We start from the raw sequence: 72089 nt of genomic DNA, 5'->3' as shown, positions 1-72089 counted from the left end.
GGGAAAGTGTAAAAATTTAATTTTTCATTGTTTGGTTTTACATGGGAAAATAGTAGGCGATTCCCAGCATATGCATGAGGGAGGATGAAGATGAAACCATGCATATGCTTTACCAGCAGCGGCAGATTTGGGTTCCTAAAACCATCTGTTGCCGATTTCCTTATGCAGAAGGTAGAAGGGCAGCGACAGATCTGGTTCCTGAAATCATCAAGTTCAAACCATCTTCATCCTCATGCATATGCTTTACCAGCAGTGGTAGATCTGGGTTCCTGAAACCATCTATTGCCGGTTTCCTTATAACGAAGGTAGAAGGGCAGCGGCGATTACCAGCAGCGGTGGTGGCGATTACCAACAGCGATGAGGATGAAGACGAAACTCGAGTTTTCTCAAATTTTTCCACCGGGGTTGCACGGTTTTGGTGTGACCCCGATTACACAATTTTGGGATTTCACATCCCACTTTTTTCTCATTCTATCCCTCATTTTTCCTTGAAACAAATGAGAAAAGAAGGAATATTTTTGAAATATTCCCTTTTTCTTATCTCCATTCCACAAACCAAACGGAACCTAAATGGCAAGAGTGAGAAGTAAATGATTCAAATAAGCTCTATTTGGTTTGAAAGAAAAGGTAGGAAAAGATAGGCTTTAATGTGCTTTTACCACCACCACGACCAAGAATTAGAAAACCAGTCCTAATTTCCGATGCATGATTTATCTGTTAAACCGCCCAACCTATAGGCAATTAAAGAAGAGACGAGACGTAAAGAGAAAGGCACATACCAAAAGAAAAACGCATTTAATTAAACGAGATATTTTTTAATTATTCATTAATTAAACAAGATACATCTTACCCAAATAAATAAATAAATAAATAAATAAACAAATTATACATGAAGAAGAGCTGATTGACTGACTGAATTCGTGTGGATTCTCTACCCTCAATCAACCCTACCGGCCATAAGTTAAACAATCAAGCCTACCGGCTCAACCCTCAATTAAAAGAATAGATGGAAGGAAAAGTCACATTCGTAAGAAACCAATATATCAAGATGGGTGTGGATTCTCTAATTCCATGCAATAATGAGTGAAGTTTGGCTACCGAAATATAGCTAATTCTAATACAAACAAGGAATTAATAAATGTCCTATAGGTTGTATTTGTTTGCTGCAGTGCAAATCTGATTTGATTAATTCATCCTGACTCCATTTTTTTTTTCATATAAAGAGGGTATTTATTTCCTATTTTATGCAATTCCATGCATTTATGCAACTGCAAATGAAATTTGCACGGCAAATAAACTGAGCCATTTGTATAGTTTTTCTTCTTATATATTTTATTTGTTAAAAACTAGGGGGTCCAACTAAAACCCTATGAATAAACTGCCAGCGCAAATAGTTTATGCTAAGTTTGGTTTGAGGGAAAATAAGAAAGAAATAAAAAAAAAAATTGAGGGAAAGTTATCGAGGAATGTGGAAGAAATCAAAGACAACCTAAATGTTTCTTCTGCAATATTGAACCAGTGTTATGGAGACGATCTTATCTCCCTCTATCTCGTTGTAAATCTTCCAAATTTCCTTTTTAAATCTTTTGTTCGTTCCAATAATATATTTGATGTTTGCAACCACCAGGCAGGGTTAAAATCTCTTCAGATGAGTTGTCTCCTTGTTTGACACAATGTTGAGTTTTTAGATCCCACCTTTACTTATGAGTTGGTGCAAAACCAAAATATTACTGCGTTTGATCTAAGTATAAACAATTGTGGTCATAAAAAAAGGGAAAATTCTACTTTATATCCTGAATTTTGGGGGTAGTGTCAAGTTAATATCCAAACTTACCTAAACTTTTAAAAAGTGTCAAGTTAGTCCCTGCCATGAACCGGTTAAAAACGTCAAAACTATTCTTCAAAAGAAGACACGGTTCATTGTCTTCTACCTTGAGACTAAATCGGTTATTTTCAAAGAAAAAGAGAGAAAAAACATGAAATATGATAGAAGAAAATAATAAATGAAAGCAAAGAAGTAACTAGACAAGAATGCTTTTCAGATCTAAAGGTAGAAGACAATGACTTCAATAGTCTACAATCTTAAACACCTCAATCGGTCAGTCTCAAGATAGAAGACAATGAACAGTGTCTTCTTTCGAATGGTAGTTTTGAGATAACTGATGGTCGGTTAACGGGAGGGACCAATTTGACACTTTTTGAAAGTTTAGGTACTGCAGTGACACATTTGAAAATTTGGGTACTAACTTGACACTACCCCCAAAGCTTAGCTTAGGTACTAAAGTGGAATTTTCCCTAAAAAAAAATTAAATAATTAAGTCAAGGTATCAAAGTTCACCAAAAATAGATTTCAATAATAACTATATTTATTTTTGTTACAATTTCTTTGATTTAGTAAATGAATTCCCACTGCCAACATGGAGAACACTGTAAACGAAATTGTTAGGGGACTTTGTAAAATCAACCTTAATTTGCTTTCACAGAAACATGTAGGTGTAAATACAAATACTGATGGGAACATGTAAATCTGGACATATGCAATATAGGATAGAGCAAAAGTCCACCATTAAAGATAGGCAAAATAAAAACCTACACTAAACAAATCTATAGATTATCAAAATTAGAAGTTAGAAAAGTGAATTACACTATTTGTATAAATGGTGATATTACCCTAGTCCCTATATGGTTCCTAGTAAGGCCCCATTTGCTTTTTGGTAAGTTAGTTACCCGGGTAAATTTACCTGGGTAAGTTTTTTTTGAGAAACACTTATCTGGGTAGGTGCATTTACCCATGTTCTTTTATTTCCCATGTAAATAAAGTAATGACAATTTTAATCATAAAAATTCATTATTAAAAGGGTATTTTTGTTCCATTTAAGTGTTATAAACTTTCCCCCAGGTGGGAAAGTTATTTACCCACCTAGGAGATGGGTATCACTTACCCGGATAAATGATACCTTGAAAAATAAACTATCCCTAATCCCCACATAAAACTGAAAATGAACATGGAATCCTGGTCAATGGGAACAAAAATCCCATTGACCAACTTTCCCCCCTCTCAAAATCCAAAAAAAGAACGCCCCCTAAGTGTTAGTGAATTTCCATTTAGTACCAAAAAAGATATTACCCTGTATGGTTTTATTTGTCTAAAAACTAGTTTAATGGTATATTCAAAATGCACCAACAAGAAGGTAGGAGAGAGAGAGAGGAAAATAAGTGGATTAAAATTTTCATATGGTGGTTTGGACAGGAAACCAGGGCAAATGCATGTCCATATTATGTAATAAAGATGTGATATGTCGTTTTCAGTTTTCAAAGATGTGTTATCGGCTATGATATAGAAAATATATGATATTTGAAAAACTTCTAACCAGTCAACTGGAATCATAAATGTGACTGCCAATCTAGTGTTATTTATCAAAATTCATGGGTGGGTTTTGATTGGTCAAAACTCTTCCCATGCATACCATATCTTTTCCGCATCATAGATTTTCCCTTTGTTTATATGCAAATTCCAATCGGATCTTATCCATTGGATTTATATAGGATTTAAATGAATTTGAATTAAAAACAAATACGGAATAATATAAATAAATTAAATAAAAACTACTCAAAAATATTATATTTATATATTATTAATTAATAAAATTAACTACAATTCTACAAAAGTATCTGATATTGTATTTAATGAACAAAATGAAATGGAAATTACTTTTATGGCATGGCAATGTAGTAAAATGCAACTTTCAAAATGCAACTATCAAATTGGATTGGATAGGGGTGGATTGATTCATTGATATTTATCATATCACCTTTAATGGGATTAAATTCAATTTCAAATTTAAATTCGGACAATCAAGATACCGGCGTTTGCAGGCCTAATAAATCAAACATTTTTTTTAGATATTATATATTTTTTAAAACCCCTCATTTTTTTATATTATCATATTCTGTTGTAAGGTTTTTCTTCCTCTTTCTTTATACTGATTGATTACATTGTAATATTTCATAAAAAATGTTAAAATTCTTGAAGGAGTTAATATTTTTTCTTGGGTGGTAGGGCTGTTCACGGGTCGGGTTGGGTCGGTTTATTACAGTTTTTCCAACCGACCCGACCTGGTCAGGTTACCTGACACAAAAACTGAAACCGACCCAGTGTTAAGCAAAACCGACTTGGTCAGTTTGAGTCGGGTTGGGTCGGTTTCGGTTCTAAATTCATCCTTGTGATAAAATCTTGCTAATTTAAAAATCAGTCATAAATTGAACATCATTTCAGCCATCTCCTATGATAAAATTTAAATGAAAAGTTAATCACAAAAGTTATTCATTAATCACTATTCACTAATCCAAAGTTTTTGCAACCATTCAAAAACTAGGTGGCCTAATGGGCTTTGGAACTTCATGTTTGAACTAGGAACTAAGTCGGTTTGGTTTGGATCGGTTTTGGTTTTCTTGTGTGAAAACCGAAACCAACCCGAATAATCAGTTTAGGAATTTGCACAACCCGAAACCGACCTATGCTGATAAAAACCCGGCCGACTCGGGTTGGGTCGGTTTGGGCCTTCTTATGAACAGCCCTATTGGGTGGTGGGAATTGGAAGGAAGGAGCATTAATTGTCAAAACGTTTCCACATTCATTTAATAAAAGATGGCTACAAGCAGTGAAGAAGATAAACAACACGCATGCACCAAACATGCAGCATATCCAAAAGTGCAGTGGCCAGGAAAGTTTTGCCAATCCCAGTCAATTGGATCGGGGACAAAACTATAATAAAAAATGGCCCAGAACTGGAATCATTCTGTTCACTGGTTTTCGATCGAAGGTTCAATCATCTGATCCAAATGGAAGGTCCATTCTAACAAAATAAATTAAAAAAAATAAAAAATAATTAAAATTTAAAAATGATAAAAAACTGTTGAATAGAACGAATGAATCGATAATCGTTTGAATCAATGAATTATTAACTAATTCAATAGTTTTTGACCAAGAACTAGATTTGGAGTAAAATGGTACTAATTGTCTAAATTGTTCCTAGGCCGAATGGTCCAAGCGTCTGAATCAACGCGGTTCAAAAACCATAATTTTGCCTTTCCTTCTCTTCTTAGTTCTGATCGACAGATAGACAACTGAATTTATAATAATAACGAAACCAAGTTCAATATTTGGCTATGAAGTCAGAAGTAGATATACCCGACAGATGAAATGAATATACTTTCAAATCATCAAATCGTATCTACAACTACAACCATCTACTACTCCAAGAGTAGATACATCTGCCTTTACCAATCGAACATCTGATCTGGACCACTCGGTGATATCTCTTTCGGATGAATGACTACTGCCGTCCTCAACACTCATCTTATCCACTAAAAAGTCATCAAATTTAATTGTTCTTCAAGTGTTTGTGTAATAGTTGCATTAACTGTTTTGCGTGCCTAATTAATGAAGATGGTTGGAAAATTGAGTATGAATTTTTGATATCTATAAACTGTATCGGGAGATGTTTTTAATACACGGCGGAGATGTGCTGTGTGGAACGTTGTGGGAGCAATCTTATTGGGGCAATATCTATAAACTGTATAACTTTTTGACCACCCAAAAACACACCCTAGCGTTTTCCTATTTCTTTTTCAGTTTTTTGAATGCCATTTTAAAGCTTGGAAGGCTCTTGACCTTTTGTACTCTCTCGAGTCTCGAACACTTGGGAATGTGCATAGAGGCTCGAGCCAACGTCTCTTATGGATTGCTTGGTCTTGCCATAAAATTTTATTCTTCCAAGTTTGTCTAGTCATCGTCGTTGTATCAACCCCTCCAAACCTCTCTCTCTCTCTCATTATATTATTGTTATATTATATTTCTTTCTTTCTTTCATTAGTTTAATCAACTGAACATCCTATTTAATCCCATGCACCGTATCCCGTCTCCGCAGTTCAAGCATTAGAATTTGGTGTGTTAGAGCCTAAGACAATTAGGCTCATCGATCACCATTTCATCATGGAAGGAGGAGGAGCACAAGTCCAGAATGGTGGCGCCGGTGAAGGAACAGGCGGCGTTCACGTCCGGCAAAACGTAAGACGCAAATATGTGAAGTTGGGCTACCATTACCTGATGAAACATCTAATGACCTTGTGTCTTGTTCCTATCGTGGCTATGACCGTGGACAAGGCCGGGCAGATGAGCTCGGATGATGTCCTTCATCTGTGGCTCCACCTTCAGCATAATTTGGTGACCGTGGCAGTCTGTTCAGCTTTGCTGGTATTCGGTGCCACAGTCTACGTCATGACCCGTCCGCGTTCTGTCTATCTCGTCGACTTTTCCTGCTACCTTCCTCCATCTGATCTCAGAGTTAACTACAAGGATTTCATGGAGCACTCCAAGGCCACCGGGGACTTCGACGATTCCTCCCTCGAATTCCAACGCAGGATCCTAGAGCGCTCCGGGCTCGGCGAGGAGACTTACGTCCCTGACGCGATGCGCTACATTCCCCCACGCCCCACCATGGCCAAGGCTCGGGAAGAGGCGGAGCAGGTTATGTTTGGTGCTCTAGACAATCTCTTCACCAATACATCCCTCAATCCCAAGGACATAGGGATACTTGTCGTCAACTGTAGCTTGTTTAATCCGACTCCCTCGCTCTCGGCCATGATCATCAACAGGTACAAGCTGAGAGGTAATATTAGGAGCTTTAACTTGGGTGGAATGGGATGCAGTGCTGGAGTGATTGCCATCGATTTGGCCAAGGACATGCTCCAGGTTCATCGCAACACTTACGCGGTTGTTGTGAGCACGGAAAACATCACCCAAAACTGGTACTTCGGGAACAAGAAATCCATGTTGATACCGAACTGCCTATTTCGCGTTGGTGGCGCAGCGATTCTTCTGTCCAACAAGTCCTCCGACAGACGCCGGGCCAAGTACAAGCTTGTCCATGTCGTGAGGACCCACTGCGGAGCGGACGACAGGGCGTTCCACTGTGTGTACCAGGAGCAGGACGACCGTGGTAAGACAGGCGTCTCGCTGTCTAAGGATCTCATGGCGATTGCAGGAATGGCACTCAAGACCAACATCACCACACTAGGTCCACTGGTTCTCCCCATCAGCGAACAGGTTCTTTTCGTCCTCACCCTGGCGGCCAAGAAGCTGTTCAATGCCAACATCAGACCTTACATCCCGGACTTTAAGATGGCATTCGACCACTTCTGCATCCACGCCGGAGGAAGAGCCGTGATCGATGAGCTGGAGAAGAACCTGCAGCTGCAACCGAAACATGTAGAGGCTTCAAGGATGACATTACATAGATTCGGCAACACGTCCTCGAGCTCTATCTGGTACGAGCTGGCCTACACGGAGGCGAAAGGGAGGATGCGCAAAGGCCACCGTCTCTGGCAGATTGCGTTCGGAAGTGGCTTCAAGTGCAACAGTGCCGTGTGGGAAGCACTCAGGAACGTGAAAGCATCTCCCAACAGTCCCTGGATGCAGTGCATCGACAGGTATCCGGTGGAAATAAAAGGCTAATTAATTCTTCATTGATGGTATATATAATTAGTGCTGAGAAAATATCAACCTGTGCTGCGTTTGATTTGTGCTTTCATCAGGTCGTTGTTAATTTCGGGGTTTTAATGGAGGTCAAACTATTGTTTTATTACCTTGTGAAGAATTTCTGTATATGTTGGTAATATGGTACGAAGAAAGTGTGCATTATTTCTTAGTTTTCAGTTGTTTCTGGGAAACCCTTATGTTTAATCCCATTAATTTGAACAATAATTCCATGTTAAATACTACTCAGATATATATGGAGATTGAGATTGAACGTCTCTCTCTCTCTCTAGTCCAGAGGCTGTCCACGTGAAACGTAAGTCCGTAATTAAGCCATGCCTTCAGCACTTTTACTGTTGCATGGAGTTTGATCATGTTAATTAAGCGAAAGAAATTAAAACAACAGAGTTCCAACTGCTGTCTGCTGTGCCTGTGCAGACCCAAATCCAGACCTTGTTCGATGGACTAATAATTCTCTGGAGTCTGGATAGCAGGCTTCTTCAATCACTGATTTGAACTCCATTTATTGCCAGGGCACATAATCCCTGTCCAATTTCAAGCGTCGGATATAACTGCCAACAGAAATCGCCTCTTTTTCAAACTTTTGATTACGACAAGTTATTTGTTGTAATAAATGAGATGACTGAGCACTAAATCGGCGAATTTTAGACCCATTAGACCTGGAAAGAATAAAACAAAGAAGATGGTGTGGTTGGCAGAATAAACAAAGGCCTTGTTACGTCTGCATCTCTCTGAACCAGTTCCGCCCTTGCTTTCCAATCTTTCGGGATATTTTTATTATAAAAATAAAAAACTGAAAAACCGATCAACTGATTAACCACCAATCGACTTTGATTCGATTTCAATTACCGATTTTCCAAAAACTAATACTATCGGTTAATGGGCACTTACCCTCGTAACTTCAGCTCGTTTTCGTTTTGTTCAATGATATTATTGCACCCGAAAAAAAAATACAGAGTTTAATGGCGACTAACTCCGTCAGGTAAGTGGAAACATCTTTCAGATTGGATTCCTTTGAAAAACAAACGCCAACTTACTTTAACTCATACCGTCATACATAACAAACCGTAGTCCAAGTTATTTGTATTTATGGGTCAGTTAATATGTAGAGTGCAAAACCTTAAATTTTATATTATTTATTTGTATTCTTACTCTTTTGCCTATATTGCCAATGATTTGGGTGCTAATTCTGATTTATTTTCATTTTAAGATTTACTTTATATTGCCTAATTACAATACAAATAAAATAAAATAAAACCTGAAACATAATAAAATAAAACTCAAAATAAAATTAAAGTTTACATTTTTCATTCTCATTTAACCTTTTCTTAAAGAAACAAGATTTAAAAGGGCAATTTCGATATGTCCAAAACTTAAAATATCACATGATGCACATGACTATTGTCTATCCATTTTCTTGACAGAATGCTAATTAACAAATGTGGTTATTTAATACTCATGCGAAAATCTGAGGGGAGGTATTTAAAATTTTTCATAGTTGAGGGACGTGGTCCTATGAACTTTTAAGGTTATGTTGGTTCTGCAGGTAAAGAAAAGTTGAGCAAAGAAACCCCAATTATGAAAAAATTTCTTAAAATGTTTTGCTACAACTACCGACTCGGAAAAAAAAAAACATATTTTGTTTCTCTACATTGCAATGTGCCACATGAGATGCCGTATTATCCCAAAACTCATATACGGCTATGCTATCACAATTGTGTAAATATGGTGTTTTCACTCTAGGCCAACGTTTTAAAAAATATTCGGAAATTGGATCGTTCTGGCCACTGGTTTTTGGGTTGACGGTCTAATCATCTGGTTCGAACGAATGGTCCATTCTGATAAATAAATTAAAAATAAAAATAATAAAAAATCATTAAATGGGTCGATAGTTTGATAATTCAAATCAATGTATTGTTGACTTTTTCAACAGTTTTGACCAAAAATCGAGTTTTGAATAAAATAAAAATGATTGCTTAGACGGCTCCCGAGCCGAACGGTCTGACCGTCTGGATCAATAGCGGTTCGGAAACCTTGCTCTAGGCAATACTTTGTTTTACTGTATCAACAAACAAGATTCTTGATACTGATGACTGATGAGACACATTATAATTATTTAAACACAATGACCAAGAAATGCACATGGATATGCCAAACACCCTCTAATAGCATTAAAAAAATACAGCAATACTAATGCCTCTTTATAGCTTGCTTAGTTTCTACGTTTTGCCTTGTGGAAAAAAATGCATGATATGAAACTGGAAGAGCATAGAACAATCAAATCTTATAGTGAATTTTGGTTAATACCATCTTATTGGTTATCATTTCTATGATACCGGTTGATATAGGTCGATACATCAGTTAGGCTTATTTTTGTTTTTCTAGTTTTTTTAGGCTTATTTTTGTTTTTTTAGTTTTTTTTTTCAAGTTGGTTCGAGGGATCGATCAATACAGCCTGATACATATCGAAAATTTGAACCTTGGTTACAAATTTTTTTTTTTCAGTATCACAGTCGAATTAAAATTTATTATTGACAACTTGCTGATCTCTACAACTATAAGACTTCCATGGCTCATCTTTTCACTAATATTGTGTTTGGTTTGAAGCAAAAGGTAAGGAAATGAAGGAAAACCTATACAAATCTAATATAAGTTTCATTACCTTTCCCTTCCCCTACCTTTTTCAAATCGAACACTGCCTAAGAGTGCTGCAACCATGCAAACTAGTAAAAGTTATACTTGCCATTTGCACAGAAATGTGTTATTCTTCTTCATTAGGGTTATAGATGTACTCGTTTGAACCTGGCCGAGGCCAGGTAAAGGTGGCAATTGCTCGCCCAATCTGCCCATTTATTTGGTGGGTTGGAAATGGGTTGATCACCCATTGGGTCAATTTAAATGGGTTGGGTTGTGGATAACCATTGGGTTAACCACTAACAATACAAGTATTAATTCTTTAGCCTTTTTTTATTTTTCTTCATTTGAGTGAAATAATTTATAATTAATGTATTAATTTTTTATTAATTGTTGACTAAAATTAGTTTTGCCTCGAATCAACACATTTCACCCAAATCGGCAAAAATCCAAATTAATCTGACCCAAGTCCGGACTAGTTCAACTCAGTCTAAATATGATAAGACCCAATCACCTTGGTTCGCTTCGTTTAGGTCAGCCAGCCCAGACCCAAACCCGATCGAGATCAAGCTATTTTGGGCTGACTTGAAGTCGAAGCGGAACCGAATGGGATGGTTCGGTCTAGACCTGACGCAATTGACCCAAAATCTGGACCAGATCATCCGAGACGACCCGTATTTGTACAAATAGACCCAATTCACTTCCATTGACCCGCTTCGGACCAGCCGGTTCGATCCCAAACCTATGCACAACCCGATACGACCTGATCCAAGTCAATCCGCCATTGATTGAACCGATCCAATCTGGTCCGACTAGACTAATCCGAATCCAAACGATTCAACCACTCTTGATGTGATTAGCTCAAAGACAATCCAATTAGATAATTCAAGTTGGTCTGACCGGTTTGAAGCTACGTGGTTCAATCAAACCCAAAACCCGTACATAGTTAAATGGCTTCGCCACTTGTGTAAAAATAACATGCATATAATGTGATTTGAACCTTCACCACTTGTGTAAATAACAACTACTATTACCACCAAGCTATGACTAACTTATTTGTGAAATGGAAGTTAGTTGTTTTGTTTTAATTACATAAATATAAGATTAATGGGTTTGGGTATGTTGGATTAGGTCAAGACGGGTTTGGGTTGAACCAAATCCAATTAATTTTATATAACTGGGTCATTAATGGGTTGACGGGTTAGATGAATTGGGTTGAAGTTCAACACAAACCAAACCCAACCCAACCCGCCCAATTGCCACTGCTAAGGCCAAGTGTGGTTGAACATTTTTTTCTTTTATTTTTTTTAGAATCTGACAATCCTATGTTTACAAAACAGGGTTTTGAATTGAATGTGACGTTGTTGATGGTGGGTTGGGGTTAAATGTATACCCATTGTTTTTTCAGAGAAGTACGGATAGGCTCATTGCAGAATTCTGATTTCCACTGCAGATCTACAACACTTTGAAATGTCAATTACCCCCATCCTATGCACCAATGCCTGTCCGTGAATTGGCATCGATTCCGAGCTGACACCTACCCCAACTGTACTTTAAGCTTATGAATTCTAACCCTGGGCTGAACCGTCATTCTCCCTTATTTTTTTAATGGTGTCATTCACCTGTCTGCGATAGGGGTGAAAGTGTATGATGACGAGCATGGTTTTCAAAATCAGACCGAAAAGAAAATCATTTTGACCATTGGTTTTTGGGTCAAATGGTCCCACCGGGCACTGTCTGATCCAAAACCTGGGTTAGAAGGTTTTGGGGTCCAAAAAAACCAGACCCCGACCCATGAACAGTTCTTGGGTCAACCTGTCCAACCGTCCGGTCTGGTCGAATTTTGAAAACCATGATGACGAGTCATCAAGAGATGTAGTCATCACCTTCTTTTAGCTAAAAATAAGGTTCTCTTACAACTAGCCACATGTTACATATTTCCAAATTCCTAGTTAACTTTGGCGTATCTATGAAGACTCAAGATTAATTATGTGAGTCTTACGTTGAAAAATGTTGTTGTAACTTGGAACTATTGGCACTGTGAAATGTTATTGAAGGTAGTCAAAGACAGTTAAGCCTAGGGGTGTTCACGGGTCGGATTGGGTTGATTTATTGGGGTTTTCCCAACCGACCCGACCTGGTCGGGTTACCTGAGGTGGAAATTGAAACGACCCATTGATAGGCCAAACCGACCTGGTCGGTTTGAGTCGGGTTGGGTCGATTTGGGTCAGTTTCGTTTTTGCTCTGTACAAAAGGACACCTAATTGAATTCTAATTGTAATTGCTTGATGGATTGCCTATTTGGTGTAAAAGACTATAGAAAGTTAGAAATTAGGATAGATTGCCTATTCTAATTGTAATTGCCTAATGGGCCTTCTAGTTCTAGTAGAAGACTAGTTATAGTTAAATAGGAAACTACTCAAACTAGGAACTACCGAACTAGTAGAAGACTAGTTCGGTTCGGGTCAGGTTGACTGACCGGTACTAATGAAAACCCGGCCGACTCGGGTTGGGTCGGTTCGGGTTGGTCGGTTTGGTCGGGTTGGGCATTCTTATGAACAACCCTAGTTAAGCCCAATTAATCTCTTTCATGTATTTAGTCCATGTCTAAAATTTCTTCATTTTTATAAACATGATTGATGTTAATTAATGATGAGATGGTATACGAGTATCTATGAATACTGTTATTCCAATGTAACGAGTAATAACCCATGGTTACAACCGGTCCAAGCCTGATCTAAAAATTGGAGCTGTTTTTTAGAGGTGTAAATCGGGTCGTGCCACTCGCGATTGTGCCAGGGCCAGTCATGTGGGCCGTGTTGGACCTGGGGTTTTAGATCCACCGGTTGGTATGATCTAGCACGACGAAGCGGGCTGTGCCACCCATAGGCCAGCATGACCCAACCTGCAGCCCGGCCCAGCACGGCCCGATACGATCCACTTTACACCTTATTCTCAATTCAAATTGGATTAGTTAGGGCCTATAAATTGGGTTTGAGATTGTTGCAATTGATTCACTTAGGTTGTGTTTGGCTTGAAAGAAAAGTTAGAGAAAGGAAAGTAAAGGCAAGGAAATTTATACATATGGGTTCTCCTACCTTTTCCATCAAACCAAACACAGCCTTGAGGTTCATTGAGAGATCACTTTCTTAGTTATATATTTTCCATTCTTAGGTTACCTATCTGCTGAAAAAGCAAACATAGGTGATGGTTGGTACAATTGTCGATTATTTCTCTAATGAAATTTCTCATAAATTACCGATTTATGAGATCACTGATTTCTAAAGAAATTATTTATTTGGTAACTTTGATGCCATATCATCCGATTTCTGAAAAATAACAATGAATTTATTTGGTAGTAATTATTAACAATGATTTTTATTCTATAGACATTATTTCCTTTATTCACATCAGATGTCACATTATTCAAAGTAAAATCAGAATTGGGTTGAAAAGAGGAATCATAAAAAATAGTTATTCCTCTTTTAGACCCAATTTAATAATCGTTTTTTGAGTGGTTTGCCAATTTCTCAAAAATTGGTCAACCAAATAGCAAATTCATCAGCGATTTTTGAATCAGCGATGTAGCTTTGACGTGGTACCGATTTCTGATATATCAGCAATGGTACCATACATCACTATAAAACCTGTTAATTTAGAACAGAAAAATGAAATATAGATCCTCCCCCTAAATATCCCATACGTAATCCAAATGTTATTATCAGGCGTAATGACTCCGGATCTTCTGCCTACGATAATTTTGTCGACGTCTACCCACAATACACTATTCTTATAAATTGGGAACATCTCCCCCTGCATAATATATTAATACTATATATAGGAGAATGAGATATTCTCCATATGTGGCTGCAATGTTATATAAATAGATGTGGACAAATTTTGTGTGGGCAGGAGATCTGGACTCGTTTCGGTGAAACCAAGAGACAATACGATGGAGATGTGTTTCATGAACGATTTGAATATTCTGATTAATTTTTATTGCAATTCATTTTAATTTGGTTTAAATTATAAACAAAAAACATTTACCAGCATTAAGATGGGGATAATACACAAGAAGGAACGAGAACATTTAACTCAGACTGGAACCACAGATAACTGAACTAACAGAGTTGAAAATTTCTCTTAGGTAAATAACAATAATAGGCTAAATTATTACATCTGTCTCATTAGTTAGCTTGTTTAATCAGTATTAAAAGTCATCTGACTATACCTATTTTGTTTTAGGGTATAATACAAAAACCTCCCCTAAGTTTTATGACAATCTTATAAATCTCCTCTATGTTTTCATATGAACAGAATCCTCCCTTATAGTTTTGAAAAATGGAGCATATACCTCCCTCCTATTAGTTTTTTTGGTCGAAAACCCTAATGTAATATATTAATTTTCTTAAAATACCAAATTTACCCTTGAAGTGATAACCAAAGCAAACCACTCTCCTATCCTTGTTTTTTCCACTTCTCTATGTCAATTGAGCTAACCAATCGTCACTCATTTTTTTCTCCTTTTGCTCTGTTTTATTTATTTTTCACATTTTCTTAATTTCTTGTCTCTTTTATTCTTCTTATATCTCTTTCTTCTTTATTCTCTTTTTTCTTATTTTTTTTTCATTTTCTTATTTTTTTTTCAGGTGATAGGAAAATAGGAACCACAGTCTAGAGATTTCGTGGAAATGCCTGTTAAATGGTTCTAAGCGATTCCTTTTACTATTTAAGTAATTTAACAACCATTTCTCAGAACTATTTAATCTACCCAAAAGGCTTCAACCGTACTGAACTCATCTTTATAATGCATTCATATGATGTGCGTGACAGTACTCCAAGTGTTCAAAGAAATTTGAACCATTTCAAAGTTCTATTAAGTATTAAGCGCCAACCTATTTCTCTCAATCTTACCTGGATTGTTTTATTAAATTTAACATGAACAAAGTCAAAGGCATTGCCTTCCACATGGATTGATCCCCAAGAGCAAAAATCTTGACAAACCAGAGAAACCAAATAGGGAATCTAAATTAAGATTATCAACTGCTTGTTAAAATCTTGCTGAAACCTACGGGAATGTTGCCATATTTTAGTAAATTTCTCTTTTAGGTTAGCGGAACTTTAATGGAAGGGAGGTATTTATAGCTTTTTTCAAAACTACAGGAGAGGATTCAGTCAAAATCAAAACATAGAGGAAGTTTATAAGATTGTCAGAAAACTTAGGGGAAGTTTTTATATTTCACCTTTCTTTTAATATGCCAAATGTTTTAAATTTGTGTTGCATCTAATGCGGCGTTACTGGTAGAGGTGTAAATCGGGTTGTGTCGCCCGTGGCCCCGACACGATAGCCCGTTGGCCGTGCCAAGCCCAACATGATGGTTTGTGCCGTGCTGGGTTGGGGGTTTGTAGTCCACAGACTGGCATGACACGACACGACTGTGTGTGTCGTGCTGCCCGCGGCCCACGTGCTGGCATGACCCAGCCTCCGGAATAGCTCGCAAGGCCCATAGCGGGCCGTGCTAGGCCCATCCGAAAACTAGCAGTCTATCTCAGTGGCCCCCTCCCCCAACGACTAGTTTCAGCTTTTTTGGGGGTTTTTTACATAAATACTCCCCTAATAGCTATAAAAACTATATAGTGGGGGTATTAATATATTTTGCTTATGGAGGGGAGAAAATGACACAAATGCCCCCCAACAACTATATAATAATATAACAACTAGTTTAGGGGGCTTTTTGGGTAAAGTTATAATAATATAATAAATAACCTTACAATGACCAAAATACCCCTCCCAACAACTAAAAATAGTTAGTTTTAGGGTATTTTGGGTAATTGAATTATTTTCAATTCCTATAAATAACCCTATCCTCCACCAATCTTCTCATCACACCAATTCAACATTCAACAATTCCCTTAATCTCTTCCCTCTCTCTCATACATTCTCTGCAATCCGAATGAACTCTAATAGTCTGATTGGTTGATTATCTAATTCTACAAGTTAGCAATTTGGGAGGCTTGGACGTTGAAAGGCTTCAACCATTGAAATCAAGTTGGAATTCTGAACCAGCAATTCGGGTAAGTCCAATTAAATTAATTTTATTTTTTAGAATTAAAAAAAAATGGTCAGGTTTCCCAAAACCCCAAGTTTAGTAGACCGATTTGGAAAATATTTAAAATAGAGGATGTTGAGGGGAAGGTGAAAAGAGCAGTTTGCCGAAAATGTAGAAAAAGACTTTAGCTATTGTAGCAAGGGAGGTACTGGCCATTTGAGCAGACATTTTCTCACACATGAGAAGGAAGAAGAAATAACCCACAATTTAAATAAATTGTTGAAATAATGGAAAATAAAAGGGAGAACATTTCTCCCCTTTATTGCTTAGCTACAATATTAGATCCTAAAATTAGGAAATATGGTTTTGATATTTCACTTGAAACATCTTGTGAAAATATGAATTTTGAAATTGGAAATAATAAGAAATAAATTAATAATTTATTATTTAAAATGTACAATTTATATGAATCTGATTATGTGAAGCAATAGGAAATAATAAGTAGAAGGCAAAAATCTGCTACTTCTACAACAAGTTAATTTCCATAACTTAATTTATTTACAAGCAAATTTTTCCAGTTTAGGTGAGAGAACAAATAATTTGATATTTTAGCCTGGTGGAGTGAACATTCAAAAAATTATCCGGTTCTTGCCGCCATTACACATGATCCATTAACCCCTCCATTGTCTACAGGCTTACAGTTCCATCAAAGTCTTGTTTTAGTGCAGGTACTACTGTACCAGGGTTGGTTAGATGCAGTCATGCAGAAGATAGATTACAACTTTACAAGACAAAGGAGGACATGATACTACTATATACACCTGATATTTCACATGAAACAGATGATGAAAGTCATGATTCATGAACAATAGCTGACTAGTTGTATAGAATTTTTTTTCAAATTATTGTAAATTTTGTTTTAATTTTATTTAATTTATTTGCTATTAATGTAATTTTGTATTTTCAATTTGTAACTATATTGTATTTTTTTATATTTTATTAATTTATTCCATTTTCATATTTCATTCATCCCAGTATAAAGTATCCAACCATTATATATTTGTATGCTTTGTAATTTGTATCATTTAAATTTAAATGAAATAAAATTCCTATTTGAATTGTTTTATTTATTTATTTTTTGGGTAATCCATTCAGTCTAGCCCGATTCTGCCCAGGCCTAAGGCCCGCCCTGTGACCCAACCCGGCACGACCCAAGACCATAGCACGACACAACACGGCATGAGCCCGCACGAGCATGGGCCATGGGCCGTGCCGGGCCGACCCCCAAAATTTTTACTGGGGAGGGCTGCATGGCCCGCACTTTGCACAGGCCGCCCGCGAGCCGTGCCATGCCGGCCTGGCACGGCCCACATTACACCTCTTGCTACTGGTACTTAAATTGGAATATGGGACAAGTAGCAAGTTGTGGGAGCATAGACCCAATTGCATGTTCTGTGCTTTGCCCCCATACCAATTACCAAAAGTATTAATGGTTAATCTTTGTGCATTGTTGTTAGAAATTAGGGGGTCCGTTAATTAATGGGAATAAGGTTTGGAATTGAAATCGGAAGGGTCTATATTGATTTTAATCATTTGGTCGAGTGGAATTGAAATTTCATTCTCATTTTTGCTAGAATAGCATTCTCCCATTTGAGAGAATGGTTATCCTTTTTCCCCTTGTCCATTACAACTTATTTCGATTCTGATTCTAATTATCACCTGCATCAAATGAGAAGGTGGAATAGATCATTTCAAGTTCAAATTCTGACAGATTTGGATTCTGATTGCAATTCGAATTCAATTGCGAATCAAATGGACCCTGAATCAGGCCCAACCACTGTATTCAAGCATTTGCCTAAGTTGGCGTTAGAACAAGCAAGGGCTTAAAGCTAGCTGGTTCAATCCACTTATTGCCTGGCTCTCAGTTAACTTTACTTTAGCCCCAGAAAAGTGATGGATAATCAGGTTACCAAACATATGCTGCAACGACAGCATGTCAACTTAAATTCCAAAAAAAAAAAAAAAAGATGAGAAGATGCCAGATGGCTTAGATGGAAACATCAGTGGCTCAAAAAGATGCCAGATGGGATTGAATTTGCCTCCACCATCCCCGTCCCATCTACAATTTGACTAGAAAAAAAATGAAAAAAAAAACCTTATACCAACTACATGTGTCAAGGGGTTGCAATAGTCCAAATTAAATTGGTCACGTGTCAATTAAGGAATTTTAGGCCATGTTTGGGAGTACTTAAGTTAAAAATAAGTGTTTAAAAACAAGTGCTTATTCTAATAAACATTTATTTGAATTTGACACCCAACTTTTTCAAGTAATCATTTATTTTATATTGGGTGTTTGTTAGTCTTTTTCTCTAATAAGCACTTAAATAAGCATTTGCGACTATTTTATTTTTCATTTTCTTTCAAAATTTCAAAATATACCCTTTGAAAGTACTTTTATTAAGTTACTTTTATAAAAACACTTTTATGAAAGTGCTTTTGTAAAAGTATTTTCATAAAAGTGCTTTCGTAAAAGTACTTTCATAAAAGTACTTTCGCAAAAGTGTTTTCATAAAAGTGCTTCTATAAAAATACTTTCTTAAAAGTGATTTTATAGTAGTACTTTCTTAAAAGTGCTTCCACAAAGTTACTTTTTATAAAATTTAACTAGGGATAATTTTATAAGTGGTACTTTAAAATTCAAATAGGGATAATTTTGAAAGAAAAAATTGAATAAGTGCTTATTGTATAAGCACTTAAAAAAAGCTGGAAATTTAGGCTTAAAATATAAGCCCTTATTTTTGAAATAAGCACTTATTTCGGGCCTATTCCCCAAATACCAATAAGTGCTTAATGGCCAAAATAAGCATTTATTTTGAATAAGCACTTATTCTTAAGTACTCCTAAACATGGCCTTAATAGTCCAAGGTGGCCCCATGAAAGGTGTTTCTTTTTTTCTAAGGATTAATTAATAATGTCGAAAAAACATGACACTGGAATAACTTTGACTAACCAAAACCCCTTATTTGCATGGAATTCGACTTAGGTCAGTGCAAAGCCTGTTCGAACAACTTTTACAGCCTTGTATTGGGAATATCTCCGTACTTACCTTCTTTGTTTTATTGGAAAATATTTCTAATGGAAGTTTGCAAGAGGCTATTCGAACGGTGTGGAACGAAAAAACAGCCACCCTCCAGTCAATTTTGATGAATGCCATGGTACCACCTAATTGATTACCACTTTTATGATACCGATTTTTTCTAAATACTTATAAGGCATTCTTATAATATTAGTTGATTGGTTAATTGGTTATAAGTTATTCTTATATCATGTCTTTTCGGTATCATAATAGAAAATTTAGTTTTTAATGCCTTAAAGTTGATATTGGAAGAACTTTGATGAATATGATAATGGTTGACAATGGTATTTCAAGAGTAGGGATGTGGGAACAATTTGTGAGTAGTAGATCTGAAGTGAAAGATGAATGGGCTCCCCACATAATTCAGAGGAAGTATATGTGGGGAGCGCTATGTGAGATGCCCATCCGAACTTCATCTTGTGCCCTTAGGATCTGCTATGCACGAATTGTTCCCACATTTCTACCCATGGAACACCACTATAGTGTATTGGGAATATCTCCCCATGAATGATAAGGAAGATATTTCCAAGGGATTCTAACATACAAGGGCAACATTTTGCCCCAAATAGCAACAAAAATAACTTTCGAGGTAGTTTTTTCTGAAAAATATCACATAAGAGCACTGACTTACGAGGTCTTTATACGTATGGGATGCAAATTGTATTCATATCTTTTTGGACAAAATTACCCTTCTCATTGCAAAACGCTCTCCCTTTCTCAATCTTTCATTCTCTCGATCAAAATGAGATGACCTTGGTCACCATTCAACTCTCTCTCTCTCTCTCTCTTTTGGAGAAAAACAAAAACACATATATTCGAGCCGGCTCGCAAGCCTCACGAGTTGAGTTCTAGTAGGATCGAGCTTGGTGAATTGGGCTCAAGCTCGGTTCAAACTAAGCCGAGCCGAGCTCGAGCAGCCCGTAAAAAGCTTGGCTCATTGCCACCCCTCAAGACACTCTACCCCATCCATGTCCTATTCCCGATGGTGGGGCGGGTTCAAGGCGAGGGACCCATTCCCTATCGGGGATGAGGAATCCCCAAAATTTCCCTACTACGAGACCATCATCTAAAAATAATCTAATTTGTAGATATTTTACAAATAGGATTGTGGGAATTTTGGGGTATTTTATGAATTGGATTATGACAATTTGGGGGTATTTTATATATGGAATTGTAGGATCCTTGGATTATAGGAATATGAGGAAAACTTGGAGATATTTTAAAAATCAATATTAAATCTATTGATATTTTACTAATTTACCATCGTGTTTGAGAAATTATATGCAAACCCATCCCTGATTTGGAGCAAAAATATTTTCCCCATTCCTATTTAAAATTCAAAAAACTTACCCTATTTGGGGTGGGATAGGGTAGGGTCCTAATTTTACAAGGAAAATTGCTATCCTTACAATTCTAATAATTTTCTATAAGTAATTAACTTGGAGTAAATTAAATAACAATAAATTACAATATTTTCTGATAATTTTCAAAAATTATTGAAATCGTTGTTGATTAACAAAAATGTATAGTAAAACAATTATTTACAATAACAATAGATTAATGTAAATTATTTACTTTTTAAGCCTAAATTATTTACTATTATTCAAAGTGATGTAATTATACTAAATTTATGTAATTATGGTAAATTACATTAATTTTAAATAAAAGTAAACCATTTGTTGTTAATTAATGTAAAACCAAGTATGGTTGCATTCAACCAAGTGGTCTAGATCGGTGCTGATAGATTTAATAATTTTCCTAATTATTTAATAATTATTTATTAAAATAATAATAATGGATTGTTATTTAAATAAATATGAAATAATTTCCTAATTTAATTTTCCTAAAATTTTTAGTAATGATTTAGTTGAATATCCCTAAATTATTTGATAAATGTTAACTATAATTATTGATTTTATGGAAATTAGTAAACTACGCTAATTGGTAATATCATTTATGAATAAATAATTGTTGTAAAATGTTAATGAAAATTTACTAAAGTGCATTGATTAACGTAAATTATGCTAAACAGTAAAAATTTGAACATTTATTAATTAACCAATGGTTAGTTTTCACTAATGGTTGGTTAGTTTCGAGTGACCAACTCCCTAACTCGACTAGATCAGTTTGGCTAGCCAAAAAATCTCTAGATAAACTAAATTGCGTAGTGAAAACTCCTAATTTCAGCTAAATTAATAGTCTAATCTCTAACAAATAACAATAGTTTAACCTCCAATAATTATTGAAAATTTATAGCGAAAATACACGATTGTTGAAAATATATTTATAATGAAAATAAAATAAATAACTAATAAAAAGCTTTAATACCTCTAAGTTATTTAATCTAATTCCACTATATCAATAATATTTTTTTTCATTTATTTATATTTTATATTCTTATTATTGAATATTAATAAATCTATTATAATTAATTTTATGTTTTTGATAATTTTTTAAAGTTACTATAGAATTGTGTTCTTTAACCTATTTTTTGTTTTTAAATAATTTTTAAAATATGATTTAGTATTCAAGTTTTTATATTGAAAACATTTAAAATTTATTTAAAAAGTATATAAAACATAATTAATACCCTGCCCCACCTCAAATAGGGCAAGTTTTCTCGAATCATAAATAGGGATGAAGAAGAGATAGGGTGGGGATGGGAAAAATATTTTTGCCCCAAATCAAGGACGGAGAAGGAATAGGGTTTGCATATAATTCCCCAAACCCGATGATTAATTATTAAAATATTAGTAGATTTAATATTGACTTTTAAAATATCCCTAAGCTTTTCCTCATATTTTAATAGTCTTAGGATCCCACAATTCCATTTATAAAATACCCCCAAATTTCCATAATCTAATTCCTAAAATACCCAAAATTCCCATAATCATATTTGTAAAATATCCATAAATTAGATTATTTTTAGGTGGTTGCCTCATGGTGGGGAAAAATTGGGGATTCCCTATCCTTGATAGGGAATGGGTGCCTTGCCTCAAACCCACCACGCCTCCAAGGACTGGGCGGGGATGGGGTAGAGTGTCTTGACTACGGGGGCGTGGAGCAGGGAGGGGTGCCGCATCCCGTGCATCTTACAGGGCCCCACTAGTTATAATTTTACTTTTGTGCTTTTGATAATTATTTTATAGTTATAACATAAGTTTGTTATTCGATCTATATTTTGTTTTTGAAATAATATATAAGATATGATTTAGTTATTAATATTTAAAGTATTTAAAAATTTGTTATTTATAATATTATTTAAATAATACCTTTATTTAAAATTTTCAAAATTTAATTATTAATTAAATTTAATAATCCATGAAATTATAATTTATATTATTATTACATAATTTCGTTATTAATTTTGTAAAATATAAAATTATTATTAATTCAAAAGTTATAAAATCTATTATATTTATTATTCTATTCTTAAGATTTTTTTTTTAAATTTATTACATGATTTAATTATTTTAACTATTTAAAATTTAGTTATGTTAAACATTTTATTATTTAAATATTTAAATAATATGTAAAATATTTAACCTTTTTGTTATTTAAATTTAATTTTTTAAAGTTATTATGTAATTTTAAATATTTTTTTATATAATTATTTAGATATTTTTAATATTTTGTTATTTAAATAATTTTTTATTTATGTTTTAAAACATTATTTAGTTATTAAATTGAATAACCTATAAAATTATAATTTATATTGTTATTACATTATGGATTTCATAAAAATATAAAATTATTAATAATATAAATATTATTAAAGCTATTATAATAATTTTTTTGTGTTTTTTAATAAATATTTTAAAGTTATTACAAAATTTAATTATAATTTTTAAATAATTGTCAAATGCTTTAATTGAAACTTTCTTTATATATACATATATGAAAAGTGTGGGAGATGATAAATTGGAATTAGAGATAATTTAGGAAAAAATGGGGTATATTTAGTTTCCTAATAAAAAGGAGAAGAAAAAAGGTGAGAAACCATGTTAGGTGGCAAATCCTAATGCTTCTAGAGAGAATCTTGCACCCCATCTAGAATTGCTTTGTTTGGGTAATGGAGCAAGGGGATCATTGCTGACATGGCAAGCTCTACTTTATATATATATATATAAGCCAAAAGTTCCCCTTATGGGTTGGAACCCCTATTTCCAATGCGCAGTTGTAATATCGTGTAGGTAGAGATGTGGAAAGCCCCATCTGGTGTAGATCAAATGAATAAGATTGGAGTAATGTTCTCCGACCTCGGATCTCCTACCTATGCTTATTCACACGACACTACAGCTGTACTTTGGAAACATCTCCGGATTCATGTTCTATCCTCCGTTGTACAACATGTAAGGGAGTGGCCTTTGGGTGTTGAGGACCAACATCTTGGGCTGCTGAGAATGTTATTAAGCATGACACATCAATCCATCAATCTGCTGCTTAGACCGGATCTGCTCCTCACAGAGCATGCCTCACACTAATCTCACAGGCACATCCCACCGTGCAGTGACAACATTTCCCATGAATAATAATATATAAGTGCGGGAGATGTTCCCGATATGTGATAGGATATGCCCATAAAATTAGTGTGAAGCGCGCTGTGTGAGGAGCAGATCCAGTCTCATCTTATTGGTCAAAGGAATATTAAGGGCAATTACCTTACGTCCATGGTACTGTCTCATGCCCAAAAGAAAAAAAAAAAAAAAAAACTTCCAACACCCAAAGTTTTACCATTGCCGACTGAATAGTAGCTGGACCCTTTTGACTCCTCTATTGTCGTAGTTTAAATTAAATTTAATCTTATTTTTAGGCTTAAAAATATTTTCAAGAAATTTATTAAGGGTATGCGTGGTTTATAAAATATGAGAGAGAAACAGCCTTGATAAATATAAAGTTAAAGGGAAAATTCTTAAGGTTCTGTTCTATCCTATTTTCTATCATACAAAACATAGCCTAATAAAAAGAAAATTTAGCTGGACATAACCCATTTTAATGCAACAATGGATGCGGGGTAAAAATGTAATTACAATAATATTTCTTTTAAGTTTTAACCAGTGGGCTTAGTGGGGTAACGTGCCATGCGATGGAAACAGTCCAACAGCCAAAATGTTCTTATCATCGTAGGCATTGTTTAGCCATTGCAAATGTACTCAAGTAGAGCATATACCCAAGGGGGGATTCGACAGTGGGATACCCTCTGGCTTCATGGATTCTGTCAAGAATGGTAAAGATAAAAGAGAGAACAGGAACATTAAGTTTTCAAAAAGCTGCATCCAAACATGACCTTACCTTCTTTGTATGATTGTTTCCTGTCTTGATTTACCTAAGAAAGACATGAAAAAAGGTGATCTGAGATAGAGTTGTGGCAGAGTGTACTGAGAGGAACGCTAACCACTATATGTGTATTGTACATGTACCATGGTTCCAAAATTCTGTCCAGTTGAATTGTCCCACTCATCTAAGGAAAATAATGGGTCGCCCCTTCTGGCGTTTCAATTTGCAATAATTCCCTCTTTCACAAAATCCAAACATTCAAAGGTTGGTGCAGTCAGGAACCGTCTGTTTTCGTATGCGAGGTCGTCAGTGCTCAGTTGCTAGAACTTGGACGGTTAAAACAAATACTTCCGCTGAATTCCAAGTCTCTCAGTAGTCAGTACCAACTTTTCTGCATATTTGATCAACTTGGGAATACAGATTATTTAGCTATCCTTATTAATAACCCAAATGCATCGTTCTTAGTTAATATCTTATTATTGCCAATCCATTTGATGTTGGTTCAGTCAGGAGTTGGGCGTGTTCAAATAAGGGATGATCATGGGTTGGGCCGGGTCAGGGGTTGGATTTAGTACATAAATATTAATATTATATTGGTCCAAACTAGGTTGGGCTTTGGCTTGGCTTTGGAGCTATTAAAAAAAAAAAGGGTATGAACCTCATTTTAATTCCCTAGATTTGGTTTGGTTTGATTTATGCCTTCTTTTATAAATTAAGGCCTTGCGTAAAACGGTAATTTTCATACATGGGTTGACTCATGTATCAACATATCAACTTATGAAATTAAAATTGTTATATAAAATAAAATATATTTGTATATATAATATATTATTATTATGGAAATTGTTCAAAACTCATCAAGTCAATCAGTTTTTATTTTTCAAAATTCACTATCCATTAGAGCACTCTTAAAGTTTATTGACCCAAGTTGTAAAATGAGTCGAACATAAAAGAAGATAAAATAGTAAATTAGCCACATCTGTTAGTGAAGTTAACATTATCTTATTGATATGGTGAGTTTTAGATGTTTTAAAAAGTTACCATAAATTTAAGAGAATCGGTGAAAAAATCATGGTAAATTTTAGATAATTTCCCTTATTATGATAAAGCAAACTCTCCACGTTATATGTCAGTAGGCTCGGATTTAACAGTTATACATCATGATCCATTGTTTTATTCAAGTTGTCCTAGAGATAAAACATATACAGTTAAGCAATTGAACAGTAAAGGTCTTGGAAAAATGGAATACATTTATAAAAGAATCCTCCCTTATTCTTTTCTTACTATACAGTAGTACATGCTTATTTATCACGTACCGGTACCGGAACCTTCTGGAATTTTTCGCATCTGTCTCTTCACGCTTATCTCTCGTATATCTTTTTTTTTTTTTTTTTTTTCCTTTTCTGGTCTTGCTTGTGATTAGTTAAAGCGCAGGATGATATAAGTTTTTTGCCTTTCAACCGCATGCCATGCTCCCTATTTATTTGCTTTTAAAAGCTGATGTTTGAATATTTGCTTTTGCTTTTAATTTCCAAGCAATACCAGCCAGATCACAAAACAACTATGTGCTTAGGTGTATATAATTCAATAATCATGTAAAATTACATGTTGACGATCAGCACTCAGCAGTGACTCCAACTTATTTTTATATCATCATATCACTTTTCTTTTTGGCTAATGAAAGCGATGTTAATGTTAATGCAAATGACAGTCAGTATCCTAAAAATGTTTTGGGTAGATGATCCAATGGGCCGGGTAAAGAATATTGCTAAAGGGCCCCATCTCAAACCCTGATGCGTGTGAAATCGGTTAGCGGTGGGTGTGGGTTGGGGGGGGGGGGGATTGTTTGATGGATGGGCCCTCTGTCCAAGAGAAGAAGCATGTATTTAATGGAAGAAGGGTTGGAACTTGGAAGCCTCTAACCCTTCAATTCCCAAGGCTTGTCTCTGTCCATTTCTTACCAGAACCTCTGAAAATCCATAGAAAAGTTGTCTAAGCCGATAGAAGCCCATCTGACTGAGTAGATAGATTGATGGGCCAGGTGAAGGACCCCTGAGAGAAAAAAAAAAAAAAAATGGCTAACTGCCCTGACTAACTGCTGCCGAGTGCTGATACACAGAGCCGCGGAGTGTTGATTACAGGGAAGAATCAAGAATTGGTGTTGGTGGTAGGGTGATAGCGTTGTTGAATTATTGATTCATTAGTCAATATCAATAAAAGGGAAAGAATGGGGAGAGAGAAGAGAGCAGCACCCCGTCCCGCCACTAAAGAGGAGACAATTAGAGGTTTATAGCGTGGTAGCTAGACGTCATGATGCCAAGTGGAATATATCTTTGATTACATAGGACGGCTTGTTGGTGGGTTTTCTTTCCCCATCCGGCGCAACTTTTCTAGTCCTTAGTCCTTACTAGATCTAAGTCTAAGAAGCAGCAACGGACTGTTCAAATGTTGGCCCTGTTGGCTGTTTGGGGTCTTCGTTGCTTGCTTTATTGCCGTGTCTACTGTCTACTTGATACACCATTAAAATATTACTACTTTAACATTGTCTGGCAGATAAAGATAACGGTACATAATCACTGGACCAATCCCAACCCTTTTCTTTCTTTATGTCTTCAAACAGAGCGAGAGGGACTGAGATTCTGAGAGATAAGGATTTAATAGTGAGCAACTATACACACATACCAGTATGTGTAAGTGTAACCCCATTTGGGGGCTTTTGAGGAGAAGAATGTTTATTTATAATTATTGTTTCTCACAATTATTTTAGCGTAGCCTGGTCAGGTCTTCTGCTTCTATAGGCCCCAACACATCTGCATGCATGCAGGAGGGATCCACATTATGTACACGTGGCACGTGGATTGGTACTTATTATTTTATTATTCTGTTTGTCGGTCCAAGCCGACATCATCGGCTTATCTCGGAAAGACGAGGTGTGGGCTCCACAGAATCCAACGAGCCACATAACATCATGATTAGTCAGCATGTACCGAAAAGGGTGAGGACACATGGTGGGGGTTTTGGTTTTTCTTTTTACTTCATTATTCTTTGTCTTTTTTTTTTTCTATGGATGAAACTTAAAAGAGATCAGAGATGTCTAAGCAAAGAAATCGGCAAATCCCATAGAATTATGGATTACTTAAGATTTTCTAGACACACGAGCTATCATAATTAACAATATTTTAAAATAAACAAATGGGGTATAGTAGAGAATATGGGTGTGTTTGTCTAGGGTTTTTGTCTTGGGTAGATCGTCGTTGGTCGTAGTTTACAAAGCGAATGGTTGGAGAGCATCTTTGGGAAAGCGGTAGTATTCCCGTTTCTTTGTCGAACCAGGGACGCCAATCTCTAGACGATCTGATTCTTTGACAGACAGAGTTTTGATTTTTGAATCTTTTGGGTGGATCGAATCTGTCGACATGGGAGAAGGAGAGAGAGGAGGAGGGGGCCGGGTTTGGTCGGGCTCGGCGATGATGGGGTTTTTGGGTGGGTTACTTTTGTTTATTATTTTTTTAATTTATTGTTTTTAGCTTTTCTTTTATGATTTTTGCTTTTTTTTTGTCTTTGACTCGAGAAGGATTTTTTTCCTTCTTTCGCTAAACCCATGAAGGGATGTTGCTTTGATGATTGCAGAGTATATTTCGTCTTGACACTTTTGTTTTTTCGTTTTCCAATCAAAATCTCCGGATCTTCGATCAATCCAGCTTGTGATGAAGTCTAGATTCGTGGTCGAGGTGGCGATGATGACGAACTGACTGGACTCTGATAATACGGGATGAGATGTAACGAGTCACGTGATTAAGCAGTACGGAAATAAGCTTAAGACTGGCCATGGGAGAAGACTGAAGACCGAAAGAGCGGCCATGGTAATGTAATGGACCAAGGAATGGTAGGGAGGACTGGAAGTGTTTGGGATTCTGGAATGCAGTCCAGAGACAGACAGAGACAGTGCAGACTCAGAGAAAAGGAGAACAGGGGAATTGCTTACTACTGGTAGATCGATAGAGATGGAGTGGAGATGGAGATACAGAGAGAGAGACACACACACACACATGGAGATGAATGCATGTATTTCCCTTTTCCTTGGGAGGCTGGCAGTGACAGCAGAGCAGAATACGGATACGGACACAGGTTTGATGTCTTTGTTTGAGGCTACGCCTCGTGATCGGAGAAGGCAGATCCCTGGAAGACTGTTCCCGGGAGTCACGTGGGTTCTTTTGACTACCCAATGACCAACCCATCTGCCTCTCTGACTCGCATTGTTTGCTGCGCCTCTACTACTCCCTTCTCTCTCCATCGCCATCTCTCTCTCTCTCTCACACACACACAAAAGTGTATACATTTGAACTACTTCCACAACTACAAATTAGTAATTACCTGTATTACCAGTGGCAGTGTAGCACTAGTTATAAATACTTGGCAAGCAAAACAGGGGCCGAGGGGCGGAAGAGACCTTCTCACTCATCCTCACACAGGCTGTTTCACTGACTGCCCACCTGACTTGTCCTTCTCTGTATATATTTACATGTAGTCCCGGCAGTTTTCTTTCTCTATCTCTTCCTCATCACTCCCTACACATCTCCATCTATAGTTTATTCATTTGTAACCAAATCACGACAACGTGGATGACTGGGAGTGCTGACTGGTCTTTCGCCATTATATTAGCTTTTAAAGCTAACAGACAACACTGATCTCAGGCTCTCTCAGACCTCTCGTACACTCTCACTCTTTCTTCCTATCCTTTTCAAAGCTTAGATTATTACATTATTTGTCTGTCACTGTGTTGCTTTCTTGTACTCCTGCTACCGCTACCATAACTTGACTACAAATACTTGCTTCTCATTTTTACTGGTACTACTTATTCATTCCCTCTGCTTCTTTCTTTACATCCCTACAGCGGTTTCTATTCTCATTCTCCATCCATTTTTCATTCGAACTCTCCCTTATAATGCATACCCTTTCGACCTCCCTTTCTGTACTTTGAACTTCGAGAGAAAAAAAGGAATACCCATCAAAACCCAATACCAATATAAGAGAGAGAGAGAGAGAGAGAGAGAGAGGTAAACGAGAGATGCATCGGTGCAGCAGCCCTCACTGTAATACGACGGTCGGTCCTTGCTCATGTGGTGTTTTCCACCCTCATCAGGGAAGCTCCTTCTCCATGTTATTCTCCATGGCGAACCACAATCCAATCGATGAGATGGACACATACCCGATCACTTCCTCTTCAGCTTCTGTGGACTGTACTCTCTCTTTAGGAACGCCATCCACCCGCCAAACGGAAGATAAATCGATAGGTCGTCACCGACGGTCTGGCTCGTCGTGCATGTCTAATCTTTGCTGGGATATATTTCAGACCAAGCAGCCTCCTCAATCATCAGTGACCCATAAGAGCAGCCGAGGAGGTAGCAGCAACACTGGCGCTGTACTCAATAACTTGAATGGGGATCCGCTCCTGGCTCGAAGGTGCGCCAACTGTGACACGACATCTACACCACTTTGGAGGAATGGACCCAGAGGCCCCAAGGTTAGTCTTTTTCACTGGTATATCACCGATATTTAATTGTTTTCTCTTTTTTCTTTTCCTTTTCCTTGTTGATCGTGTTCATTGTCTGCTTCTTTTTCTTTTTTTTTTTATTGTTTTATATTCGAATTGTGAATTGTGATATTTCGATCGTTCTCCGGGTGAGTATCCAACGATTGTATTTTGGTGCAGTCGCTTTGCAATGCGTGTGGAATCCGTTACAAGAAAGAAGAAAAGCGAGCAACAACCACGACAAACAGTACTGCTGCTGCTTCTGCGCTGCTCATGGAGCCACAGCAGTTCATGAGCCATCAATACCACTCATGGACTCACCACATCCAGACCCAGAAGATAGCATCCATGTCCCCGGCTCTGGGTAATGAATTCAGGTTCATCGAAGACGACGATAGAGATTCCAGCACCACTGGTATTCCTTTCCTTTCATGGCGTCTCAATGTCCCGGATAGGCCAAGCCTCGTTCATGACTACACATGAAGATGATGATGCCAATGATGGTCATCGTATACTTTTCATTCTGTTTTTTTTTCTCCGTCCTTATAGATAGCAGATGGAGTGAAATAGCCATAATTATATGATGTTGTTTAACTTCTATCAGTTCTTTAATTTCTATTGGGTCCATATTACCTTTCTTGCCTGCTGCTCTTGTTCTTCTGGATCGATAATCCTTCCATTGAGCGAAATCCTATAATATATAATATTTCTTGTTCTTGTTCTTGTTCTTGTTCTTGTTCTTGTTCTTGTTCTTCTGGGTATTAACGTGATAGGATTAGAATATTTATGCACACGACTACTGATCTACCAGTCGTTGCGGAGAAACTGAACTTTGTTCGTTTTGTTCGTTCACTTACATGGATGCAACTTAGCTTACCTCTGTTCTTTTTTGGTCCTTTTTTTGTGGAATGGTATTGACCAAACTCTGGGCGCTGGGTCGAAAACGACTGTGATTGCGATCTGATCCTACTAAACTGCTTTGGTAATTGCTACAAATTGTAAATCCAGAGGCTCAAAATGATGAAGAGCCCACACCAAAATACTGCATCAACATACGACTACTCTCAGTCTCTCAGCCATCTAAAACTTTGGAAGAGTTCCACTAGATCTTCTGAACATGAACAACTGGCAAGCTAAACTTTTGCCTTTAGAGAAATGATGATCGAGTACTGGGGTCCCTCACAGAAGGCCGAACTTTTTTGACATTGGGTTGGAACTTGGAAGCTAAATACGCCATATCCCACCTTGAATGGCCCAAGTCCAATATGAACCAATCCAATTGTTATGGGGCCTCTTAAAGTCTTCAAGTCTTTGACTCCTTTGCTTTTCCTTTTCCCAATTCTTAAGATTGGGCCTACAGCCGTGTATGGATAACGGGTTTGGGCTCCAATTACTTGTACTTCCACATGTCCCGTGCTAAAAGGCTGAAACCCAACGTTAAATAGGACCCACTGCGTCAAACGGATAGTCTCGGATCCGAGATTCACCCCAATTCATCTGCCAAGGATATCTTACTATAACCTCAATTCGATGCAGCATAACAGCAACATGGACCTAGCCTTGTGTTCATACTCGGTCTGATAATCAATCAGCACGAGTAAGTTGGATTTACCAAAATAATACCCGTAGGCGATGTTTGGTTTGAAAGAAAAAGTAGGGAAAGGTAAGGACCTCATTGCAAACACAGCTTTAGGGATTCCCCAAATGGACCTCATTGCGGCCTGTATGATATAGAAACTAAGTTAGAATCGTCTGGGAGGTTGTTGAAAAACTCAGTAGCCAGTAAAGAATTGCATCCGAATAAAGAAAAGGCTTTGGTAGGTGGATAGCGGAACTCAAGGTTTTTAATTGCATGAAAGCTTGGCTTTGCTCTAAATTTGTTTAATTTTTTGGCCAACTAGAGGGTTTTCTATGAGCTATTCTGCCACTTGAGAAGGATAAGGTATTTAAGTCCACCCCCCCCAACCCTAGGATTCTTTTGATCAAATTAATAAAATTTACAGTGACCACCACTCAACGAGGGTAAATTTTGGGTAAAAAAATTTGCATGAAAATTTGGCATTTGTTCCATGTGCACTAAGGGGTGTTCTAAAACATGAATATTTTGTCTTCATTTATTTTTTAAATTGCCACACTGCCCACAAAAAGGCAAAAACACATATTTAAATGTACTTTTGTTTATTTGAAAAGCAAAAAACAAGTTCATTTTATTTCAAAAAAAAAAAAAACAATACATGATTTCGAAACCATCAAAATAATAGTTTTTTAAAACATAAATAAATTTTGTTGTATATAAATTATGGGGTGTATGCCTATGTGTATGATTTTGTTTTTCCAAACAAAAAACAACTGCAACATCAGCAAAAACAGTCATTTTTGTTTTCAAAAAATAAACCAACCATGTTGCCAAAATATTAAATAGTTAAATGACAATATGCTTCTTAATTAAACCAATAATCCAAATGCGTTTTTTTTTCAGTATTGAAAACAAAAAACACACATATAACCAAGAACATGTTTTCTGTGTCTATAGTTTTAAGAAACAATTTTTTTGAAGCCGGTTTTAAGAAGCAATTTATTTGCAAACCAATTGGTTTTGTTTTATTGTTGGAACTCGCAACTAGAAAACAATTCGCATCAGAGATACCCATCTAACATTTACTTTTATTATTTTAATATTTTAAAAATCATTTAGCTGAATTTAAAAACATGACCCACATTACCTCTGTCAAGAGTTAGCTTGGATAAACTATCAAATTTACGCTTTATTATTTATTTATTTCAAAGTCAACAAATGGTTCTATAAAGGCAAATGGTAGTATGCGAAAATTTATGATATGAGGAGTTGAAACTGTGGTTTGGAATTTGGAGATGCAAATTCATACATATGATCAAATGAACCCTAAGACAAATCAAAACGAAGTATCTTGGGTTTGGAATTTGGGGATGCAAATTCATACATGTTGACAAAACACCTAGTAAATGATTATACTTTATCTGATCCTAGCTGGCTAAAGAACATCTATGGTACTGGAAAGACGTAGTATTAAAAGAGTTTTGACCAATAAAACCACTCCAGTGAATTTTGATGATTATAACTGGATTGGTCATCTCTTTTATGATACCGGTTGATTGGCATCATGTCTTTTTGGTATATCATAGTCGAACCCAACTCGCTAACATTGTAGGCATTATGTTACGAAAGGAATAGTTTTGTGGTTGGTCCTGATCCAGGAGTTCCTCCTAATACATAACATTGTATGAAGGCCTCAAAACACATCACACATTATGCATCCTCAAAGCCCAAACCCAAGATAATATGTCCAAGGTAGGTAGGCGTTACCATAAGCCCTTTGTTGGATTGTTTTACTTTCTTTCTTTCCTTTCTCTTTTTTAAAGAGAGAGTGGTGGTAGTCATAGGGATTTAAATACAAACCTATTAAAAATTGAGAACTCAATTGATCCATGACCTGTAAAAAACAGGATCTCCCATTAATTGTTCATTCATTATTTTCTTAGGCATTCTACCCCATGGTGCTTGATCATGATTCCCAAGAGCTTAAGGCTATGATAGGTTTAATAGAAAATGGACAAGAAACAAACAGTTGATAGAAAGTATTTTCTATCAAGCCAAACGCGACCTAAGGGGTAGGAAGTGGGATTTCCATGTCTAGATGTACAATTCCTAGAATTTTACCCTAGAAATTAGATTTCACTGAGATTTTCTCTTGAGAGTAACAAAAGATCTTTTTTTTTTAATTGCTCCAAATTTTCCTAACTTCAAGAGAATCAGGATCCAAGACACATCACTTAATAGGTGTAGGGATGCAAATGGATCGGATCAGATTTGAATCGTGGTATATTTGAATTCAATTTGATCAGATCTCACAAATATTGATTCAAATCCAAATCTGTTAAGAATGTCGGATATCCGAATATGATCCAATCCAATTTACTTTAAAAAAAATAATCAATTATTAAAAGGAAAAGAAAATATAACAGTTTATATAAAGAAAAACAAAAAATACAAGTATTCTTTTAACTATTTCCATCATATATACATGTGTTTTTATAAAAACAAATTTACAAAAATGAAATATAAACGCATTTACAAATACATAAATCACATACACACATATCAGATTCTTTTGGATTGGATAGGGGTGATCCAAATTCGATCCAATTAAAAATTGGATCTATCCGATCCAATTCAATCCAAAAATACGATAAAAGGATATTCAAATTCGACAAAATATAATCAGATTTTGGATTGGATCATTTGCATGCCTAAATTGGTTGTCTAGATTTCCTACTAACTTTAAGGGCAAATTTCTTAAACTACCCCTAAGGTTTAGGAAATTGACTAACTATATCCCTATTGTTTTAGTATTGTCTTAAAGTATCCCTATTGTTTTTGACAATTGTCGTTATCAGTAAATTGTAACAAAAAAAATAAAATATCAAATTTACCCTCCATTATTTCTCAAATTTTCAAAATAAAACCCAACTCCTTCTAACCAATCTATTGTGGGCAACTAAAAAAAGGAGAGAGTTTTGAAATTTGTAACATGGGTAGGAATGTTTTGTGGGTAACTTGGTTTGAAATTTGCATTTATGAAAACTCGTCCTTGGCAGACAGGAGAGAAAGGGGAAAGGAATGTTTTGTGGGTAACTAAAAAAATGATTTATTTTAATGGAGGTTAAGATTTGATGAGTTGTTGGAATGTTAAATCTCATGCAACATGGGTAGGGATAGGTGGCGTATTTTAATTGGATTAACAGAGAAGAGAGCAGATTACAGTTAGTAGGAAAGGTGACCTAATACAAAAATCAACATGCTTTGGTGCTCAATTGTACAAGTTAAATTACACCACTTCTGAAATGTACCCTATACACTCGTCTTACGAACAATAGTGCAAATGTGATTGCAGGCAACTGGGCGAAATGGCTATATACTAAAGCAATAAAGAAGGTAGGTCACCTGGTTCATATGGAGTGGCCCTGTTTTCTAATTTCTATAACAGACAAATCAGAAGAGTCCTTGCCTCCGATTAAACAGATGAAACCCAAAAATGAGTAGCCACCCTATACATCTCCCATCCCTCTATATCATAATTTTCAAGGCGCTAAGGTGGATTAGGGACAAAATTTTAAGTTTTTATTGGTTCAAGTTTTGAAGTCTTTAAAGGTATAACACAGCAATATAGAATTATATATTGATTAGACCCTAATAAATAAGAAAATAATAAAAAGAAATTAGTATATAAGTTTATAAAAAACGAATATTTCAGTTTAGAGAAAATTTCTAATCAATACCCTAACAAATAAGAAAATAATAAAAAGAAATTAGTATATAAAGATACAAAAAAATGAATATTTTAGTTTAAGCCGCGTTTGTTTAAGGTGTAAATGAGAACCGGGGTAAACTTTACACCCCGGTCCGATTTTGCTGACGTTTGATTGAGGTGTTGTTTTACATCAAAGATCAGTGTAAAACTCCGCTCTAGGCATGTTTTACATCAAAATTCGGTGGAAAGTTACCACCGATGAAATCGATGTAAAACTCATCTTCTCCATCAATGTAAAACTCCCTGCTCGCACCTCCTCTCAATCGCTGCAACGGTCAAATAGCACTGACGTTTCCTCTTGGCGACGACACAAGTATGATGACTCTAAAATGGCTTGCTCTACAAGATTTTGGTATTGGGTCTAAGTAAGGGATGCCTATCAGTCTCAAATTTGCGCCATTGAAGAAACCATCGTGGTGATCTCCTCTTCTTCTCTAGAGAAGCCAGCGGAAGCCAAAAAAAGTAGTCGAAGAAGCCCTTGCTACCCTGACTGAACCAGAGAAGAAAGAAGTTGTCGTTGTCCCACTTCCACCACATGAGGAGGTCTCCATCTGGGGGATTTCGCAGCTCAAGGATGAGAGGAGCGATGTGATTCATGTGTGAGACAGACAAAATCTCCGTTGTTTCTGTTTTTGGTTTCTCTTCATGATTTTCGCCGATCCATGCTAATCATGTTTTCCTCTCCTTTGGTCATCCCTAACAACAATGCCTCTATCGGAAAGCCTGTTCTGGCACTCAACCTCGACCATTTTGCTGAGTTTATAGCGAAGTTCGGACACACAGCCTGAAGCATTATTTGCCTCTTCCTTCTGTCCTTAAAAACCCTTTTAAGATTGCTAAAGGTCCTCTCAGCTCTGCTGCTGGAAACCCAAGTCATTTTCTCTGAAGCAAGAATACTTGTTTACTTTAACAAGATCTATGCTTTTCAATGTAGTCGATTGGTTTTGCTTTGTTATTCAATTAATCAAGGTGAGCCTCCAAGGGTGCCTTATGGCTTAGGTGTCACCTTGACAAGTGACAACTATGCTTTACATGTACTCTGCACATAAGTCTACATTTTTAGAAGTAAAGATATAGGCCAAGAAGAAGAAGATGAAAAAAAACTTATTTCCATAATTTTAGTGATCACTGTTGAATTGATTTGCACGAGTTTTAATAAAAAAAAAAAAAGATTGGCCAATCTGTTATTCATGGAATACTCCTCATCATACAAATGGATTACGGAGCTGGATTGTAATAGATCAACACTAAACACTTGGACTTGCATACAGTGATTGATGTAAGATATACTATGCCAGATCATGAAACAAGTTTTCTTTTACACACTATGTGCAAGCACAGGTCTTCAAAACCCCGATTTTCCAACAAAAACTCACCTGAACGACCACTGGATTTCTTCCAATGTTCTCCCTTTGGTCTCAGGCACCCAGAGTACCACAAACACTACAGCGAAAGCACTCACAACTGTGTAAATGGTGAAGGTTCCTGTTCATTTCAGTTCATTTTGACAATAATGAGCAGATCAGCAAGAGAGAGAGAGAGAGAAAGGGAGAGAGAGAGAACCTCCACTGCTCCAATTTAGAAGCAAGTTTGCAGTCATTGTGATCGCCCAGGATGTGAGCCAGTTGGCCAAAGTTGCTGTACTACCAGCAAGACTCTTAATATTCACCGGAAGTATCTGTCATGTAATATTCAAGATACAGATAAATCATCGTTTGATTGCAACGTCTACTTAATCAAGAAAAGATAACAATTGTGAACAGTGAGCCAATATGGGTTAGATTAACTGGCAAAGGCTGTTAGTGCCAACACTTCATACTTGAGTACCTTTATTATAATTACCCACTAAGTGCTTGGACCCCCCTCCCAAGAACACACACACAAACATGGGAACACAAAAAAGGTACAAAACAAAAAAAAAAAATGTAAAGAATATTGTCTGGTAATTGCAGAGGGGTTGTAGACCAAACAAGAAAAGTTTTGTCCTGATCTAACCATGTCAAAGATGTTTTGTTTTTTTTTAGGTTTACCATGTCAACAATCTTTATGGCTGGGTTCACCTTGAGTTCAAATGTGCATTATAGATAGAGGCATTCAGAGTTCCATGCTAGTTGGGCTTCGGCATAGTGTGATGGAGCATCATTATTTTAGTAAGGTGGTTACTGGAAGGTGGCAGCACAAATACAACCTGTATAATGCATAGGAACTCCTAACTAAAATTAAATATAAGGTCCATGGTAGCCCAGAAATTCTGTTCGTTCAAAGCATGGAAGAGCAACTGTGTCAGTTCCTTGTTGATCAGGTAATATAGGACATCAAAAATGGTGAAGTATCATCATGACTGCTGATATAATTAACAAATATCCAACTTTAGCTCAGTGCTTCCCTGGCTGCACATGGCATCCAATCTGACAATGACAACCCCACAGGCAGAGAACTTGTGTTCAATTCCATTCTAAAGGTTGATTCTTGTTTCCAGAGAAAGGTTATGTGTCCCATTAAGTTACCAAGCTTATTCTTCTTGGTATGGAAAACAAGGCTTATGAACTATGCCCATACCTCAGACATAATAACCCATGGAATAGCTCCCATTCCGAGAGAAAAGAAAACCACCAACGCCTGTAGAAAAAAATGGTTAAACAAGCTCAGAATGCACTAACAAAGACACATCAAAAAAGAATAAAACGTTACGATATTATTTGTAAAAGAAGACATACCACTAGTCCAACCAGTGACAATATGCCCATCAAACTATGAAGATGGGAATCTTCAGATATACCAGTCTGTTCGGTAGAAAAGGAAAATCAGAAAGCAATTTAGACACTATCTCTTATGCAAGATCACGAAACCTCAAAAATACTAGGCAAGAAGTAGATATCCATAAATCAAATGAAACCACATGGGGCCCATGAATGAGTGACCTTTAAATAGAAGACAACTGCAACAAGGAGAAGGCTAACAGTCATTCCAGAAGAAGAGACCTGTGCAGAAAACGACAACATTTTTTAACTTTTTCTATTCTAATATCAATAAGGAAAGAGACTTTCTTTTTTTGCTCAAACTTACTATAAGAAGAAGCCGACGACCAGCTTTGTCAACCAACCACGTTGTAACTCCAGTTGCAATAACCTAAGCAGAACATAACCAATTTTTTTCCTCATTAAATTGATGACATGCATTGCTCACGAGCGTTAGCATACAAGTTGCTTGAAGAAACATTTTGAAATATAATGTTTCATATGGTACCTGAATTACACCAAGTCCAAGGGTTGCAAGGTTGGTTGATGAAAGACCTGTTAAAATTTGAAAAAATAAAAATAAAAATGTCTAAAATGGTTGAACAAAACTTAGTAAGTATTAAGAGAAGCCTAAATCATTGCTTCAGTCAACAATTTAATAGTCCAAGAATAGTGTAGCAGTGTTTTAAAGGCATTGGAAGCATATACCTAGAGGCATGTTCTAGGCAAGGCACCAAAAACAATGCCTGGAGGCACATAGATGCTTGAAGCATATGCCTCCAGCATAGAGGCATACACCTCTGTTGTGCTTAATGTTGGAGGTATATGCCTTATATTCTCTTACCTTTTATTTTAGAATTTCATAAATGTTATAAATAAAAGTGAGGCCACCATTTTATCATGCTCTACAGTCTCCATTATAATATTAACATACAGAAGATGAGAACCATCCAAATTTGTTTATTGTGATATTATAATAAAATGTTATGAATAGAATGGGGCACCATAGCTTGGATTTATTTTAATGCATTGTGCTCATTTGAATATAAGATGACACACTTGTTGTGCAATTTATGTGAATTTTTAATTCTGAAATTTTGATTTGCAACTTTGCAAGTGATTTGTTGATGGCTAATCAAACTTGTATAATTATGGATTATGATACTTCATGCAACAATACTTCAATTCTATATTTATATGCAATGGTTTTATTATTAGAAATTGCAAATATGAAATTTTCTAATTTCTGATAAATTTTTACCATTTATGGGATATTTATTGTATTCTTATTTATTTTATCTCATTTTGGTTATTTATTAATTAAAAAATCCATGCTCATGAGGCTTATGCCTCTTGCATTTTACGCTTCATGCCTTAAGACAGTCGAATGCTTTGCATCATGCCTCCACACCTTAGAACATTGCACTGTAGAAAGGAGATAGTTGAAATACAAAGAATATCCATGTAAGCAAAACCAAATAACCACTAGCTGTGTGTGTGTGTGAGAGAGAGAGAGAGAGAGAGATTATACAAAAGAATGAAATATAATCAAGAAAAAGATGATGTCATATAATAAAGAACTAGTGATTAGATAAGAATTAACACCACCAAGAACCTTATCCATATGGGAATTTTCTCCAAATAATTTCAGAATATACAACCTGTAAAAGGGATATGTTGCTTCTTGCATCTACATCTTTTATTATCTTACAGAATTGAGTGTTCCTTTTTCCTTTAGGTAAATAATTGAGTATTCAAATCAATGGATTCCTAATGAAATGAACACCACAGCAGATTCCGAGTAAAATAGGCCAAACCAAGCATACAAGAAAGCGAAATAGACTAACCAGCACTATCAAATGCTTCACTATGAGGTAAGAAGGTGTTCAAATTTAATGAGATGCTGAGCTTACCAGCAGCTTTGAAAATGGTGCTAGAATAGAACAGAACACCATTGATTCCACTCAGTTGTTGCAGCACAAGCAATCCAATTCCTACCTGCAAGATGGTAATGATCCAGAAAACTATTACTTAAGCCCAGTTGCCCAGACACTTTACCATTGCATCACCTATGCATGATTTCAATATCCAATACAAGAGGTTGTATTCCATAGAATCTCCTCTTCACAATTTTTTGCCATTTTGTAGGTGACAATTGCACTTTTGAGAATAATAGAAATTCAGAGGCCAATATCATAGCCAAATTTTCTAACTTGCTATATTTTTGAACACCTATTTTGGCATGATTCAAGGGATAGTAATTCCATAACTTTTAAGTTCATACTTGCATTCATTTCCTCTCCCCATTTTAATTTATAGATTTGAGTTGATGTACAGCTGATCATGTACACTTACCTTTTACTGACTAAAGAAAAAGGAAAAGGTCAAAGAAAATACTATTTCAAGGTTGTCCACTTTCAAGATTGAGAGAACACCACCACAGAAATGAAAACCAGAAGAGTCGATTAAATGTTAATACCATCAAAGGATACCAATATCTTTTTCGCTTAAGATCTGAAAACCGAATGGTAGTTCGACGAGTTGTTGATGCTACAGACCTCTGCAAAAAGAGAATTTGAAAGAAAAGATGGTGAATGGCCATATAAACAAACAAAAAATCAGCCATATCTTTCACGTGCTTTTACTTTTAGTCTACTTGTATTTAGTCAACTAGTAAACTGATTTAATAAAAATTGGAGGACAAATGTGAAACATTCAAGATGGATACATGTGATAGTGGTGAGTGTTGCTAATCAAGCTTTATTCAAAGGTTTAGAGGGATTGGCTAGTTGAAAAATCCATTCCCATGGCACCTGAGATTCATACAGGATTAACTCATACACCCACATTATTCAATATCAAATATACTTCTTTGCATCTCCATAGATGCCACAATCCAAAAATCATTCCTATGATACTTGAGAGACTAAGACTCAATATTCATATGGACACCACTCTTTGGCATATCCAATCAGGCTCTTTATTGAATTAATTACAACTTCCATTGAATAACTTGTTTGATTTCTCAATCTTTAACAGAAGATATAGCCTCGGATTGAGTAAACTTTCTTTCCTTTTTTATGCCAGGGCCAGGGGTTTCTAGCGAATCCAACTTGTATAGGATGGTACAGATGATGGTACTGGTGGCAGTGGTGGTGAGGAGAAGGTGGCCAATGACTAGGATTATGACACCAGGAAGAAATATGGATGGTTTCAAGGTTATCAGATGACTTAAGTAGTCTTAAGTCTTTGGTCATTCTATTGAATTGGTTCATATGAACACAGAATTGATATATTGCCCTATCAACCAAACAATTTTCTTACAATTGATTATCTGCTTGCTTACTAGCTTGAGAGGGAACCACATTGAAGTTGAAGCAATTTAGCTTGGTACCTTTATCTCATTAACTTCAACAGAAATATCTGTATCAAATCCCCGTAGAACTTGCAAAGAAGCTTCAAAATCTTCCATCATACCCATTTTTGCCTGGATATAATGAGAAAGAGAATATTAAAGACTAAAACAAAATTTCAACTTTGATTGCTAAGGATTTATTTCATGGTAAATGATATTCACCAGCCATCTTGGAGATTCAGGGATGAAAAATAGGCCAGGAATCAATATTGTGCAAGGTAAGATTCCTGCAAATGAAGGAGTCAAAGTTCCATCAATTCAGACAAGGTTCAAATTGGATTAGTAACTTCTGTTAACTATTTCTGAGTCACAGAACATGAGACCAAAAGCATCTACAGAAATGAGCTCACTTGGCATCATCAACAAGATATGCCTTAAAGCTCACTCAAATTCTTATGGTTTGTGTCAGTTTACTGGGATTCAATATTCTAAAACTTGAGAATAACTGCACTTCACCCAGAAACTGAACTGAGTAGACAAGATGATGAAAGTTTTTTTTTTTTTTTTTGGGGGGGGGGGGGTGTGGGGGAGAGAGAGAGAGAGAGAGTATTTGCACTATTAAACTCAATCAAACCATGGCCGCAGTAAGGGAGAATGAAAACTTCTTGAGTGTCTATGTAATCAAAGATAAGAGGTACTAACAGGTTAGGTAGCAGGGCTAATTTAAACTCTATTGAGGTGCTTGGCACGCTTCACTTGTATAAAGAACATTCTTTTTCAGAAATCAATAATAATTTACTAAGTCAACAAAAAAAACTTGGGGTGGTTCTCTGTCAAGATTTGACCAAGTGTATTAAAAACTTAAAGATTTGACCAAGTATTTGAGAAATCTGGCAAACCTTTTTAAATTTCAAATATCTTTATTTCTTTTATTAGATATAAAGTAGTGAACGAGGCTAAAATAAAATTCTGGACTGACCTTTGGTGGGGGGAAAACACATTAGCTAACAACTTTCCCTGCTTATTTAACCTCTCCCAAGACAAAGAAGCAACCTTAGCCTCTTGCATTTCAGACTCAACCCTTGTTTCAAGCTGGAACTTAAACCTAAGAAGACCCTTAAGGGATGTAGAGATTGATGATCTAGCAGATCTATTACATGCCTTGAGAAAGGTATATCTTTCCCCTTCAAACCAAGACGACAAGACCAACGAATCTGGAAGCTCCATCCTGCCGGTAAGTTCACAACTAATTCCTTTTTCAGAGCCTTGGTGTCGGGTGACACAAGCACAGGGTTCCCTTCTAGAAGAGTATGGATAGCTCACATCCCCTCTAGAGTTTCTTTTTTGTGTGGGAGGCTTGCCTGAAAAGAATAAACACCTGTGGTTTATTACAGAAGAAGCACAAAGGTAGGTTGTGCATCTCTCCCCATTTTGCACCCTATGCTTCAGTAATGATGAATTGGCTGAACATCTCCTTTTACATTGTCCAGTAACAAGGAAAATCTGGCTTTATTTTATTAACCTAGTTGGTTACAGCTGGGTTTTCCCAGAACATATTGAAGATTTCTTAAGACAATGGCAAGGAAGAGGATTAGGTAAAAGGGGGAGAATTTACTGGCACACGGTGGCTCAACAGTATTGTGGGATGTTTGGGAACTTGGGAAGAACGAAACAATCGCATTTTTTACAACAAAGCTAGAACCTTTGCAGACCTGATTTCTCATATAACTTACTTGTGCAATCTGTGGGTGCTGAATTCGGAGAGTTTCAAAGGAATTACTTTGAACATGCTTCAGCAAAATATGGTGGAATTGTTATTCTCCTCTCCCAGTCCTTCAAAGAGTGAAAAGGCTCCCCCAATCAGGAGAGGAGAAAGATGTGATTCTGTACTTTGATGGAAATGCAATTGGAAACCCAGGAACGGAAGGAATTGGTGGTGTGTTTAGGAGGAGGGATGGATGCCCTATGTGGGCTTTTAGTGGACCAATTGGGACTGCAGATTCCACAATGGCTGAAATTTTAGCTGCTTTAACGGGTATCCGTATTACAAGATAGCCAGGCTTGACAGAGTTAGTAATCAAAGGGGACTCCAGCAACACAATAAAGTGGCTTGGGGAGAAGGAAGGAGGACCTTTGGAGATTGGCTCACTATTTGGATGAGGCTATAGATCACTCTGTAGAAAATAGTTTAGCAAAATCTGGTATACACAGGGATAACCTGCGTGTAGTCTGCTTTGTACATCATCTCATGTACTCTTTTTTCTATCTATAAAAAGTTAACCTTTCTCTCAAAAAAATCAGCCAGCTCAAACATCTGATATTTTAAACACCAGAATATTCAATTTTTAGAGATAATGCACATGTAGACCTAGCATTAGGGTCGGGCTGGGTTCATGTCAGGTCAAGGCAATTTTGAGTCATTTCATTTTTGGGTCATGTCAAGTTTCTTTGTTTTTACAAAAAATATGGGTTTAACCGTCTGGTTCAAACAATTCAACAATTTGGGTCAACACTGGTTTGAAAAGAGATGGCCCAGACCGACCCGACCTGAAAAGATTTCAAGTCGGGTTGGGTCAGGTGGCCTTCTAGTTCGGGTCACTAGGTAGGGAACCCTAACCCGCTCTCTTCAGGTTATGCTGGGTCAGGTTCGCAGGTTGAGTTAACTTTTTGCCAAGTCTATGTACATGCATTGTATTATAATAAGGGGGTATGTATAACAGGATGCAATACAGTGTAAGGAGTATGACTATACACTTACACAGAACAACCCTCTAATGAATATATGGCTAAATAGTACAACCCTCTGAAAAAAAAAAAAAAAACTCCTATGCATATAGTTTCTGTTAGCGTAGGGGTATTTCTGTCTTTATACTTAGATTAAGGTTGCTGATCTGTAATATTGTGTTAGAACCAGTGCTCCTTACTTAAATAAGGGCACATATGTCTTTTCCATTAATTTTAATAATAAAAGCACATGTCTGGCCGAATGGGAGTCAAGTTCTTTGACTTCCAGTTCGAACTAGATTTTCTTCTTTTCTCTCTCTCTCTCTTTCTTCCACCTTTCTACCTCTCTCTACGTGACTGATCTCAGACAAACAGAACTCCAAGGTAGGCCGAATCATAACATGGTATCAGAGCCACTCGAATCTGCCTAGATTTCTATTCTCTGCGCACCCTATCTAGGGTTTCTCTTGATTTTCCTGCATTCAACTGGAGATAAGGGAAAGGGCTGAAAAGGAGTGATCTTCCCTTGGAGGTTTCTATGCCTCCAGTCGTGTCTTGTGTGGTTGGTTGCTGTGGTTTCTAAGATCGCCCTCCCCTAATCGATGAAGAGAAGAGGGCCGATCTGTGTGGTGCAGTAGTTGTCTTGTGTGGACTGATTTTCTGCTCGTGTGGTTGTTCCTTCAGTGATAAGGTAAGAGATTTCCCTATCTCATTGCTCAACATCACAATCTGTCACCCTTGCTAATAGTTCCACATCCTCAATTTGTGGTGTTGGTAATGTTGACCTAAACCCTGTATCCCTCTCCTCAGTTTTGTATGTTCCTAAATTGCCTTTTAATCTTATGTTTGTTAGTAAGCTGACCAAATCGCTTAACTGCTCCATTACTTTTTATCCCTCTATGTGTGTTTTTCAAGATCTCAAGACAGGGACGAAGATTGGTGGAGGGCATGAAGCTAGTGGCCTGTATTATCTTGACGGTGGTGGAAGAACTTCAACAGCTCTCCAATCATCCCTTTCTCCTCTCCAGTAGCACTGCCGATTTGGTCATCCGTCGCTAAAAGTCTTGAAGTCTTTAGTTCCGTCTTTGAGTCAACTTTCTGTTTTGGATTGTGAGTTGTGTCAGTTTGGGAAACACCATCGTGTTCCCTTTAGTTCTAGGGTTGATAACCGTGTGTCGAGTCCTTTTTTCTTTGATTCAGTCCGATGTTTGGGGTCCTTATAAAGTGATATCATATAATGGATATAGATATTTTGTCATTTTTGTAGATGACTTTTCAAGGATGACGTGGCTCTATCTAATGAAAGAAAGAAGTGAATTGTTTACCATTTTTCAGAATTTTTATGCTGAGATTCGTAATCAATTTGGTATTCACATTAAAGTTTTCCGTTCTGATAATGGTTGTGAATATTTATCCGCATCATTTCAAGAATACCTGGACCAACATGGCATTATGCATTAGACCTCATGTACCTACACCCCACAACAAAACGGGGTGGCTGAGAGAAAGAATCGTCATCTCTTGGAAACAGCACGATCCCTCATGCATCACATGAATGTTCCCAAACCCTTTTGGAGTGATGCGGTGCTCACCTCTTGCTTTCTGATTAATCGGATGCCCACGTTCATCCTTGATGGTCATTCTCCGTTTACGATCTTGTTTCCCACTTTGTCTCCGTTCCCTCTTACGCCTAGGGTATTTGGGTGTGTCTGCTTCGTCCATAATCTGGGTCCCGGGAACGACAAGTTCGATGCCCATTCTCTCAAGTGCATCTTCCTTGGCTATTCTTGGACCTAGAAAGGGTATAAGTGTTACCATCCTAGTTCTCGACAGTCCTTTGTGTGTGCTGATGTCACCTTCTTTGAGTCTACTCCGTTCTTTTTGGGGTTCGGTGATGCTTCTTCCTCCTCATCACCTCCTCCTCTTCCACTTCCCGTTGCCGACCCTCTTCCCCTTGTTCCAGCCATGACCAAATCCTTGCCTCCGGTGCCACCACCTGTTGAACGCCCACCTATCCGTCATGTGTATACACATCGCCCACGTGTACCATCTACTACTCCTCCGGCTACATCTCCGTCGCCAAATCCGGCTCCAGACCCGAACCCAGCATCTGAGTTTGATCTCCCCATTGCCTTGCGGAAAGGTAAACGCACTTGCACCCTTCATCCTATTTCTAATTATGTTTCACTTACTCACATTTCCGCCTCCCATCGCCAGTTTGTCACCTTGTTATCATCAGTTGTTGTCCCTAAGGATGTCCAGGAAACCCTTGCCTCTCCAGGGTGGTGTCGTGCGATGGAAGAAGAACTTCCAACCCTTCATCATAACCATACTTGGGACCTCACCGTTCTTCCTCCTGGGAAGCAAGCTGTTGGCTGTAAATGGGTTTATACAGTTAAGTATTTGCCTGATGGTAGTGTTGAACGCCTGAAAGCGCGATTGGTTGCAAAAGGGTACTCCCGAACCTATGGTATTGACTACACAGAGACCTTCTCACCAGTTGCTAAGATAGGGTCAGTTTGTGTTGTGATCTCTCTTGCAGCTATGTATGATTGGCCGCTATATCAGCTTGATATCAAGAATGCCTTTTTGCATGGTGACTTACTCAAGGAGGTCTACATGGAGCAACCTCCAAGGTTTGTTGCTCAGGGGGAGGATGGTAAGGTGTGCAGACTAAGGAAGGCTATATATGGGCTTAAACAATCTCCTCGAGCATGGTTTGGTAGGTTCAGTGAGGTAGTAAAGAAGTTTGGTATGAAACAGTGCCAAGTTGATCATTTTGTATTCAGTCATGACTCTCCGAGAGGAAAAATACTGTTGGTGGTGTATGTAGATGATATTGTTATTACCGGGAATGATAACATGGGTATTGACAGGCTGAAGACTTATCTACAAGATCATTTTCAGACAAAGGATCTTGGTAAACTGAAATATTTCTTGGGGATAGAGGTAGCAAGATCTAAGTATGGTATTAATCTGTGACAGAGGAAATATGTGCTTGATTTGCTGGAAGAAACAGGCTTGTTGGGTGCTAAACCAACTGAAACACCTATGGACACAAATACTAAGCTAAGCAGTGATATGGGTGAAGTGTTTGAAGACCCTGGCAGATACCGACGACTTGTAGGTAAACTGAACTACCTAACCGTTACTAGGCCAAACATCTCATTTGCGGTTAGTGTGGTGAGTCAGTTCATGTAGAAACCTCTAATTCCTCATTGGAATGCAGTTCTGAGGTATTTAAAAGGGGCTCCAGGTCGCGGTTTGATATACAAAAGTGGCGGAAAACTTGAAATAGAAGGGTATTCTGATGCTGACTGGGCCGGTTCTATGTCTGATAGGCGGTCTACCACAAGCTATTGCACTTTCCTGGGAGGTAACCTGGTGACATGGAAAAGTAAGAAGCAGACAGTCGTGGCAAGAAGTAGTGCAGAAGTAGAATATAGGGCTATGGCGCATACTGCTTGTGAATTAGTGTGGCTAAGGAACCTTCTACAAGAAGTAGGGTACAACATCAATACTCCAATGAAGCTCTACTGTGACAATCAGGCTGTAGTTCATATTTCTTCTAATCCGGTGTTTCATGAAAGAACCAAGCACATTGAGGTTGACTGTCACTTTGTGAGGGAGAAGGTGCTGAATGGAGAGCTAGACACTGCATATGTTAATATAGGAAACCAGTGGGCGGACTTATTTACAAAAGGCTTGAGTCGGGGAAGAGTGGACTACATATGTAGCAAGCTGGGAGTATATGATATATACTCACCAGCTTGAGGGGGAGTGTTAGCGTAGGGGTATTTCTGTCTTTATACTTAGATTAAGGTTGCTGATCTGTAATATTGTGTTAGAACCAGTGCTCCTTACTTAAATAAGGGTACATATGTCTTTTCCATTAATTTTAATAATAAAAGCACATGTCTGGCCGAATGGGAGTCAAGTTCTTTGACTTCCAGTTCGAACCAGATTTTCTTCTTTTCTCTCTCTCTCTCTCTCTCTCTTCCACCTTTCTACCTCTCTCTACGTGACTGATCTCAGACAAACAGAACTCCAAGGCAGGCCGAATCATAACAGTTTCAAAATGTTAGAAATGTCTTTTCCCCTTTGAAGAAGGTATAAATTAGTATGACTGAAACAAATATTGATCAGGACCCATGTATAATAATGTTCTATACAAAAGGTAGACTGTACATCCGGTATAGATCTGTACTAAAAAACAGGGATGCATAGGGAGCTTCTCTGAAATGTTTCTGTAGCAACAACTATGATCTGCGTGTCCTGAGAGCTCTCAGCTGAAATTTGTTTGGAATTTTGTCAAACATATATCAGTTTCAACTTTCAAGCCCTATTGGTCAAAGCCAATAATAAATATATTTTCTCTTTAGAAAGACAATATGTAGCGGTCATCATTTCCAGCCAGGCCTGGCCCAGCCCACAGATTCCGGTCTTGGGCCTGGGTTATGTGTTCAGGCCTGGACTGAGACTGGCCCAGCTCCTCCCAAGACCCCAGTTAGTTGGGACCAACATTGGGCAATGGTCTTGTAAAATGATACAGATAAAATATATATAATATTTTATATAAACTATAAGATACATATTATACATATTTTATATGTTGTAAAATATAAATTATTATATGTATTAAATATAATGTATTTAATAATATATGTGTTCCCAGCACCCTTTCTACCCACCAGCCTTAGTTAGCCCCTATCATACACAATTTACATAATCCCATCTTGGGGATTATACCCAATATAATCAATTTCTAGTTGCTCCCTGTCTAGCCAGCCCATCAGCTAAGAAGTTGGTTGATCTCAGAATCTACCTGTAAACTACATGTAGCTTCAACACACAGTTACATTCAAATCTCCTTGCAACATAATTATAAGAGGTTGTCTAATTTCTAGTAAGCCACCCTATAGTAGTCACCTTCAACCACTAGACCTGTATGGTTTAGAGACACAGCCTGACAGCCATTTTCAGACCCTGACAAACTACAAGTAGTTCACCCTGAATAGAATCATCATGACTCATAGGTCCCAAAAACAGTGCCAGTATGTTGCCATTAGCATCTCTTAAAACTTAACTCACAGATTCATTGAACTGAACCATCAAAATTTAACTTGATGGTTGTTTTCTTGGTGCTAGATGGTATGATTCCAGAACAGAGAGAAGAGAAGAAGGAGAACGGAGAAGGGAGAAAAGAGAGGAGAGAGACAAAAGTCAACTGGCGGCACCAGTTTATTTGGTATTTATACTAGGGTGACCATACAGAAAAAGAAAGGATAAAATTACAAAGGTGCCCTTACAGCACTAAACTTAAAATAAACTAAGTCATTTCAACACTCCCCCTCAAGTTGGAACGTAGATGTCAATCATGCCCAACTTGTCACATAAATCATCGTGCCGCGAGTGATGTAAGCCTTTTGTAAATATATCTGCCAGTTGCTCTTTGGATCTCACATATGGGGTGCACACTTCTCCATTAACAATTTTCTCTCTAATGAAGTGTTTGTCAACCTCTATATGCTTAGTTCTATCATGAAGAACTGGATTGGCTGCAATATTGATGGCAGCCTTGTTATCACAATACAAGGACATAGGGCCATCAACAGGAAAACCCAGTTCGTTCAACAGATTCTTTATCCACATCCCTTCATCCACCCCATGGGACATTGCTCTATATTCAGCTTCAGCACTAGACCTAGCCACCACATTTAGTTTCTTGCTTCTTCATGTGACTAGGTTTCCTCCCACAAAGAAACAATACCCACTAGTAGACTTTCTGTCATCAACTGGTCCATCCCAATCAGCATCTATATAGACTTCAATCTTCAAATGACCATTCTTTTGGTATAACAAGCCAGCTCCAGGTAACCTTTTTAGGTATCTGAGTATTCTTTCTGCTACCTCTAAGTGTGTGGTCTTAGGAGCGTGCATGAACTGACTAAGAACACCAACCGCATAAGCAATGTCTGGCCTGGTCATGGATACATACAGGAGCCTTCCCACAAGTCTCTAGAATTGTTTTACATCTTTGACAACTTCACCACAACAGTCACCCAGTCTGTGATTTGGATCAATGGGAGAGTCGGTTGGCTTAACCGCTAGTTTTCCTGTATCCTGTAACAGATCTAGGATGTATTTCCTCTGAGAAATGAAGATCCCCTAGATCCTCCACCTCAAATTTAGTGGCTAAGAAATCTTTCAGTCTCTGAATTTCAACCTTCTAGTCACTTGTGATCACTATGTCATCAACATACACTATCAAGGCTGAAATCTTTCCTTCCCCTCTTTTCACAAATAGAGTATGGTCAGTCTAACATTGTTTGTAGCCAATCTACTATATAGCCAGATGAAACTTGTTGAACCAGGCTCTCGGAGATTGCTTCAAACCATACAAAGACTTCTTTAGTCTGCACACTTTCTACTCTTTGCCTTGGGGACTAAAGCCAGGAGGTTGGACCATGTACACCTCTTCCTCAAGGTCTCCATTCAGGAAGGCGTTTTAAATGTCTAGCTGATGAAGATCCCAATCAAGATTTGCCGCAAAGAGAAAAGGACTCTAATGGAGTTCATCTTGGCTACTAGGGCAAAAGTCTCTGCATAATCTACACCATATACCTGGGTAAACTCTTTTGCCACCAACCCAGCCTTATACCTTTCTATTGTGCCATCAGCCTTGTGCTTTACTGTGAACACCCACTTGCACCCTACCGGTTCCTTACCTTCAGGAAGATCCACTAATTCCCACGTATCATTTTTATGTAGGGCATTTATCTCTTCTTTCATCGCATCTGTCCATTCAAGTACCAAGAGAGCTTCTGCCACATTTTTTGGGATAGGGACACTGTCAATGGAAGAAATGAATGCACGAAAGGAGGGTGAGATGTTCTCATAGGTAACAAAATGGGTAATAGGATACTTGGTGGTACAAGACCTAACTCCCTTCCTTTTTGCAATGGGAATGTCAAGGTCATCACCAAAAGGAATATCTATGGCAAGAGGATCAGGAACATCAATAGGAATGATAGTACTTGGTTGGATATGATCTGTCCTCGGTGAATCTGATGGTGTTGGCGGTACAGTTTCAAGTTGCTCCACAGCTCTTGAATTTAGCTGGCTCTTGCAACGATGAAAAACACGGAATGGAGGAGGGTCAGGTAAAAAAGGGAGAACCTGAACCTGAACTGGTTTCTCCTCCACCTTACTCTCCCCTTGAGGAGAAACCGAGAAAAAATGGTCACTTTCAAAGAAAGGCACATCCATAGAGGCATAGTACTTCTTGGAAACAAGGTCAAAACATCGATAGCCCTTTTGGGAAGAAGGATAACCCAAGAAGACACAAGGAATAGTACGAGGATCAAATTTTCCACGAGTAGGAGAAAGGTCCTAGACGAAACAACGACAACTAAACACACGGATAGGAATAGAGAAGAGGGGAGCCTTGGGAAAAAGGAGCTGATGTGGGGCCTTGTACCCTAACAAGCGGGATGGCATACGGTTGATGAGATAGGTAGCACACAACACAGCATCCAAGCAGAAACGTTTAGGGACATTCATGTGTATAAGTAACCCGCAAACAACTTCAAGAAGATGGCGATTTTTTCTTTCAGCAACACCATTTTGCTGGGGGGTTCTAGTGCAAGAGCTACGGTTTATGGATCCACACGAAGCAAAAAACTCCATAAGATCACTATGGAAATATTCTTTGGCATTGTCTGATTGGAAAATTTGGATTTCCGTTTGAAACTGAGTGAATATCAAGCGTTGGAAATCTTTAATGATTTTTGGTACTTCATCTCTAGACCGCATAGGGTACACCCATGCATATCGGGAGTAGTCATCAATAAGTGTAATGAAATATTTATAGCTACACAATATGGAAAGGAAAATCAGATTTATTATTTCTTGAAGTAAAGTGATTTCAACAATGTTTGCTTAACTGACAAGTTTGACATGTGAAATCCGACACTGACACTGATTTAAATAAATATGGTAACAAAACTTTCAATGACTCAAAAGATAAATGACCCAAACGACTATGCTATAAAAGGACTTGACTCTTATTAGACAGACTCTTAGACTCAATAGCCGCAAGACAGGCTTTATTCTCCAACATGTAAATACCATCTACCATACGATCTCTACCAATCGTCTTCCCCGAGGCCAAATCCTGTATCACACAAGAGGAAGGAAAAAAAGTGAATGAGCAGTTCATCGAATTTGTTATACTGCTAACAGAGAACAAATTTATGGGCAATTTACGAACATGTAGAATACCAAAGAGGGTGAGTCCAAGTGGAAGGGAGATGGTTCCTTGACTAGCTATGGTGGAGAAAGAACCATCAGCAAGTCTCACCTTGTCCCGTCCAGATAATAGATGATAAGATTGAAAACAATCGGACTTACCCGTCATATGGTTCGAGGCTCCAGAATCTATTATCCAAGGGGAGTCTGAGGGATGAGAGGACACATGGAAAGCTGTGGCAGAGTTACTGTTACCTGATGTAAATGCAAACAAAGTCGAGGGTGGAGAGGCAGAATCCATCTAGCGGATTGCCCTCCCATACAATTCCAGATGGTCATGGAAAGAATTAATGATATCTTCCCTCGAGTCAGTCCCGGAAGGACTCATAGTAGTGGTAGATGATTGAGGCTCTTGAGAGGTTAAATTTGCTGCATTAAACTTTCTCTGACCTTGTTGTCCTGGCTTCTTATTCTGATCCGGCTTTTTACTCATTTCTCGAGCCCACTTTGGCTTCCCGTGAAGCTCCCAACATGTCTCCCGAGTATGTGTAGTCTTCTAACAGTGTGTACACCATAGCTTATCTTTGTCATCAACTTTCTTTTGGGAGTCACTCTTCTTGAAGGAATTTCCACCACCCGTAGCAACACCCCCTTTAGCTGCTAAAGCAACATTCTCCCCCTTAGGATTATTCATCACATTCCATCTACTCTCTTCTGACTGTACTAGAGCATATACTTCTTGTACTGATGGGAGGTCTTTACCCCCCAATATTCTTGTATGCTTTGGCATCTGCATCACATTTCCAGTCTATATTCTGATAGTGATATAGTTCCTTCCAAACAAAAGTTAGGTCTGAATAGTAGGTGGAGAGACTCCTCTCCCCCTGTTTACAAGTTGAGGAGGCAGCCTGCAACTGATATATTTTAGCATAATGCCGTTGTTCGGAGTATGTAGACTGTGCCTGCTCCCATATCTCATGAGCTGTTTCTGCCCACATGAAGGTCTTTCTCACTTGTGGCAACATAGACAATAACAGCCATGATATCACCATGCTGTTTTCCTGGTCCCACCTATCATGTTCCACACCACTAGACTAGGGTTCTCTAATTCTGCCATTGATATACCCCGCTTTTCCCCTTGCAGTTATGTAGAGCTCGATTCCCCTTGACCATTTTAGGTAATTGAGGCCATCAAAGGGAATCACATCCATGGGAAAACTCATGTCAAAACCTCCGCTCATCCCACTCTGACTAGAAGTAACACCAGACATACCAAAATCTTCAGAAGACATAGAAGCTGAATCTGATCAGTCACAATCCAGCTAGAGAACAAGTTTTCAATTCAGTTCAGACTCACAGTACAGTCAAAAAACAGGTTGCCGTCTCAGTTCAGTCACACTTCTGGACACAAGAAACTTGTTCTCACAGAAAGAGATCAAAGCTGGTCACACACCATTACTGTTCTCAGAATTTTTTTTTCCTTACTGAACCATTTTAGACTGATCACACACCATTTCAGATGTGTAAGGTATATATCAAAGAAACAGATCTGACCATTCCCTCTAGCAATAAACCAACTTTCACACAGCAACTTATGTTCAGTGTAAATAGAAGGAAATAAACTGTTGTCACAGCAGTTACAAATCTGCAGTCTTGAAGAAAACACACCTTTCAGGGCATAGGAAGGATCACTCGATCCACATACATTGAGAGAAGAAACTCTCACACCAGCCGCACATAACCCACTGATCTGGGTACAAAAGGATCAGTTCGATCCACAGAACTGATGAAGAAAAATAAAAAAACTCACAGTATTCAAAACTGATTCACAGCATTCGATTTTTCTCTCCCCTAATAATTTCTGGGCTCACGACCAAAAGGAAAGAACTGTCTTGCAGTGAGCTTCCTCACACGTCCACCAAAGATCTTGTTCTTTGGTTCTGTAGAGAACATTGATGTGGGCCCCACAGCTGTGGTCCCACTCTGTCTGTAGGGTAGAATGTATCTAGTCACAGCTGTGGTTATTTTGCTATTCTGTTATTTCTAGTTTCAGTTTTATATTGTTTGTTATTTGTTAGCAGTTATGATGTAAACACCAAGGGCAGGTAGAGAACATTGATGTGGGCCCCACAGCTGTGGTCCCACTCTGTCCATAGGGTAGAATGTATCTAGTCACAGCTGTGGTTATTTTGCTATTCTGTTATTTCTAGTTTCAGTTTTATATTGTTTGTTATTTGTTAGCAGTTATGATGTAAACACCAAGGGCAGATATGTCCTTTCATGTAACTAGCATAACCTATATATATTAACTTAAAGTGGCGGCGGCAGAATATTGACATTCTGTTCTTCTCCTCAAAATCTGTGTTCTATTACTCTTCCATCACTCTTTCTTCTACATCTTCTTCACTTTCTCTTCTCATCGAACCTGAAATCTCTCAGTGATCAAGACTGAATAGCAGTCTTGAAAACCTACATGGTATCAGAGCCAAGTTAGGGTTTTTCATGTGGGTCTAATACCAGCCGACCACATGAGAATCTCCTAGGACTGAGCTGAAAAGGAGGAGTTCGCAGACTGATTCTTGGAGATCGCCAGAGGTACTAGCAGCTGTTGGAAACTTGCTAGGGTTGCAGAGTGTTGGTGGTCAGGAAGGATCAGAGAAGACTAGGGTTCAGGTAACCCTAGAAGGCAGCGAACTATTTTTTCCTTGTAAGTTGTTTACTTTTTAATAGAAGTTCTTTCAGAGAAGATAGGTTGGACCTATCTGGAGGGGAAGGCCGAACCATTCTAGCTCTTTCTCTCTTCGATTTCCTAGGGTTTTACAGCAAACCCTGGACCGAACTGTGTTTCTCTCTACTCTAGGGTTTGAAAGTGATCTGTGGCAAGCCCTAGTGGTTGACTGAATCCTGTGATCTACCTAGAGCTACTCTTAAGTTGATTGGTAGGTCCGATCAGATTCTAGGGTTTCTTATTAACCCTACTGCAAGCCCATCTATACAGTTTGGACTGTACGACTGAATTGCTTCCTTTCAGGACTGATTAAAACCCTAACTTTCCCTAGCATATCAGTTTTGTTTTAAAGCTGTTCTCAGAGTTCTAAGGGGGTTAGAGATCTACGGACAGCTACTGTTGTGTTAGCTAGTTGGTTTCAGATCATAATTACTTTGGTTTTGTGCACATACACTAAGAATACAGATCAGGCCTATACTGTTTTTGATTGTGATTGGTGATTCAAGTACTGTTTTGAGACTTGACAGAAATGGAGTCTAAAATTCAGGCAGAAGGCAGTCTTGGGAACACCAGTTATGGTGGTATTTCTGAGATGGGTGGTCAGATTACGACCGTAAAGTTTGATGGATCAAACTATTTGGAATGGGCCCAATCAGCCATGATGGCTATTGGTGGAAGAGGTAAATTAGGGTACCTTGGGAGATATGAAAGAACCTTCCAAGGGAGACCCGACATATACCAAGTGGATGCAAGAAAACTACTTGGTTATGACATGGCTGTGTAATTCTATGCAGCCTCATATTAGCCGGAATTATTTGTGGGCAAAGACAGCTAAGGAGATATGGGATGTTATGAAAGAAACTTACTCCCAACCCCTTAATGTTGCCAGAGCATATGAATTGAAATGTGAGGTGAACACCCTTAAACAAGGAGAGAAACCGGTATCGGCCTACTTCTCTACCTTGAAGTCCCTATGGCATGAGATTGATCACTTAGAGACTCTTGAGTGGGAGAGTCCCAAAGATGCTCAGACCCATAGAAAGCACATCGAGACAAACAGAGTATTTGAGTTCCTGGCGGGACTGAACTCAGAATATGATATTGTGAGGCAGCAGATTTTGACTAGAGACAGTGTGACTCTCTCTCAGGCTTACTCATTTGTACACAGTGAAGAAACCAGAAGGAAGGTTATGATGCAACCCATATCAGCCTTTGTAGCGGCTACACCCAAATCAGGGGGTGATTCAGAGAAGGACAGGAGGAAGGAAGACAAGAAGGATATAGTATGTGAACAGTGTAAGAAACCCAAACATACAAAAGAGACATGTTGGAAACTGCATCCCCACTTGGTTCCTACGAAGTTAAGAAACAAGAAGGGCACTGCTCATGTAGCCATGAACACTGATTCAGCATCCTCATCTGGCACAAAAGGAACATCTTTGGAGACCTTAGCTGCAGTTCGGGCTTCCCTAATACAGCTAGAAAAGGAGGTTGGAAATTCAGCTCAGCCACCATGCAGCCTCCATCAGACCCTATCACATCTGCCTTCGCCCATTCAGGTACTCGAGCTTCAGCCTATCATGCCTCAGCTCCAGGTACTACTGAACCTTGTTGGGTAATAGACTCAGGTGCATCTGATCACATGACTAGCTTGCCTTCACTGTTTACTACTTACCATTTGTCTTCTAGTAGGGATAAGGTATCTATTGCTGATGGCTCCCTGGTTCATATTTCTGCGAAGGGTGACATCAAGCTTTCAGATACTATCTCCCTATCATCTGTTTTGCATATGCCTAAGCTTGATACTAACCTTCTTTCAGTCAGTAGTATTACCAAGCATATGAACTGCTCAGTAACCTTCTTCCCTGACCGATGTGTTTTTCAGGACTTGGAGACGTAGAAGGTGATTGGGACTGGCCGTGAGACGAATGGGATCTATCTGCTCGGGGAGCGGTTCCGTTAGGGAGAGTTAGTAGAGAAGTTGTCTTTTGTTTCTCAGAGTGTGAGTCCGGTTATGCTTTGGCATAACCGATTAGGTCATTTGTCTTTTCGATCTTTACAGAGTCTGTTTCCTACTTTATTTGAGTCTATTGAGTTGTCTCAGCTACAGTGTGAAAGTTGTGAGTTTGCTAAGCATTGTAGAAAGCCTTATTTATTGAGTAATAAAAGGAGTGATAATTTTTTTGATATTGTGCATACTGACGTTTGGGGGCCTTATCATATCCCTTCCATGGGTGGGTAGATATTTTTTGTTATTTGTTGATGACCATACCCGCTTTTCTTGGGTTTATCTCATGCGTCCACGAGATGAGGTACCTTCCCTGACCCAAAATTTTCACCAAATGATCCTAACCCAGTTTGATGCCAAGATCAAAGTTCTCTGATCTGATACGCAAAGGAATACTTTGCTAAATCATTGACATCTTATCTTCTTCATCATGGGGTTATCCACCAGAGCTCTTGCCCTCATACACCTCAGCAGAATGGAGTTGCCGAGAGGAAGAATAGGCACATTTTGGAAGTGGCTAGAAGCCTCATGTTTACTTCCAATGTCCCTATTCGCTTCTGGGGGGATGCTATCCTCACGGCGGTATACCTTATTAATTGGGTCCCTTCCAGGGTCCTTGATATGCGATCTCCTTTTTCGCTTCTACACCCACGTGAGGACTTGTTTTCTATTCCCCTTAAGACATTCGATTGCACTTGCTTTGTTCAGCTTCTCGGACCCCATCCCTCCAAGTTCGAACCCAAAGCCTCCAAATGCATCATCCTTGGTTATGCACAAACTCAAAAGGGTTATTGCTGTTATGATCCTGTCTCCGGGAGGAAGTTTGTCTCCATGGATGTCACTTTCTTTGAGGGGACACCCTATTATCCTCGGGTTGCCCCTCAGGGGGAGAGTAGTGAGAGTGGGGGTTTGAGTTCTTGTCTTCAGGGGGAGAGCAGTGAGAGTGGGGCAGTTCCTTTACCTATTCCATTAGGTGATGAGAACTGCAATGGTGAGGATGGTCAGAGGGATCAGGAGTTTAGGGTTTATCACAGGCGGTGCAGGCAGGTTGATCCTGATCATCAGTAGTCCAGACCAGCTCCAATCTCATCTGCAGCTCCAGGTCCAGATACTTCAGTCCCAGAGCCCACAGAGATTTCCCCTACAGATGATCTTGACCTTCCAATTGCAGTCCATAAAGGGAAACGACATTGTACCACATCCACAGCCCACTGTATTTCCCATTTTTTATCCTATGATCGCCTATCTCCTACCTACAGGTCCTACCTTAGCTCCATTTCCAATGTCCCTATTCCAAGAACAGTGCAAGAAGCCCTATCCGTCCCTGAATGGAAAGATGCAATGCAAGTTGAGATGGATGCTCTGTTGAAGAACAACACCTGGGAGGTAGTTGATTTGCCAAAAGGAAAGAAAACCAGTTGGATGCAGATGGGTATTTACGGTGAAGCATAATGCAGATGGATCTATTGAGAGGTATAAAGCTCGGTTAGTTGCAAGAGGGTTTACACAGACTTATGGCATAGATTACTTGGAGACATTTGCACCGGTAGCCAAGATGACTACTATTCGAGTTCTCTTGTCCCTTGTAGCAAGTCACACTTGGCCTTTATACCAAATGGACGTGAAAAATGCCTTTCTGAATGGAGATCTGCAGGAAGAAGTTTACATGCGTTTGCCTCCTGGATTCTATGATGCAGAAGTAGGTAAGAAGGTCTGCCGGCTCAACAAGGCTTTGTTTGGCAGTATATGTTGATGATATTGTGGTCACAGGGAATGATAGCCATGAGATTGAGTCTCTTAAACAGCTTCTTCACCAAGAATTTGAGGTGAAGGACCTTGGTGTACTCCGGTATTTTTTGGGTATTGAGGTTGCTAGATCCAAACAGGGGATCTTTATATCTCAGAGGAAATATGTCCTAGACCTGTTGACAGAAACTAGAAAGTTAGGTGTCAAGCCTGCAGATACACCAATTGAGCAGAATCACAGGATTAGTGCCGAGAGTGGGGAGCTTCTTGAAGACAAAGTTATGTTCCAACAACTGGTAGGAAAGCTCCTATATCTCTGCCTCACTCGGCCAGATATTACTTATGCTGTTAGTGTTGTCAGCCAGTACATGCACTCTCCTAGAACCACATATCTTCTTGCGGCAGAAAGAATCTTAGCCTACTTGAAGAGATGCCTAGGTAGGGGTATACTTTTCAAGAACAGCAATCACATGAAGGTGGAGGTTTATACTGATGCAGATTGGGCTGGGAGTGTTGATGATAGAAGGTCTACCTCGGGATATTGTGCCCTTGTGGGAGGAAACCTTGTCTCCTGGAGAAGTAAGAAACAAAGTGTTGTCTCCTGGTCAAGTGCTGAAGCAGAATAAAGGTCCATGGCCAATGGAGTGGCTGAAATCCTATGGCTAAGATCTCTACTTGAGGAGTTGGGTATTGAGTATGAGAAGCCCCTGATGTTGTACTGTGATAATCAAGCCGCCATTAATATAGCACATAATCTAGTACAGCACGACAGAACCAAACACATTGAAGTTGACCGCCATTTTGTGCGAGAGAGTATCTCATCTCAAGAAGTATGCCTCCCTTACATCACATCCTGTATGCAACTACCAGACATTCTTACTAAAGCCGTATCAAGAAAGAAGTTAGAGGCAGATCTATCCAAGTTGGGAATGATGAACATATACTCCCAACTTGAGGGGGAGTGTAGAGAACATTGATGTGGGCCCCACAGCTGTGGTCCCACTCTGTCCGTAGGGTAGAATGTATCTAGTCAAGCTGTAGTTATTTTGCTATTCTGTTATTTCTAATTTCAGTTTTATATTGTTTGTTATTTGTTAGCAGTTATGATGTAAACACCAAGGGCAGATATGTCCTTTCATGTAACTAGCATAACCTATATATATTAACTTAAAGTGGCGGCGGCAGAAATATTGACATTCTGTTCTTCTCCTCAAAATCTGTGTTCTATTACTCTTCCATCACTCTTTCTTCTACATCTTCTTCACTTTCTCTTCTCATCGAACCTGAAATCTCTTAGTGATCAAGACTGAATAGCAGTCTTGAAAACCTACAGGTTCGATCAGCAATAGACAAAAAAGGAAAGAAAAGATTGGATCTGCCGCCCTGGTCCTAAGATTGGATCTGCTGCTCTGATACCATGTTTTCTTGGTGCTAAGATGGTATGATTCCAGAACAGAAAGAAGAGAAGGAGAAGGGAGAAGAGAGAAAAGAGAGGAGAGAGACAGAATTGAGAGAGACAAAAGTCAACTGGCAGCGCTAGTTTATTTGGTATTTATACTAGGGCGACCATACAGAAAAAGAAAGGATAAAATTACAAAGGTGCGCTTGTGGCACTAAACTTAAAATAAACTAAGTTATTTCAACAATGGTTTTAGGGGATGAGGGAAGGGATGTTTTTAATGTTCCATGTCATGGAAGAGCATGCCACGACCTTCCAATTCCTCATGGAAAAATCATTAAACACTTTAACACCAATAAACAACCTTAAGAGCAATATTATCTATAAGAGTTTGATGTAGGACCAGCTTAGTTCTAGTCCTTAGAGAATGTTGAATGGTCTTCCGATCAGAATTTTATGGCTGTTGATGGCTGTAATGGCTTCTTGAAGGAATAAGAGAGAAAGTAGGGAGAGAAAGAAGAGGGAAAATACCTGGAATCACTCACAGGGTGCCTAGAATCACTCTAGGGCATGGGAATCACTCACAATAGCTATCATAAGCTGAAGAAAACTCAATAAACTTCATTTCCTTTGTGTAAAACGTCCATACATATTTATAGACTCTAAACTCATAATAATCCTAGGAGTCAAACTGTTAGACTCATAATAGTCTTAGGAGTCAAACTGTTAGGCTCAATAATCCTAGTAGGACTCAAACTAAGCTGTCATATCCTATTTCAATTCAAAGAAGACTCAATAACTCTAATCCTACTTATGCAATGACTCTGAAATCTTAAACATAAACAAACTATAACTAGACAAATTAAACTCTATCAATGGACCCCACAGAAAATTGCAAAATAACAAAAAATACCCCTACTGTCCAAAAATACAAGAAATACAAATTTTCATAAAATTCAATTTTGACTCTTCAGCTCCTGCATCAAAGTTGCTTCATTGTTTGACCTTTCTGAAAAGATTCTAGCATCCCTCTCTTCCCAAATACACCATGAGATTGTATCCAAAACTTGCATATTTTAGCACTTTTTCTATACAAAATTTCTGATATTTCCAACATATATCCTATTGTTAGGTGATTGACATTTCCAACAACACCAATATTTTAAACCTTGCGAAACTGAGTCTTTGGTAGCCCTATCCATGCTCAATTAACTAAATCATCTGCCATTGCATTCATCACCCTAAAATTCCACCTAACTAGTGCCGAGAGAAATGTAAAGTTTCACTTAAGGTAGTAAGCTTATCCCCATGAACTCCCTCCTCCCACCCCCATGCCCACCCAGGAAAGATAATCAAAACCTCCATTAGGGTATTTGCATCACCTACAGGGCTACTGAAAATCCTAAGAAATGCTGCCATCCCAATTGAACAACAGTCTTAGAAGGCTTCAGGTTCCCTTATGAGCTGCCACCAAACTATAATTTGACCTTCCCATCAATCAGAAAAAAGGTGTGGGCCTCTCACAAATGGGAAATTAGGAGAAGATTGGAAATTTTCTAAACCAGAAATATCAAGACAAGTCAATCCACAATTACCAGTGGCTGAAATCATCTGAACAGAATTGAATTTCAGGTACTATATATGCAATTTCTTCAGCAGTGCTATGGGAAATGAGGCCAGAAAAGAACGATGAACATCAGTCAAGTGTGAACAAGAAAGTTTTCTGGTGTAAAATGTATCCATATACTAACTTAAGCTAAAGATGCAATGAGTAATGACTGACATTTAGTAAATTTTCAAGACCCAACAACAGTAAGCCTGTCTCCTTACACAAATAAAAGATTACCAATTTGGATCATCAAGATACCTACCTAAAACTGCAAGAACTCTCCAGTGAACAAAAAGCCCCAGAAGATAGGCGAGCATCATTCCTATTGTGACAGAGAGCTAGATAGGGGAAAAAAAGAAATGGAAAAAAGGTTATTTTGCCGATTTTAGGGGAAAGTGAACTGGAGATTAATAACCAAAGCACTTTCTTCGGCACTGAAATTGTAAGCCAACGAAACTTAGTCAACCTGATTCACGGATCCAAGGCCCCCTCTCATGTTCTGAGGTGCTATTTCTGCTATATACACAGGAACCTATAGAATTTCAAAACGGTAAATAAATACAAAGCTTCTCATATACAGTTTGAAATTGAGCCAACAAAGAAGAGGAGGAACTTCATGCTTACAGTATATGAGATTACTCCTACACCGAATCCTTCCAACAATCTTCCCATGAACAGGAACGAAGAATCCTATAAACAAGCGAAGGGGAATGTAAGAATCCCATCAAAGACATGAATGAAAGCATTAAGCAATCTAAAGGAATACACTGCTGAAAATTACTCACTCTGGCAAAAGATATGGCGAGCCACCCGATGATATTGGGAATGGAAGCAATCATCAACGACTGCAATTTCACATTATCAGAGCATAATTAAAAAACAGAGATACTAAACTACTGGGACAAATGGAAACAATAAAAAATGACCACTTAGATACCCCTTTTCGCCCAATGTACTCTGCAATCTGACCACTGGCAATTGCCCCAACCATTGCGCCAACATTTGATAGGGAACCAAATACAGAGAACTGCAACCAAGGGAAAGAGATTTAAAAAAAAAAAAACAACAATTAAACTCAGTAAAAATATTTTCAATTTTCTTAATGAAAAAGAGACAGAAGTTTCAACCTCGGATAGTGAAAGCTTGAGATCGCTGATTATATCGGATTGCGTAGGGGAAGAATACCCACCCTAAGAGAAAGAATTAAGAAATGAACTGAATGAATGATTGAAATTCGCCAAAGAATGACAAAAAAATAAAAAAAAGAGAAGAAGTGGGAGAGGAGAAGAAACTTACGGTGAAGCCAAACTGAATAGGACCCAAGGCGACGATGAGGACGCAGAGAACAACAGAAATAGAATTATCACGAATGACGTAAGCAGAAGAGCCGAGCTTGTCCATCATACTAGATTGCCTAGAACTCATCCGGTACCAGCTCCCTGTGTGGAGGAACGGCTTGCGAAGATCCCTCCCATCATCGTTTTCTTCTCTGAAGCTCATGTCCTCGTCCTTCTCGTCACCACCACCGCCGGCGATGTCCAACAGGGAACGCCTGTAATATAATAGTGCAAGTAATTGGGGAGCTAGCTTCGGCTGAGTAGGTTAGTACGAGTGATGGAGATTAGAGACCGGAAGGGCTGAGATTGAAATTACGGTGATCGAAGAAATGGTAGATTGTGTTGACGAGTGAAGGAAAAGCTGATGACGATTAAGGAAAGAAGAAGTGGATGAGGCTAGAAGAAGAAGAAGAGTATGGACGGGAAAGGAAGAAGTGAGACAAACCGAAAATAGACAGAACCAGAGCCATGGCCCATAGTAAGCGGGTCGTATCGTATCGTATCGTATCATCCGGTTCTGTGCTTTGTTAGATCTCCTAGGCACAGTTGGTGAGTACTTAGGAACGCGATATGCTCCTCACACGGGAGCGCCTCACCTGAACATCCACCGTGCATTAAGAACATCTCCTGTAAATAATAATTCATAAATACGGGAAATATTCCCAATGCATGGTACGATGTGCGTATGAGGCGCGAGTGAAGAGCCCTGTGTTCGAAGCAGATCCGGTCTCACTTAGATAAGCCTTCAATCATAGAGAGAAACTTGTCCTGAAAGTGTGATTGAATATTCTACAAGCGAATTGAAGGCATTCAAAAGGACACGTGTGGCATACCTATTGGTGTGTTTACTGACTGTACACTGAGTGTGCCTGGAGACTACGAGTTCGCATCTCCGCCCCACCACCTCTCGCCCCACAAACGCCCCACACGCCGAGTGTCCGCCATCTGTCCTTCCGCACGCGGTCGGTATTCTCGCGTGTTAGCCCAAAACCGAGTCAAAACCCTCTAACCTCCCCTGACCCCGTTCTTTTCCCCCTTGATGCATTCTCTTATATAGACCAATGAGACGATACCACGTCAACTGATCAACAAGGAGATGGAGATATAAGATTTTAAAGTATTCCGAAATTTCCATTTTCTGGTTTCCAGGTTTTCTACTTTACAAGAACCAGAACAAAAAAAAAAAAAACAAAAAAATGAAGAGGATGAAATCATGAGATACGGTAAGTGAAAGACTGTCTACTCTGTTTCTGTATCTACAACTCGTCGTTGGATTCATCTTCATCTCGCGACTTTGAAGAGCTTCCACCACTCTTCTCGTATACTTGCTTTATGATCGGATTACACACTGCTTCTACCTCCTTCAACTTCTCTTCGTAATCGTCCTTCTCCGCACTCTGGTTATCGTCCAACCACTCCAGCGCCTCCTTCAGTGTGCTCTCGATCTTCTCCTTGTCATCGGAATCGATCTTATCAGAGAGCTTGTCCTTGTCGTTGATGGTGCTCTTCATGTTGTAGACGTACGTCTCCAGTTTGTTCCTCGCATCGATCTTCTCCTTCACCTTCCTATCCTCCTCTGCGAATTCCTCTGCTTCCTTCACCATCCTCGCTATCTCCTCCTGGCTGAGACGCCCTTTGTCATTTGTTATGGTGATTGATTCTGATTTCTTGGCCGCCTTGTCCTCCGCCCTCACATGAAGAATACCATTCGTGTCCACCTCAAACGTAACCTCAAGCTGTGGAACTCCCCTGCAATTCAAATTAAAACACAAATCACTTATAATTAGTTCCTGAATTTTTCATTCCTATCCATATGTTAATCTGAGTAATGCTTTTAATCACCTTGGAGCAGGTGGAATGCCCGAGAGATCAAATCTTCCAAGCTCATGACAATCCTTGGTTAGGCTCCTCTCACCTTCATAGACCCGAAATTTTTTTTCCCGAAACAGAGATTCAATCAGTTCTGCCAAAACAACTAACAAAACCTGTTGCTCAAATGAAAAAAATAATAATAATAAAAAAAGAAAAAAAAATCCTTTTTTTCCCTACCTTGATCGACACAGTCGTTTGCTGGTCTTCGTAGGTCGTAAAAACCTGAGATTTCTTGGTGGGGATAATCGTGTTCCTTGGGATCAATTTGGTCATCACCCCACCAACCGTTTCAATCCTTAGACTAAGTGGCGCAACATCGAGCAAAAGAATGTCTACAACGAACAGAACCAAAATGCTTAGGAAGAAACGGCAGCGCCATAAGCAACAGCTTCACTAGGATTAACACCCTTGTTGGGTTCCTTCCCGTCGAACATCTCCTTCAGAAGCTGCTGGACCTTGGGAATACGAGTACTGCCTCCAACAAGCACAATCTCGTGAATATCCGTCTTTTCAGACCTGCATCCTCTAGACCTTTTTTCACGGGACCCATCGTCTTCTTGAACAAATCCATGTTCAGCTCTTCAAATCTCGCCCTCGTCAATGGCTCCGAGAAATCGACGCCATCAAAGAGGGATTTGATCTCGACGCGGACTTGGTGCTGGCTGCTCAGTGCTCGCTTGGCGCGTTCGCACTCCCAATGGAGCTTTCCCAGAGCTTTGTTGTCCTTGCTGATGTGAAGTAGTCCATCACTCTGTGGTCGAAGTCTTCTCCTCCCGAGTGGGTGTCTTCGCTGGTAGAGAGGACCTCGAACACACCATTGTCGATCGTCAAGATGCTGACCGGATCGGTCGCCGGTGCCGGAGAAGGAGAGCTCGGGTGAGGGGAGAAGAACGAGGGTCAAGCACGCGGGAATGTGGAAATGAGTACATGAGAGTTTTGACTCGGTTTTAGGCTAACACGCAGGAATGCCGACCGCGTGCGGAAGGACAGATGGCGGACGCTCGGCATGTGGGGCGTTTGTGGGGCGAGAGGCGGTGGGGCGGAGATGCGAGCTTGGAGACTACTCCTGAGTTCCGATTGATCAGATATTTTTTTGAGCGTTTATATTTATTTCGTGAATCCGCCCAACCTGCCAACAAAACAAGTTTCCAACACCCTACCAACTTTATCTAACACTGTACATTTTACTATAAATTGGGGCCATGTAACCCGGGATATATAAGATGTGCGGTGTCAATTATTATTGATAGGGTGTTGGAATGTACTTTGTTAGCAGGTGACGCGGATTCGCTCGCACCCGCCGGTCGTCATACATTCTCCCGAAACTTGGCCAAGTTTGTTGGGATTCTTGCCTTGGCTTCTATGCACACATGCTTATATTAATTTAAATAAAAGATATATATTAATTGAGATTTTTTAGAAAAAAATTCAGTTTAATATCCTGAATTTTGGGATATTGTTAAATTAGTATTCAAACTTTCAAAAACTGTCAATTTAATCTAAAATCGTTAAGTGATATATAAAAATTAAAATGACAAAAATGCGCTTTGAACATTATCTAATTTTCCTTATAAGAAAGAAGACAATAAACCGCACATAAAAAAATATCTCGCTCAGTCTCTCTATAAACTAAATAAATACTTTTAGAATACAATACTGTGTTTCCCGGTGAAACAGTCAGTGGCTTTCCGTTACCCTGTTCATCCAGAGGACTAGGTCCTACTGTAATTACCTGCTTAGCACCACATGAATGAATATGTTCAGGACTTCACTTAATATGCGACTTATCAATCCAATTCTACTCATTAAACAGAGGAACAGATGTCAATGATACTTCTTGTTCCTGCCTAAAGAACAACAGTCTCTGTTCTACTTTATGCATGGAAGAATTCTCATACAACTTCCCTCCTCCCTATTACCTACTACAACCACCGCCCTAATTACAAAACGATTTAGGACCTTTAAAGTAATAGAAGAAATAAATCTCACCGTGCCAATGGAAGGTTTCTCCTTTGTTGCCTCTGTCAGCAGCAAGCCAACAGCAGTCTGAACGATACAACCACAGATTGCAAAAATATCAGGAAATATCCAAGTGAACACTGAACAACTATGACGATTTGTTTTGAGGAAGCTCAAGTTATTCCATTGTTAGCGTATTCTATCAAAATTAGTATCATTATCTCCTTCCTTCTAAGAGATATAGCTATACATATCTTATCTTCGTATCTCTTATTTCTTTCCTTATTGTATCCTACTTTAGGTCGCTGACCTTGTTTCCCTATTATAATTAGCTCTATTATAAATAGAGTTGTAGCCTATTGAATTGAATAGATCAAGAGAAATTATTATCTTCTCCATTCGTCTTTCTTGGTTTCGTATCATAGTATCAGAGCATTTGCTCCTTTGTTCGCCGCAATTGGAGTTGTTGTAGGAATTTGCGGATTTCAGTTGGTGCGCAATATCTGCATCAACCCAGAAGTCAGGGTTAGCAAGGAAACCAAAACTGCAGGAGTGTTGGAGAACTTTGCAGAAGGAGAGAAATATGTTGAGCACACTCTCAGGAAGTTTGTTCGCAACAGGGCCCCTAGTTGCGAGTCGTCCGCTACTTTCGTTGTCGTCCGTCCGCTCTCGTTTCTTCCGTCCTGCAGCAGCGTCCAATGGCTTCCTCTGTCAATCGATGGTTGAGGCCTGAGGTTTATCCTTTGTTCGCCCAACCAACTGGAGCCCCACGTCATTCTGGATCGAGCACTCGGCGAGCGTCTGCTCCCATTGGAGCTGCTACCCTCGGTAAATCAAACGCTGCTCGATGATCGGAATCCCGGTTATCCTTCGAATTTGCTCATGAACAGATTCAACAGAATCCCCGGAGTTGGCGTGTAAGACCGGAAGATTCATCATCGGCTTTGCTGCTAGGTGATAATCGAGTCTCAATTTCTACTCCGGAGGAATTGACGACATCAGCTTCTTCTCTCTTCATTCTTACAGAGACTAAGTCGCAGAAATCTTCATCAGAAGAACCATAGTCGTCGAATTCCCTCTTGGAAGAAATTCGGTCGTGTCGTTGATTGACGCAGTCGAATTTCCTCTTCGTCAGAACTTCTTGAGCTTCCTCAAGAAGTACCGAACCGGTGATCTCATTCACGCACGAGACCTGCTTCCCGATGCACTTGAAGGTGTGCTGTGTTAGGTGTTTGCGCTCCTTTCTTCTGCTTAAGCCAGACTAACCCACTACTTAAACCAACGGTTCACATCTTGTGGTCTGTGAATTAGAAAGGAAGGTTACGTAGGTGCAAAACCTTCGTCAGCATCTGCGTGTACCAGAACTGAGGCTGCCCCGACGAAGAAGACATTAGGGATTCTGCGAAGTTTTTTTTTAAGGTCAATATTTTCCCATGATTCGTGTTGCTCCAAAGATCTGTGTTTTTCCTCATGGATTCATCTGAAACTGCTCAACATATCTCTCATCCCATCACTGTTACCTTCGATGGCTAAAACTATGATTTATGGTCTCAAGAGATGTGCAGTTTTCTCAAGGGACGTCTTCTATGGCAATATGTGACTGGTGAGATTCCCAAACCTACTAAAATTGTTGATGAAACAGAAGATAAATTTGCTGAACAAATAGAAAAATGGGACGGGAAAAATCATCAAATATTGACCTGGTTTCGCAATACTTGTATTGCAAGCATCAAGTTGGAATTTCGCAGATATGACTCTCTTAAAGAGGTATGGGATTTCTTACAAGCCCGTTATTCTATTTCCGATGATGTGCATCAATTTCAGCTCTATAGGTGTCTTCACCGTATGAAGCGGCAACCTGGACAGACCATTCACAGTTATGTCTCTGAATCACAAGTTCTTTGGGATCAGTTAGCACAATGTGAACCTGAATGGGATAGTACTTCTGCAGCTACTACTTATTCCAAGCTTCGCGATCGCCAACGTGTTTGGCATCTTCTGATGACTCTCAGGGATGAGTATGAACCTATTAGTGGTACTCTACTTCATCGTAGCCCATTGCCTTCTCTTGAAGTTGTGATCAAAGATTTGCTTTCTGAAGAAGCTGGTCTAAAAACATTTCGAGATGAGCGATCCTTATTATCTACTGATGTTGTTCTTGCTACTCCAGGTATGCCCGCTACTTCTTCAACTAAATCTTCAAAACGGACTTTCTGCAATTACTGCAAGAAGACTGGTCACACTATTTCTGAGTGCCACCGCTTGCAAACCAAAAAGGCGTATGGACAGAAGTCCTCATCCATGAGTTCTCAAGCTTCAAGTTCTACTGCAACTGCTACCACAGAGAATTCTTCTGATAACACCTCTCCAAAATTTTCTCTTAGAGAACTTCAAACTCTTCTTCACCAGCTCCAACCTGATTCTAGTATGCCTTCTAATTCAGTATTGTCCGTCATTCTAGGTATTACCTCATCATGGTATTTTGATTATGCCTGTTGCAATCATATGACATCCAATTCATCACTGTTCACTTCCAAGTCACATCCTTCTATTATACCAATTGTTCATATTGTCGATAGTTCCACCTTAACTGTCAAAAGTATAGGCACTATTTCAACATCTCGCTTGTTACTTCCTAACACCTTTTCGGTACCTCAATTATCTCTAAATCTTATATCTGTTGGACAATTATGTGAACTTTGTTTTGAAATACATTTCTCAAATCGTGGTTGTACTGTGCAGGATTCACGTACAGGAAAGATTATTGGGACAGGCCGTAAGGTTAGGAGACTATTTGAGTTATTATTTCTTCAATTACCATCTCTTGCTGCTGCTGTCACCTCTAGTGTCTGGCATTATCGCCTTGGTCACCTTTCTACCTCTAAATTAGGATCTTTAATTTCTAATGGATGTTTGGGTCATGTTAAACCAACACACTTTGATTGTGTTTCATGTCCTCTTTCAAAACATCATGTTTTGCCTTTTGATATAAGTGATTTTGTTTCTTCTACACCTTTTGATCTTATTCATTCTGATATCTGGGGCTCTTCGCCTCATAATACCATGGGTGGTTCGCGTTATTTTATGATTTTCTCTCGATATATATGGATTTATCTCATGCGTAATAAATCTGAATTACCTGAAATTTATATTCAATTTGCCACCATGATCAAAACTCAGTTTTCCTCTATCATCAAGATTTTTCGCACTGATAATGCCATGGAATACAGAGGTTCTATCCTTATCCAATTCCTTTCACAAAATGGAACTATCATTCATAGATCTTGTCCTGGTACCTCTCAACAAAATGGGCGTGCAGAACGAAAACATAGGCATATTCTTGATACTGTTCGAGCTCTTTTAATCTCTTCCTCTTGTCCTGAACGTTTTTGGGGGGAAGTAGCCCTCATTATTGTTTATACTATCAATCACATTCCTTCTCCTGTTATTGGTAACATTTCTCCTTATGTCTATGTTGTTTTCTCGGGTATGGTATTGAACGTAAAGGATATCGGTGTTGGGATCCTCTTTCCCAACGACTTCGCATATCTCGTCATGTTACTTTTTGGGAACACAAAATGTTCTTCAGTCTCTCCCCATTTCAAGTTACCACGACATCTTCACATTTTTTACTGATCCTACTATCTCGTTTTTTCTTGATGATTTACCTGCAAGTCCAACTACTTCTTCCTCTGATAGCTCTAATAGTACTGCACAACCTGCAACCTCTCCTAATGCATCTACCTTGGCTATGGATCCTCCAGCTCTTCCTTCTTCTGAGCCCTTGATTCCTCCTGATGAATTCGACTCTACTCATTCTGATGTTTCACTCCATCGCTCTGGTAGGGTCACTAAACCTTCCATTCTTCTTCGTGATTTTCATTGTTATTCTACCATTGTATCTTTATATGAGCCTTGTACCTATCGCAGGGCTAGTACTGACCCTCTATGGCAGAAGAAATTCAAGCTCTTACAAGCACTCATACTTGGGATTTAGTTGACCTGCCTCCAGATAAATCCGTGATTGATTGCAAATAGGTATACAAAATCAAGACTCGGGCAGATGGTTCAGTTGAAAGGTATAAAGCTAGATTGAAGTTCCGATACTAATTTGACACTACACAAAATTCAGGTATTAAATTGAAATTTGAAATTTTCCCTTTTTTACTTGCCAGCGGTTATAGGACATAATAGTAGAGAAACGGTCTCTGTAATTGATTTTCTAAGAAATGGACGAAGGCTAATGGTTTTTCTTCAAAACAAATAAGCAGGCAGGTGCATACATACATAAAAATAGAGAAAAAGATGGAAATACTAAAAGATAATTAGCTTTTCAAAAAAAATTGTTGTACCATCTTTTAAATATTTTAACACACATTCAAATATTAAAATATTTGAAAAATGACATTACATATAATGTTATTAAAATATGAATAATTACAATACATAATGTTATTAAAATTACAATACATAATGTTAAAATATCATTGACCCAAAAATACCTATATGGTGGATATCTCCTCTTGGCCGAGTGATTTTGTTTGTTTTGATGGCTGGTTATCTTTCCTTCCATGATCACAACGTCATGGCCATCTACATGAAGATTTATAAGGGCGTGTTCCGATGCCCTTGTTGGTTAACCCAAAGCTTATTTAGTTACTCTCCTGAACTCTTCATTTTAGACCCACTCCATTGTTGACACCATGGTCTCGGTGCCACCAAACATCACATCCTATTACACAAACAAAATTAATAATTTTTTACAGAATCAGCAATATAATCGATAACAAGGAGAAGAAACGATACAAATTTTTTTGACAAGTAAAAC

General features: G+C 38.4%; 4 protein-coding genes and 1 pseudogene across 6 annotated transcripts; 3 read left to right on the top strand and 2 right to left on the bottom strand.

Moving 5' to 3' along the window:
- The first annotated feature begins 5644 nt into the window (after positions 1-5644).
- Positions 5645-7777, top strand: LOC104595674 (3-ketoacyl-CoA synthase 4). Its single transcript, XM_010256512.3, has one exon. The coding sequence runs from the start codon at positions 5996-5998 to the stop codon at positions 7514-7516; it is 1521 nt and encodes a 506-aa protein (XP_010254814.1). The 5' UTR covers positions 5645-5995; the 3' UTR covers positions 7517-7777.
- Positions 7778-28440: 20663 nt separating this feature from the next.
- On the top strand, positions 28441-30915 carry LOC104595673 (GATA transcription factor 18-like). Its single transcript, XM_010256511.3, has 2 exons — positions 28441-30179; positions 30369-30915. Exons 1-2 carry the CDS (start codon positions 29724-29726, stop codon positions 30669-30671), a joined length of 759 nt encoding a protein of 252 aa, XP_010254813.1. The 5' UTR covers positions 28441-29723; the 3' UTR covers positions 30672-30915.
- Positions 30916-36629: 5714 nt separating this feature from the next.
- LOC104595672 (sugar transporter ERD6-like 6) lies at positions 36630-63904 on the bottom strand. Of its 2 annotated transcripts, none has more exons than XM_010256509.3 (18): positions 63390-63904; positions 63221-63283; positions 63031-63120; positions 62879-62938; positions 62718-62783; positions 62560-62625; positions 62356-62431; positions 41852-41916; positions 41669-41761; positions 40754-40834; positions 40188-40272; positions 38783-38829; positions 38603-38665; positions 38458-38517; positions 38254-38319; positions 38096-38155; positions 37100-37214; positions 36630-37021 (listed from the first exon to the last, which is right to left on the bottom strand). In XM_010256509.3, exons 1-18 carry the CDS (start codon positions 63591-63593, stop codon positions 36909-36911), a joined length of 1473 nt encoding a protein of 490 aa, XP_010254811.1. In that variant the 5' UTR covers positions 63594-63904; the 3' UTR covers positions 36630-36908. The 2 variants fall into 2 exon arrangements, with proteins under 2 accessions (XP_010254811.1, XP_010254812.1); XM_010256510.3 differs by having other exon boundaries at positions 36630-37000; positions 63390-63877.
- Positions 63905-64555: 651 nt separating this feature from the next.
- On the bottom strand, positions 64556-68652 carry LOC104595939 (luminal-binding protein 4-like; annotated as a pseudogene). The gene is made up of 7 exons (XR_016076382.1): positions 68599-68652; positions 68286-68453; positions 67292-67348; positions 66955-67034; positions 65481-66173; positions 65273-65356; positions 64556-65179 (listed from the first exon to the last, which is right to left on the bottom strand). The product of XR_016076382.1 is annotated as a luminal-binding protein 4-like (transcript).
- Positions 68653-68818: 166 nt separating this feature from the next.
- On the top strand, positions 68819-71258 carry LOC104595938 (uncharacterized). Its single transcript, XM_088888141.1, has 4 exons — positions 68819-69910; positions 70004-70108; positions 70442-70753; positions 70851-71258. Exons 1-4 carry the CDS (start codon positions 68819-68821, stop codon positions 71256-71258), a joined length of 1917 nt encoding a protein of 638 aa, XP_088744267.1.
- Positions 71259-72089: the final 831 nt, after the last annotated feature.

This window comes from Nelumbo nucifera, chromosome 5 (genome assembly GCF_055504915.1).
Source record: "Nelumbo nucifera cultivar China Antique chromosome 5, China Antique-T2T, whole genome shotgun sequence".
Lineage (NCBI taxonomy): Eukaryota > Viridiplantae > Streptophyta > Magnoliopsida > Proteales > Nelumbonaceae > Nelumbo > Nelumbo nucifera.
The sequence above is the reverse complement of the archived record's forward strand: the minus strand, read 5'-3'. Positions and strand labels throughout refer to the sequence as shown.

Excerpts from the sequence above, each read along its gene's own strand:
- LOC104595674 (XM_010256512.3), top strand. The coding sequence starts at position 5,996 with ATGGAAGGAGGAGGAGCACAAGTCCAGAATGGTGGCGCCGGTGAAGGA.
- LOC104595673 (XM_010256511.3), top strand. The coding sequence starts at position 29,724 with ATGCATCGGTGCAGCAGCCCTCACTGTAATACGACGGTCGGTCCTTGC. Across the intron at positions 30,180-30,368 it reads ATGGACCCAGAGGCCCCAAG|TCGCTTTGCAATGCGTGTGG; the intron begins GTTAGTCTTTTT and ends ATTTTGGTGCAG.
- LOC104595672 (XM_010256509.3), bottom strand. The coding sequence starts at position 63,593 with ATGAGCTTCAGAGAAGAAAACGATGATGGGAGGGATCTTCGCAAGCCG. Across the intron at positions 38,518-38,602 it reads GTCGTCGGCTTCTTCTTATA|GTCTCTTCTTCTGGAATGAC; the intron begins GTAAGTTTGAGC and ends TTTTCTGCACAG. Across the intron at positions 38,156-38,253 it reads TGTCACTGGTTGGACTAGTG|GCGTTGGTGGTTTTCTTTTC; the intron begins GTATGTCTTCTT and ends TTTTTTCTACAG.
- LOC104595938 (XM_088888141.1), top strand. The coding sequence starts at position 68,819 with ATGTGCAGTTTTCTCAAGGGACGTCTTCTATGGCAATATGTGACTGGT. Across the intron at positions 69,911-70,003 it reads TACTTCCTAACACCTTTTCG|GATTCACGTACAGGAAAGAT; the intron begins GTACCTCAATTA and ends TGTACTGTGCAG. Across the intron at positions 70,109-70,441 it reads CTGCTGCTGTCACCTCTAGT|TTTTCCTCTATCATCAAGAT; the intron begins GTCTGGCATTAT and ends ATCAAAACTCAG.